At 49.2% G+C, this 54,308-nt stretch overlaps 3 protein-coding genes across 7 annotated transcripts; 2 read left to right on the forward strand and 1 right to left on the reverse strand.

Annotated features, from left to right (window-relative positions):
• Positions 1-5,409: 5,409 nt before the first annotated feature.
• On the forward strand, positions 5,410-8,778 carry LOC122385566. The gene is made up of 2 exons (XM_043373916.1): positions 5,410-7,653; positions 8,661-8,778. The coding sequence occupies exons 1-2, from the start codon at positions 5,552-5,554 to the stop codon at positions 8,662-8,664; spliced, it is 2,106 nt and encodes a 701-aa protein (XP_043229851.1). The 5' UTR covers positions 5,410-5,551; the 3' UTR covers positions 8,665-8,778.
• Positions 8,779-10,193: 1,415 nt separating this feature from the next.
• Positions 10,194-22,729, forward strand: LOC122385568 (pH-sensitive chloride channel 2-like). Its single transcript, XM_043373923.1, has 11 exons — positions 10,194-10,597; positions 13,323-13,512; positions 13,839-13,937; positions 16,112-16,233; positions 16,599-16,681; positions 18,296-18,469; positions 19,712-19,867; positions 20,584-20,749; positions 20,995-21,265; positions 21,477-21,539; positions 21,970-22,729. Exons 1-11 carry the CDS (start codon positions 10,554-10,556, stop codon positions 22,165-22,167), a joined length of 1,566 nt encoding a protein of 521 aa, XP_043229858.1. The 5' UTR covers positions 10,194-10,553; the 3' UTR covers positions 22,168-22,729.
• An 8,590-nt stretch (positions 22,730-31,319) lies between these two features.
• LOC122385567 (malonyl-CoA decarboxylase, mitochondrial-like) lies at positions 31,320-40,958 on the reverse strand. Of its 5 annotated transcripts, none has more exons than XM_043373921.1 (11): positions 40,661-40,958; positions 37,943-38,460; positions 37,453-37,593; positions 37,021-37,155; positions 36,356-36,511; positions 35,827-36,022; positions 35,357-35,469; positions 34,511-34,655; positions 33,988-34,215; positions 33,373-33,478; positions 31,320-33,021 (listed from the first exon to the last, which is right to left on the reverse strand). In XM_043373921.1, the coding sequence occupies exons 2-11, from the start codon at positions 38,441-38,443 to the stop codon at positions 32,892-32,894; spliced, it is 1,851 nt and encodes a 616-aa protein (XP_043229856.1). In that variant the 5' UTR covers positions 38,444-38,460; positions 40,661-40,958; the 3' UTR covers positions 31,320-32,891. The 5 variants fall into 5 exon arrangements, with proteins under 5 accessions (XP_043229856.1, XP_043229853.1, XP_043229857.1 ...); XM_043373918.1 differs by having other exon boundaries at positions 40,850-40,928; XM_043373922.1 differs by having other exon boundaries at positions 40,821-40,928.
• Between the last annotated feature and the right edge of the window lie 13,350 nt (positions 40,959-54,308).

Genomic DNA, 54,308 nt, shown 5'->3' on the forward strand with positions numbered 1-54,308 from the left:
TCAAGGTCAAAGGTTGACCGTGACCTCGATGTCATCATGTATATCATACGATGCGCCTTGACCAGCTGAACACAATGACACCATCCGCCCGGCTGTATCTCGTTCCTGTAAGGACTTAGTAGCAAAAAACCGTTTGTGACCTTTGATGACGTCACATGACCTTACAGCTGGCCAACAGCAAAACAGGCCTCAAGGTAGTAAAGGTTGATCGTATATGAAGTCAGGTATGGTATATGGGGCCATTCCGACGCGTTTTAGTGGAAAAACAGGGAGTTGATTTTTCCCCCATTGACTTATAATGGGGGTCGAGAAATGGACCTGACCTTAGGTCATCGATATCGAAATTCCGAGATATAAAAATTGTAACTACCAATAACCTAATAACATCCTGCGACTTTCAAAGGCCTCCGTCATCTACTGTAGCTGTGACACTGTGGCAAAGTTGCAAAAAAGTGACTTGAGGTTGGGTCATTTAAAGTGACCTGGTGACCTGACCTGAAAAGAAAAAGGTTCAACTTTGCACTTCATGTATAAAATTGATGAAAGAATAGTCATGCCAAATTTCGCGTCGCTATACGCGCCGCGGTTTTCCCGCTATTCACGAAAAACCTCAAGGGGGCGGATACCCCCCCCCCCGTCGGTGCGCAGGTTAAGTTTTTCGCGAATATCTCAAAAATGGCGGCACGCAGCGCCACCGTTTCAGTACATCTGTTCATACACCTGTTCCGCACGTGAAAATTTCAGACCCGGATCGCGTTCAACGTCAGGTCACCAGGTCAAGTCAAGTGCCCTTACCTACCCCAGAAAAAGTTCAAAGGCTCGCTGTATGCTACATCGACTGAACGATCGATTTGAAGCTTTCAACGCTTGGGGAGGGTCATAACCGTCATAGCAATCATTCCTCACCACAGAGTGTGGGAATAAAAAATTAACGGAAACAAAATCTTAGAGGGAATAATTAACTTTCCCGATTTTTTGCAATGAATTTATGATTTTTATGCTCAAAATCAGCAAAGAAAAATAAAACCTTGTTATAAGAAGATTATTTCGTATATTTTAATAATAATATAGGAAAAATTATATTCTATAAAAATATTGTTAGACGCAGATGTTTATTACGCGTTGACCAATCATATTGCGTAGTTCAAACGCATTGGCTGTAAGCCAGCATGCTGATTGGCTGGCGCCAAGCTGAGGCTGAGGTGGCTGCATTCTGGGCATTTCTTTATTATGACACCACGTTCCTGTTTAGGACACTCTTTTCGGAACGATAAATGGAATATCTTTGCCTATGGGTGATCGTTGGGACGTAAAAGCTTCTGATTTGTGCTGGTCTCAGCTCAATCTACAAAACTGCTCTTCCAGTTCAAAACCCCATGTTAAAAGTGAACTATTTCCTTTAAATAAAAGTTAAAACAATCCTTTTGTACTGATCTCGATAGAATCGAAGTTAACAATCTGATTCACGTAGATATATTGGACTACCTGTCCAATATATCTACGTGAATGCATGTAGTAAAGAGCAAGTAGCATACGAATATATTCAAGTAGCAGTAATAGGCAATAATCGTCAATAGGGCATGGAAGACAATTGACTAGTTGTTTGCATGACATGCTCATCTTTAGCGGCTCGAAATAACATTTCTCAAAAAGTCTAACTAAAGAGCAAGTTGTTGTTGATTATCTCTGACTTGTGTTTGGGGGTTCATACTGACTTAATTATTGACTTTGGCCCAAAAAATTTGACAGCATTGTGTGCGTTGATCAATTCTGAGCTCAGGGACATATATTTTATTCAGATTATAAGCATTCGTTTTTCATAAAGTTCGGCGCTTTAAAGAGCGCCGGGCCGTCAGTAGAGCGGCGAGGTGACAATTGCCCCTACATCATATGGTTTACTGGCGCATATCTCGAAAAGTAGCAGGGAAAAGCAGCAAAGCACCTATATGGAACGAAAGATGAGTAATCAGAGGCTAGTATAAGATGTTCATTCTTAGCCGCTCGAAATAACGTTTTTATAAAAGTCTATTTAAAAATTTAGATATGATGTTTATTATGGTCTTGCAGCTGCTTGCAAAAAGCTAGCTTATCTTGCAGAAAAGCGATGCAATATGTAAGAATGTTGTTGGTACAGTGAACAACAGTGCCCTGAACTAGTCTGACAGAAAATTGCGTTCAAAACGACAACTGGTCAAATAATAAATATCAACTAAAGATGAGCATTAAAATCGGCAAATGTGGTGGCCACTAGCGGGTCTAAATAGTCTTGTGTTTGGTGACAACTGACCACCTCAATTTCGACCTTAGGGCAAAAATGGCATCAGAATCGTATGCTTTGATCAATTTGGGATCGAATGATACATATTTTGTTCATATTGTGGAAAGTCACTCTTGGGGGTATTTCTAGCGCTTTTCCGGTCCGCCGGCCCAGCGTGCGCGGTGGCTGACCACGCCCACAAGTCGGTAGTTGTTGTCGCCGGCCAGGTCCAACGAGCGCCGCGACTGGTCGTCCTCCGCACGAAACTCGGACAGGTGCCCCTGTTCGGTGGCCAGGTCTTCCAATTCGCCCTCGTCCTGCGCCTTGAAGATATTGGGCTAAAGCTTGCTAGAGTAGTTCATCAGTGTTAAAGTGGTGGTTTTAAGAGTGGATAATTAGGCGCATAAAAATGATTAAGAAGGACCAAAGAGATAAAATCCGTTTAAGTGGCTGTATTGGCGATGGCGGTACGTAACCAAAGGCAATGGTCGGTGGGTAGGTGGGTGCTACACAGGCAATGGTCGGTGGGTAGGTGCACACAAGGCGGGTAGGTGCCGCCATCGCCCAGCGGAAGGTGAGGGCAGCTCTGTATGCCACCCCCACTCCCGACTGACGGGGAAGGCCGAGGGGAGCAGGGACCGAGCATGATATAATTTGGGACGATAACATAAATGCATAACATGAATGTTAACTTAACAATCAGTGTGCGTTTTATCACATATATTCTGTGTTTTTGTTTGCGAAAAATGAAAATAAAACTTTTTGGAAAAAAATCAAAAAATATGTTTTTGTAATTGTAAAACATCTTTTATAAATTTTCAAATTTCGAAAATTCGAGATAGCGGTTTGATAGCTACGTGTATTTGAAGTCTACTGATGCAAAGAAATTGGATCTACAACATAGCTTAAAACCAAGCTCTTGAGAGCGTTTGCCCTAATTCAATATTTTGCATCAAAATCGGCCGGCATGACGTCACTCTGACGCAATTTCCGGCCAAACTATGGTAGCTACTAGCTTGAAAGTTGAACTTTTAACACAAGGTGTCAAATTGATGCCGCTAAGGGTACCGCAAGTTTCGTGTTGATCTGCCAAGCGATTCAGAAGATATTGCCGAAAAACGGGAGTTAGCGTCTGTAGAGCCCCCCCCCCCCCCCCCAGTCATGCGCTGGTTAAAAGAAAAGAAAAGAAGAAAAAGAAAAGGACCTAATTTGTATTTTGGCTTCCAATATTTTTATATTTTGGCATTGATGTGATAATGGCCCGTGGCCGAAAATTCATCTAAAACAAAAAATACATAAATGAAAAGTATAATTTTGTAAGGTCATTCAAAAGCAACTAAACGATTTAGATCCTTACATTCAGCAAGCAATAAACGAATTGAAAAGAAAGAAATGTTGCTGGTGGAGGTATTGTAGAATTTGCCTAACGGTTAAACGGTTGCCTGTTTGACCGTGAGAAGTCAACATGTGTGTTATATTAAACACAAGCTCCAACACAGTTAGGGGAAAGTGGGTGTATTGCGCCCTCCTAACCAATTGCGCCCACCAACATTCCCACGGATTCAATGGCATGTTTAGAATTTTGTGTTCGAAAACATTTTTTTCACCACTGGATTGTTCATTGTATGGCCCAAACACTCCGATGAAGCCAATTAGCAAGGCTCATTACGCCATCAAAGATGTTATAGCGTTTTCTTAACTTTTTTGCAGTATTTTGAACCGGTGGCTATAAAAATTTACGATATTTGTGTGATTTTCAGAGTGATATTTAGAAAGAAAAACCCGTTTTTCATTGTATATCACTGAAACCGTAAACTTCCTGCAACATCTTTATGATAACTTCTATGCTTTTATTAAAAAGTGCCTCAATTTTAATTGCGCCCATGGCAATTGCGCCAGGGGGGGGGGGGGCGCAAATAGAATAATGGTGTAGCCATTGTATCATGACAGTATGAATGCATCATTAACTGATTGCAATAAAGAAGGAGTTTAATGTCAGGCAAGGGAGCAGCCCGCTGTCGTTAGTCCGCAAATTATTTCTCTCGTCAAACTTATAATGCAGCTGCCATTTAGGCCACGACTTGTGGTGTAATTGACAAAATACGACATTTTCAACATGGACAATGACATTAGACTGCCGGGGTGTATGCATTCCGTCTCATTCACTTAGCCATGTTAAAGGGACCCTCCCACCTTCAGAAAAGTTTATGAACTGGCATGAAAGTGATGTCGCTCGGTTCAGAAAGAGCGAAAACGAATATCTACCAAATTTCACCAAAAAATATTCACCGGTTTTCAAGATATTAGACTTTTACTTTTGTTTACTTTTTTGGGATCTCCGCTGTTTCTAGCGACTTTATTTTAGAAGTGCGGCGTTTGCGGCAGATGTTGCGCGCAAATACCATATACCACCGCGTGCTACCAAACGTTTTAGTCAAACATTTAAAAATCGTTAGATATTTGCGCTGACGTCACACATTCAGAGGGGTATTCCTAAGCATTAGCCCCTCTGAATCAAAATGCTGCAATTTTGAAATTCAATATTTCCGATTTAAGGCATTTCTCGATGTTGTGAGTGCCGAAACCGGTAATTGTGAGCCAGGGACCCCATTTTGGCTATCTCAACTCAAATCTAATGTTAAGGTGGGAGGGTCCCTTTAAAGTATAGGGCGCAATTGGGTTCTAATTGCGCCATCCCCCTGGCGCAATTTGCAGCAGTTGTTGGCAAATGCGCCCTTTTGCATGTTTCTGAAAAAGCAGCTGTCAGAAGCAAACGAAACATTTTTAATTGATCGGGAGGCTCTTAAATCGTAGCCAATGAGCTCGTCTTTGAAATGGTTACCAGTGCATGCTTATATCTCCAGCGGTTTTCTTACAATTAGCGTTTTTCCTTAGGGTGGCGCAATTCACCCTCCTTCCCCTACCTCGCCTTAATGAGTCTATTTAAATAACGAATATTTGCAATAAGTGCAAAAGTGGTCTCATACTTCTTCAACCTTTTCTGCCAGAGGCGCTTTGAAATACATTATGTGTGCCCAGATATTAAAAAGCCACCTACTGCATATCCTGCATATTAACATACGAACCGTATCAAACGATCACAGGTGCCGCAGGTGGCCCTAGGTGTTTACAGGTGCGTAACATAAACAGTTGGTAATGGTCACAAATTACAAGATACAAGATAAACCATTGCAACCCATTATGGGGACGACGAAGCTCTTACAACATGGCAATGTGGCTGAAGACTTATCGTGCATAGCGTATTGCATAATTTGATTTACAAATTTAACAGTAATGTATATTCGCTTTTTAGTTTACCTTATTATCAACAGCAGCATTCATAAGATTTATGCATCTTCTCGTAACGAATCACCTGGTTTAACTGGATATTCAAATCATACGTTGAGAGAACTAGGGGACTTATTGCATGGTTACAAGTTCTTTGACAATTCAGACTATCCAACTCAGTCACTGCCTGGGGGTATCATATATCATCCGAATGAAATGTTGCAAGTCCTTAGAGTACCAGAAGAAAGAGCTGACACTCATGGAATCGATAGTTCGCGTTTGTGGTTCGACAGTGCCGGCAGTGCATTAGTTAATTACTTCGTTGATACGAATACCCATCCCAACGTACAAAAATTCGAGGCATCGTTGAAGGTTTGGTCTCCATACACATGCATTCAGTTCAAGAAACTTCCAAATCATAAATGTGGATACTTCAAGGAGCCTGCCGTTTGTTTGAAGGACGAGGGTGCTGATGTTTGCAGCTTTTCGACAGGCAATCGCCATAAGATAAACGGAGGATATGCACAGGGAACAGGAGTAGAAGGCTGTGAAGACAACGAAACAGCACGTGGTTTGGGCATGCTTTTGGGCTTCATTCGCATCACATTGCGGACTGATCGCGACCAGTTCGTCACAGTAAATTACCACAATTTTAAGCCAGATAAAGTTAAAAGCGGAGGTACCGTGGAAGCCAAATGGAAGAAAGCCTGGTCAATAGGAAGAAAATGCAAGAAGGGCGACACCTTTCAGACTAGCACACCGGTACCGTATGATTATCTAACACTCATGAGTCGTAGCGAAAATGACTTTGGAGATGATGATTGCAGAGTGATATTTGTGACGAAAGACCCACGCCACCAGCATATGCTTGACTTCATAAAGTACGCCGGTCCTTTCACCACTCACCTGGATAGATATCTGCTAAATGTCATGTACAAGTGCAACGAAAAGTGGACGAAGTCGTGTACATCGCAGGGAAAAACTCCACCGAAGTGTAAAAATTTTGGGTATCTGAGCAAAGACTGCAAGTGTATTTGCCAGAAGGGAATCACGGGGGCATCTTGCGAACATGCTGGCACGGGTGCGACAATACCCACTCTGGACAGAGCCGGAACGATTGTTGAGCATCCCGCCGCGGGACTCTTCACTCTGAAGAAGTACTCAAAGATGGGTACATCGCCTCCATACCCTAATGCTGACTTCAAGTACACTCAGTACGCTACCATCATAATCAAAGCAAAGAGCGCCCAGACGACGATCAGTGTCAAGGTGTTTGAACCCGGCTCCGTGGCCGCCAAAGTAAAGAAAAGTGAAAGCAAGCTCATGAAGGAGCTCAACGAACGAGATTGTGAGCTGGGCATGCGATTGTACTGGGGCGACTTTCCTACGGGGCGGCTCAGGACAGAATGCTTCTCCACGTTTGTGACCAATGAGCCTGAGGTGAATGCCGTCTTCCTGCGCCCGAAGACGCAGCAGGTTGGCCTTGTATTCATTGCCCGGCAAGGACAATTGCTGGGGTCCGCCGATTTCACCAAGGAGATGCTTGAGTCGCTCCAATTCGAAGTGTCCTTTCCGCCAAATGCAAGTTCCCAACTGAAAGTTGAAAAGGTGAATGACGGCTCTGACCAGCAACGCCGGGATGGATCAGGAACAGGGGACAGCGGCTCGACGGGAGGTGCTGACGGGACATCTGGTGACGGATCCACAGGAGGCGGCAGCTCCACAGGAGGTGATGGATCCACAGGAGGAAATAATTCCACAGGAGGTGATGGATCTTCAAGTGGAAACAATACCACAGGAGGTGATGGTTCTACGGCGGGAGACGGTTTCGCGGGGACTGGCGACTCTTCGAAGAACGGCACCGACGGAGCCAGCGGCAACAGATCAGCATCCATAATGTCGGAGATGAAAAATGTCAGCCGAGTCTGGCTCGTGGCCGTTCCGCTCCTGTTGATTCTGCTGTTTCTGGCGTGCTCGTGTAGAGCCGCGAGGAAAAAGAGTGACGAAGAAACGCTGGTGTCCAATTTTGACCAAGCACTTGACGAAGATAACGATGACGAGAGCGACAGTAGCAGCGACAGCGATTCCGACGCGTTCTGTACGGTGCTTTAACCCGCGCACCGACGGGGGTCTGCGCCAACTTAGTACCGACGGGGGGGGGGGGGGGGCGGATGACCGCCCCCCCTGAGATCTCGAGAACGAAGCAAGATAGCGACAAGCGGTAAACGGCATCGGATACGCACGGACAAGGTCTACAATTTTTACTAAGGTCATTTTCAGGTCAGGTCAAAGATGACGTCACAGGGGTCGAAAAAGTCAAAATGGCGGCGCTAGATATGGAGAGGGTTTTTCTCGAATAACTTTCGAAGTAGTCAAGATAGGAACAAACTAAGGGCATCATCGTGATCCTCTCGTCGATCCGCATCGAATGATATATATGTTGACCTCGAAAGGTCAAGGTCAAAGGTTGACCTCAGGTCACGTGACCTCGAGGTCATCATGTATATCATTCGATGCGTCTTGACGAGCTGAACACAATGAGACCATCCGCGCGGCTTTATCTTGTTCCTGTAAGGAGTTATTGGCAAAAAACCTTTGGTGACCTTTGATGACGTCACATGACCTTACAGCTGCCCAACAGCAAAACAGACCTCAAGGTAGTGAAGGTTGATCGTATGTGAAGTCATGTATGGTATATGGGGCCATTCCGACCCGTTTTAGTGGTAAAAACAGGGAGTTGATTTTCCCCCATTGACTTATAATGCGGAGGTCGCGAAATTGACCTGACCTTAGGTCACCGACATCAAAATTCCGAGATATACAAATTGTAGCTACTAATGACCTTATAACATCCTGCGACTTTCAAAGGCCTCCGACATCTACTGTAGCTCTGGCACGGTGACAAAGTTGCAAAAAAGTGACTTGAGGTTGGGTCATTCAAAGTGACCTGGTGACCTGACCTTAAAAGTTAGGAGGTTCAAACTTGCACACCATGTGTAAAATTGATGAGAGAATAGTCATACCAAATTTCGCGGCGCTACGCGCCGCGGTTTTCCCGCTATCCGCGAAAAACCTCAGGGGGGGCGGATATCCGCCCCCCCCGTCGGTGCGCGGGTTAAGTGCGTGTTTGAGTGCTATTCATCTGCCAGTTTGAGCATACTAGAATGCATGCTCAATAGTCAATTGTTCGAAGTTGAGCTGTGGATAAATACGTGTAATAATTATACAGTAAACATTACTTAAAGTCACTCTTGGTGAACCACTTAGTGCCCTCACATGCTGTGGTGAACCGTGCTGAAATGCCCTGCTGCGGGCTTCAGAATGCTGAAATAGTTCCAATACGCAAATGCAAAATAATCCTTTGATTACGAGCGAGCTAGCGCAGCGAGCGAAGCGAAGTCTTTTCAATATAACGGAAAAATCTCAGTATGAGCGGCCCGGCCCGGCCCGGCCTGTAACGTTTTTGAGAGGCTTATATCTCAGCAACCGCTGGACCGATTGGCCTGCGATCTTTTTTGCTGGGTAGCCCCATCCCTTCTACCCCGTAATTGACTACTTTTGATACATCTCAGTGACCGTCGTGGCACGTGCCACGTGAAAAGTCAAGGATGTTCAAGCAGTTTTGCAAAAGTAATGATTTTGAGAGGCCCATATCTCAGCAGCGGCTTGAGCGATTGTCTTGCGGTAATTTTTATAGGGTAGCTGCATCCGTTCTACCAAAGGTCGGATACTCTTGATCTATGTGAGTGACCCCCACTGCACGTGCAAAATACAAAAAGAAGAGGTGCCAAATTTGTTCCCATTTCAGTAACTCGGTAATTACTGGGGCGATTTCGCTGAAACTTGGCATACAGGTAGGCACCCACCAGGCAATGCATTCCCATGTGTTGCGGTTAGGGTGCTACTGCACGTGCGCACGTGCAGGGGGCGTTTCCAGATCTCGAGAATGGCTGGGCCGATTGCGTTTAAATTTGGTACACGGTTGGGGACCGGTTAGTAGGGTGCCGTACAAAAGTCATTTTGGACCCCGTTTGCACGTGCGCACGTGCAGAATGCCGCTTCCAGATCTCAGGAACGGCTGGGCCGATTGCGTTCAAATTTGGCACACCGCTAGCGACCGGTTAGAAGGGTGCTTTGCACAAGCCCGTTGGAAGTACTCTCTCACCCTTCCGCACGTGCAGGGCTCACTATCTCGCTCGCTCGTTCTTCGCCCAAAAGGCGTTTTACTGGTTTTATATAAGCATGAGATGCAAGCGTGCTAACATATCTTGATAACCTCATCCATTATATAAAACGCTAGGGCGGAAGACGCTGAGACGCCTCCTAGTAAGGGCGTCAAAGGAGAGAGCGTAATAGAGAGCCATGCACGTGTGTGAATGACAAGTAACGTGCTGCACCTCCAACGTGCTAATGACTTCAGGGAGAGTTCGTGGAACATGCAGTTCTACATCACCTACCGGAATAACTAGCTTATGATCAGGCATTGATTGAGAACTTATTTCTATGAACTCCTATAAAAATGCGAAAATGGTAACTGTGACGGAGGCGGCGGCAGTGCTGATGGACATCAGCGCCGTCAGTGCTGCTGTCTGTGACGTCACAGCAGTGTGACGTCAGTTCCGTCCGGGCGGGCCGGCACCCCTGCGGCGCTGAGCGGCCCGCGGGCACCGCCGCGCCAGTCGGGTATCAGCGCGGGCGGCGCGGGCCACGCCTGCGGAGCCTATATACAGCGGCTCAACTGAGGGGTGCATCAGACGGTGCACCGATCCGCCAGTGTGCCCCTCGGTCAGTCTGACCTGACTCCTGACCTCCCATACCCAGCGTAGGGGGGAGTGCGCTGGGAGGACTGACCGGTTCCTGGCTCACCGGATAGACAGCTGGGCGAGCCACCAAAAACTAGAATCGTCCCTCGGTGAGCTGTTGGATCGCTCACTGAGGTCGGTCGGATTGATCACTGAGGGTCCTAATCAGTGAAGTTTTACTGAGAGCAGCACCAGCCACGGGAGCCATGGCCCCGACTTTCAGCGCGTTTCTCGTCCTCATGACTCTGCGGTAAGTTTGCAGCTGCTTATGGAACATTGATCTTCGAATATTCATGCTTACACGTCTAAACACACCGAAGCAATCGACATCCTCTTCCATTCCCCAGGTCAATTGGTTCGTGACTTTCAAATTATAACAGACCCTTCCTCGGTCAGGCTTGATGGATCCACCATTACTTTGCGCGTTACTTTTAAGACAATGCTTAATGTACATCCTGCTGCCATATAACTTGCAATGAATAATTTTCATCTGAAACCCTCCTTAGTCCTTTCATTTTCCATCGCAACCACAATAACACGGTCAACATCTCTTCCCGCCCGGCCCGTCCGACCAGAGGCCAGTTTTACCAACAGAAAAATAGCCGCCTGCCGGATTTTTTTTTTCCCCAAGACCGCTTCACATACAGCATAAACGCGATGGGCACGTAAACAGATAGGGCTTTACTGTTTCACTCTGTATGTGAAGCGATCTTAAAGCAAAAAATTCCGGCAGGTGGCTATTTTTCTGTTGGTAAAACTGGCCTCTGCACTGCCCCAATTCATGTCCCGGGCCCACGGCGGCCGCGGGACCAACACTGCACGGTTTGACCTCGCTTCAGTCACGGTTGGCCGCCGCGCCGGCGCCGAGCCGGTCGACCGGGGAGGGCAGGGAGAGGAGGGCAGGGTAGAGGACCCGCCTGTACCGTCCGGGAAGGCCAGCTGGTCACGGTTTGACAATGGCAGCGAGTTATGTGGACTGTTTTTACTGATGATTCGCGAGTGATACTTTTCGGGCCGTCGGACTTCTTTGCAGCTTTCAATCATGGGAGAGTGAGAAATAAATGTGCACTGAGCAGTGAGCAACTAACCACCGAGAAAAGTACCTACATCATAATTGATCAGCCTTGCCATATATAATTTAGCGATTTCAACAACCAGACAACGAATTAATGCGTGCGAAGCAGCCGGCTGCATTCTGTCTAATCGCCTTACACCTTTCACATTGCGAATTCATGCAATGTCATTAGTGTTGGCGCCTTTCGACACTCCTAAGCTGAGTGTTTATGTATGAATCTTTTAGCGTTAGTGGCTACAAGATAAGGATCAGCTAGTCGAGCCTAGGCGAGTGGCGACTTAGTCACTAGAGTACGTCACGTCACTGCAGTATAAAGTTATGAACCATTTATTGCGATGTCCTGCGTAAAATATGGATGAATATACATATTATGAGATGTCTGCTTGTCTCTTACAGGGTGGGGCTGAAAGATTTACCTGTTTGTTTTCAGCCCATAACTCAAAAAGTTTTGGACGGATTTTAGTGAAATTTGGCATGCGGCTTCCCAACTGACTCGTATATAATTGTTATGATCGTTTTTATTTTCGTCATGGTTGTTGATGAGCTATGGCGGAGATTACAAAAAGAGCCCAAATTGCGGCGCCGATGCAGGCTGGCCACAACGTCCGAAGCGCTCCAAAACAGCTCGGTGTTGCCATAAAAACTATTACAATCTAATGAAATGCCTTAAAGGGACAAGTACAGTGTTGACGAAGCCCATCCCAGGCAGAACAAGACATGTCCGCACCAAAGAGCTGGTTGATATCGTGCACAAGATGGTGTCTCGAAATCCTTGGCGAAACATGCGCAAACTGGCAAAGGACCTCGATTTTTCGCCCAAAACGATCAGGAGAATCATAAACGACGATTTGGGCCTTGAGTCATACACGATGCAACGTTGACACCTAATTTCGGCGGCATCCAAGGAGAAGCGGCTTCACATGGCCCAAAAGATATTGGAGGAAATCAGAAGCGCCGATAGCAAGGTCTTCCTCTGATCTGATAAAAAATTACACGGTTGAGCCCCAGATGAGCTCTCAAGGTGACGTAATCTTGGCAGATGGTACATCCAGCATTGATCCTGCTATCCAGGCCAGTTTTGTTCGCCACAACTCTGCAGGTGTCATGGTTTGAGCTGCCGTCGCATCCGACGGCTCAAAAGGGCCCTTGATCTTCATCGAGGCGGGTGTGAAAGTCAGTTCACACGTTTATGTCCATCTGCTGGAGGAACATGCTCTGCCTCGGATCACTCAGTCGTTCCGAGACGGATACGTCGTCGTCCAGGACGTTGCGTCGTCTCAGACGGCCGCCTTCACTCAACAGTGGTGCAAGACCCACATGCCTGAATTCTGGGACAAGGACATGTGGCCACCATCAAGTCCAGATCTGAACCCGATGGACTTCACCACCTGGGCCATCCTGGAGAGGGAGATGTGTGCAACACCACACAGCAGCATGGCCGCTCTGAAGCTGGCCCTCGAGACGGCATGGTCGAATTTCGACGAGGACACCGTGCGGCGCTCGCGCCTCTCCGCAGGGAGAGGTTTCGGGGCAGGGGTGAAGACCAAAGGTGGTCAAATTGGTTCATAGTGCCGTTGCTGAGATGTGTACATGCTACTGAATACGTGTACCAAAAATCATTTGAATATCTTCGTTCTGGACCGAAATATTTTCAAAAATCAAGAGGTAAATCTTTCTGCCCCACCCTGTATACCTATAAAATGTTTCTGCTACCTGTCGCAGCTTTTTGCGGCATTGCAGAAAAAGTGAAAACGATTTAAAATCCAGATCTTTCCCAAGAGGTTCTCAGTCTGAACTCTGAAGACTGATCTAAAAAATAGTTGTGTCTTCCTCGGTTCAGACAACACCCACTGGTCGACCCCTGTTGGTCACCCCAGCTGACCTCCTGTTCTTCCGTCAGCTGCGTGTCGCCGCTCGGCGTCAGCTCCCAGCACGACCTGGACACAGAGCTACAGCACGTGTTCACCGACCTCACCGACCCCTCTGTCTACGACAAGAACGTGCGCCCGTTCCCGGCCGGCGACGGTCCCGTCAGCGTGTACACCAGAGCCTTCGTCTACTACATCGGAGACATCGACGCCCAAAACTCGGTGGGTAACTGGCGATATCGACACCCAGAACTCGGTGGGTAACTGGCGATATCGACGCCCAAAACTCGGTGGGTAACTGGCGATGTCGACGCCCAGAACTCGGTGGGTAACTTACAGCGGACAGTGCGGGCGAGGTGTCCAGTCTGTGTATGTCTTATTTTTGAACTAAACAAATAATAGCGCAATTTGTTTTTGTGGTGTCCGAAGGCGTAGATAATTTTTCCTTATCGGTGACATTCATAGGTTGCTGGAGATGATAATCGTGTTGCTGGTTATGACTATAATGATGCTGATGCTGATGATGGCTGTGTTGTGTTTGTCCACAGGAGTTTTTCGTCCAGCTGCTGCTCCGCCAGAGGTGGAACGATCCTCGACTCAAGTACAACGTGTCCTCGAAATGCATACAGGGAGAGGATTGGCACAAGGTGGGTCAACGATGGATCATACCTTCATAGCTACATACCTCAGCACAGGCAAGAACTGCATGCCTTTTGCATAGGATGTTTGACAAAGAGCATATACATCAAATAAACATCATCACGCCCGTGCTGAGCACCACGCCCCTCAGTGCCTGGTCCATTCGGGACATGTTTTTGTCGGCAAACCTCCATTGTGCGGTGCTTAAAGTCGGAATGATTAGGACAACAGTCCGGCACTGCTGGTCACGATCGTGTACCGGCCTTTGTTCACTGGCTACAAGGTTTGGTGGAGAACCAGGCTGCAACACCCGCGGAGGCCACACGCCTCGACCTTCAGAAAGACCGAGCTGCAGCGCGGTGATGATTAATATAGTTAATACCCAAGGGATGGTTCATTATGAACCTTATGCGACTGTTAATTAGGTGCGTGAAGTAAACCATTATCAATACACTGGTTTATGATAATAGATGTCATATGCTCACTCATGCACTTATGCTGTAATGCATAAACTATTCAACGAGCTCGTATAGTTGATTACATGAAAATGAAATTAATGATGTGAAGGTAGGATGGTATTATAGTTACTTATGTGAATTAACAGATTAACCAAAACTTTTATTGACGCTAGGAACAGTGCATGCGATCGTCATAGCACTATCACTATCACTATTGCTGACATATTCCGACATCGACAGGCTGCAGTTATACAAGCGTTATAGGTATCTTAACGACTGCAATTAAATGAAGTCCATAGTCTGAAAGTAGGTATAGCAAAGTAACTTCCCAAATGAATTCTAAAGCAGAACCATGCAGACTGCAGAGGAGAAAAGTTACAAATTTGAATGAAATGTGTATTGAACATTTACACAACTTGAACACAATGATGAAATGGTAAAATGTCTATAGAGAAGACGGCAAAAATGACATAAAACTTATATTTAAAAGAACCAAACGTTGACACCGTCCCGTTTAGTGATGCTGCCCAAAACATAATTAAACTAAACTGCATCTTGATTAAAGTTGCTCACTATCTTAATGCAAAATCGCCGTAATACAACCCTCGTATAGCCCATCCCAAGAATTTCACGTCGGAAGAAAATAGTTTCAATTCAAGTTTTTTTTACATACACTTGATGTGTGAAAGCTTGCATGTAGACGTGCTTTACTCAATATCTGGCTGACTTGTCACATCATCGCACCCATCATTGAACATCGACGGACAAAACTCCACTTCGTCGATACCATGAATGTGTATGTGAGACGGCCCCACCAGCCCCCGGCGCTATGGCGGCCCGACATCTGGGCCTCGTTTCATAAAGCGAGTCCGTAACTGACGCCGGTTTTTGGTCTTGTATTGCAAATGCATGTGAAGCGATAACGGTAGTTTGAATGGTTGAATTTATGTATTTTGCAAGCAAGAACAGAAGGGAGAAGGGGAAATAAGTTTATCGCTTCCCTTGCGCTTGCAATATAAGCCCAAAAACCGGCGTAAGTTACGGACTCGCTTTATGAAACGAGGCCCAGGTCCAACTCTCACGAACTCCCACTGAGCGGCCTGCATCGTGTTCACGTGCACGGCCTGCTATTCACGCTGTGCAGTGCACACTCGCTCTGCCCGGGCTCGCGTCACCTGCCAGACACGAGGCTGTTTAGTGGGGAGGAAGTGCGTGTGCACCGTATCTTCACTGTGCACTGCAGACAGAGGTAATATGAGGTCCTAACCGTATACGATAGAAAGAGGCTTGGATAGAGAGGCCAGATTTCGCTGTAAACTTTTTGACGACCTAATAAAAGGGAGGAGCAGAAGAAGATGAAGAGTAAGATGGAGAGAGAGAGAGAGAGAGAGAGAGAGAGAGAGAGAGAGAGAGAGAGAGAGAGAGAGAGAGAGAGAGAGAGAGAGAGAGAGAGAGAGAGAGAGAGAGAGACAGAGACAGAGACAGAGACAGAGACAGAGACAGAGACAGAGACAGAGACAGAGACAGAGACAGAGACAGAGACAGAGACCAGAGACAGAGACAGAGAGAGAGAGAGAGGGGGAGGAATATTATTTAAAAGTTCACTTAATAACGTCATCCAATTCGGTTTCACTATTCCAACTTCTAAGACATTAATCGGTGTATGAAGTAACTACAGAGCATATGTTCTCGCCAGTAACTCCGATGCATGCCGTGTCGCGCAGAACCGTATGTGGATCCCGACCATCTACCTGGTGAACCAGAAGGACGCAAAGATCATCGACGTCAGCAACCGGAACGTGTTTGTGAACGTGTGTCCGCAGGGCGACGTCTACTACAGCTTCAGGTGGGTTATACCGCGGCACCGCCGCAGTGTGACTGAACGTACAGTTCGACATCTTGCTGCCGCGGAGCGATTCAAGACACTAGACACAGGTGTCATTTATTACATTTCACATATATTCCGTACCTAAGCATGCTTATTCGGTTCATGTGTAGTTTGTTTTATGCATGTTCACATTGTTCACTTATGCAAATACGTTTAAACCTTCGGTTTGATCCCTGTTGCATGTACTTTTTACCTTTTAAACAAACGATACATTTGTTTCAATATTACTTACAATACTAGTTAGTGCTACAAGTTTTATTTGACCCTTTTCTGCCTTTTTTTTTGTTGATTTCCCATGGGATTTTTGTTTTGTTGTTTTACAGAGTCAAGTCGTCTCTAGTGTGCGGCATGCATTTGAGGAAGTTCCCATTCGACAATCAGACTTGCTCCGTGCTGCTTGAAAGTTGTACGTCCGTCGTCTTCGTAATTTAACCCGCGCCCTGCTGGGGGGGGGGGTGTTTGAACACCCCCCCTTGTGGTTTTTCGCGAATATCTCAAAAACGGCGGCGCGGAGCGCCGCCGTTTTTGGTACACCTTATCATACATCAATTCTACACATGTTGTGAAAATTTCAGACCAAGGTCATTCAAGGTCAGGTCACCAGGTCACTTGAAGTGACCTCACCTCATAAAAAGTTTCAATGTCTGTCATAGCTACACCGAGGGACCGATCGCTTTTAAACTTTCAGCGATTGCTAAGAGCAATAGTATGTACAAAATGTATATCTCAGAATTTTGATATCGATGACCTAAGGTCAGGTCAATTTTGCGACCTCCCCATTATAAGTCAATGGGAGAAAATTGAAATGCGCCTCTTTTGGATGAAAGACATTATAAACACTCCCAAACACCGAATTACAAGTGGTTTAGACACACTGAACATGAAAATGGTGTCCGTGACCCTTGTTTATGCCCTGAGGTCATCTTAGGTCACGAATGGTATCTAACAGTTTTTCGCAAATAACTTTTGATAGAGGCATGCTAGAGCGATGAAAATGCCTTATATGTGTTTAGCTCGACGATACGAATCGACTGATATGCAACATGACCCTTTCCGGTCAGGTCATGACCTTGACCTGAGGTCAAATTTTCAAGTTGACCTTTCAAGGTCAAGTTATAGTTCATTCGATGCGTCTTGACGAGAGGAACACGATGCCGGTAACAGTAAGCTCGTACAGGGCTTGGGTCAAAAGTTATTGCAGAAAAACTGTTTCCAAAAAATCGGCTATTTTTGCAGTTTTTGCCCCCTGCAGGCAAAACCGTTGACGTTAGGTCAAATCTGAGAGAATTACTCAGAAAGGGCGTTAATAGGGCTATCGAATGCGCTTTTCTGCGGCGCTGTAGCTCTATTGGTTCCCGAGTTATGCGTTGGCTTCTTGGAAATTTTCGCCATTCGACCTGGAAATCGGCGAAATTTTGCCTTCATTGACCTCTGGTGACCTGACCTTTGACCTGACCAAAAAATTGACCAAAGTGATTTCGTCATTATTTTTGACGCTCTTTCGAACGCCGCCTTCCGCGTATCGCTACGTGGCCCAGGAGCCGAGTTACAAGGGGGGGGGGTGTTCAAACACCCCCCCCCCCCCAGCAGGGCGTGGAAATCCAGGACCCCCAGCCGGGCGCGGGTTAATAAAGCTAGGGTTTCTACTGTTAAGAATATTTTGGGCATACTAATGACACTTTAACTTAATTCTCTTTGCAATTTGATTATTTGCTAGGGTTTCTATTGTTTAAAATATTTTGGATATACTAATGACACTTAACTTAAGTTCTCTTTGCAATTTGATTATTTTACTTCCATCTATTATTTCAATAGGTTTAATCAAATTGCATGCTTAATAATATCATTCAGAGCGACTGATCACATACTGTTATCATGTCTTATATGGTTATATCGATACCGAGAGGGGAGATATTTTCTAAACTCAAAAGCGAATGCGTGGATAGTGATACTGCAATGAGATATCGCACTGTTGAATTATCCTGTAAGCTCATCCCGGCCCGGCCGGGCGCTGCGGCAGGGCAGCACTCGACGTCGGAGATGGTGATGACGTGGGAGGAGAAGCTGCCCTTCTCCACGGACGACATCAGCCTGGCCGAGTACTCGCTGACCGATATCCGCGTCACAAACGCCACCTTCCACTTCCCGCAGACGACCATCTTCAGTGACCTCCAGTGGCGCGTCGGCAGGGCAGGTCAGTAGACAACGCAGCGTCGCAGGGCAGGGCAGTAGACAACGCGTCTCCAGTGGCGCGTCGGCAGGGCAGGTCAGTAGACAACGCAACGCTTAGCGGTGTGGCTGAGTGGGGTCAGACTGCTCCAGTGGCGCGTCGGCAGGGCAGGTCAGTGGACAACGCAACGCTTAGCGGTGTGGCTGAGTGGGATCAGGGCGACCTCCAGTGGCGCGTCGGCAGGGCAGGTCAGTGGACAAAGCGTCTCCAGTGGCGCGTCGGCAGGGCAGGTCAGTAGACAACGCGTCTCCAGTGGCGCGTCGGCAGGGCAGGTCAGTAGACAACGCAACGCTTAGCGGTGTGGCTGAGTGTGCCTTGCCGACCTCCAGTGGCCCGTCGGCAGGGCAGGACAACGCAACGCTTAGCGGTGTGGCTGAGTGGGGTCAGAGCGACCTCCAGTGGCGGCAGTGGCGCGTCGGCAGGGCAGGTCAGTGGACAACGCAACGCTTAGCGGTATGGCTGAGTGGGGTCAGACTGCTCCAGTGGCGCGTCGGCAGGGCAGGTCAGTAGACAACGCAACGCTTAGCGGTGATGCTGAATGGGATCAGGCGGAAATAATGGATATCTTTTCCAGCATTATCAAAGTTCATTTTTTGGTTAAATGTAGTTGTGACTGATGCTTCTTGATAATGGATTTAGTTGGAAAATACATGCTTTATTTCAGCATATTGAATTTACACCTTCACCGCATGGGTTTAACAGTTATGCATCGTAGAGAGAAAATCAACACGCATCGTAAACAATAAATGCTCCGACGATCATTACTGACACCATCACACTGCCCCTGCGTCCTCGAACACAGCTTACAGCTTAGCTGAGCCATATGTCTACAAAACATGCAAGCTGACTCGTAGTTGACATGCTGAGTCGGGGTATAAGTAGCAATTGAAATGCATGATGTATAGGCAACAGACACCCTTCGATTTACTCATTTGTCTGAGCCGCCCGCGCCCTGCGGTACATTTTTCAGTGGTAGACTGTGCCGCAATACATCCTTCAACACGATAGGCTGTACCGCAAGACACAAGAGATATTTCGGTAATTCAAACACTTCCCACAGACTCCCCGTCAAGCCAGAACCCCAACCTACTATCTTCAACGTTTACTTTTCAGTATTTGGGACCAATGACGCTTATCGCGAAATGCTTTTGCAAAATGCTTACCGCGAAATGCTACCGTTCGACTCATGTTCGGTATTTATTTCAGAGGCCTACTACAGTCGTCTGGTGCTGGACTTTTTCATGTCGCGGGAGCCGGGCTACTATCTGCTGGACTACTACATCCCCAGTGGGTTCCTGGTCATCGTCTCCTGGGTGTCGTTCTGGCTCAGCCCGGAGGCCGCCCCGGCCCGCGTCACGCTAGGTCAGTCACAGTCTGTTCTACTTCGGTCGTCGCCTCGACCAGGCCGGTCATGACAAATTGAACATGGGCGTAGGAACCTCACGAAAAGTGTGGGGGGGGGGAGGGGCCAGCGAAACTTCAATGCCATTTTGTAGGAGCCCCAATACCCCTCTCAAGACATTCTCTGCAGTTTTGTGCTCTTCTCACTTTGCTGAACCATTTCCTGCTCTTAGTTTTGTATCTAAATAAAAAATAAGAATTTTCCTTTAAAAAATGGCTGAAAAGTGGGGGGGCATGGCCCCCTCCCGGATCCCGCTGTTCCTACGCCTATGCTCGTGAGTAACCGTCGCGCATTCCTGACTTGGTCCTTCAACAGCGCGCGCGCGCCGCCGACCTCAGTCACTGGCGGTAATCACGGCGCCGACTAATGCCCCAATAATGGCTGCCGATCGATCGTGCCGTGTTCTCACGGTCCATCGGGCCCGCACCTGTTCCACTCGACGCTGTGTGTTTGCCGCCGGCGTGCTTTCACGCCTTGGCTGACAGATTTACAGCCAGAACACAAATCCACCGTAATTTAATTTGAGGTTACGGGAAAATAACAAGGCAATGATGGCTCTGTCTTCGAGTCGCGTACCTCCCGCTGCGGGGCCATAGCGGATGGAAATGTGACAAAACTGTCAAAAAACGACGTCGTATAATTGAGAAATATGACGTCCGATGACCTGGCATTCCAGGGACGAGCACAATGCTGACGTTCATCACGCTATCTAACACTATCAAGAACTCGCTGCCCAAGGTGTCCTACACCAAGTTCGTGGACGTGTGGCTGTTTATCTGCACGACTTTCATCTTCCTCTCGCTGGTCGAGTTCGCCTTCGTCAACACCATCCACCGGCGCAGGTGATAAAGGGGAGGAAATGGGATCAATCAGATGCAGCCAAAGACAATTATGGTACCGCCGAAGCTGATGAGATGAGACACCGCAGATTTCTCAGCTGCTGCTGGCGTTCGATCGTCATTAGATCGTTCCTAAATAATGCGCTTTTAGTTGCTGAATATCTTTTTTTTTGTGTTTCTGCCGTTTCTCGTAAGTCTAGCAAAATCAGGAGACAAATTATGTATTTATCGCCATTTATCCATTACAGGAAGAACGTCACACTAAAGAAGGTCACCACAAAGCACGTGCTGAAGTCCACGCTGGCCAAAAGTGCGTCCAGGGACAACTTGACGGGCATCCGTCACGGCGGCGCGGTCAACTACGGCCTGTCGCAGTCGTGCAGCATGCTGGACAAGCTGGGCCACTCGAGCACCAGCCAGAGCGGCGCGCTGCTGGTGCCGCCGTCCCCCAGCTCCCCGCCCCGGCCCACCGTCTTCTTCGTGGAGGAGCCACCGGAGGCGGACGCCGGTGTTGGTCAGGTCAGTGTTGGTAATTTGGTTTGTGTTTTTATGCATGTTACGTCATTTGTGTTACGTATATTAGGTGTTATCTATCGGTTATCTTTATATGTGTCTTTGTGTTTTGGCTCTATCTGAGCTGACATTTGCAAAATTATGGTAAGATTTGAGCTTACGTCGTGTGTGACAACTCGCCAATGATACGCCCACGCTCAATGATGGTTTCCTCCAGGACTCGAACGGACTCAGGAAGCGTGACGTGCTCCAGCTCAGTGACGGCTCTGCAGAGTCATCGGTGAGTCTGAGGTCGCGCAGCTGGAGCGCACGATGGCCAACCAAATAAACACTTTTTCCCTAACAAATTGAGGGATAGATATTCGTCTCGTCTTCATTTACAATGTAAAGACTTTGAGTGAAGGAACAAGGAACAATGTCAGACTGCATGTCGGGAACCAGTGGCCAAATTGCAATATCTTTTCAGCGCCCAGTGAAAGTTCATCCTGACTGTGCCACACCAGGTCCTTTATTGAGTACATATGCATGGACCTCTCAACTGCGCGTTATTTGGTGCAGCTATAACCGTCAAAACTGCATCAAGCCATGGATCTCTTCATCCCTTTTCCTTCTATCTTTCATATCATGTGATAAACCTAGCGTCAACCCAAAGGCATCACACCATGCTTCCTCTGACTCCCATGACCCCTCCAACCCCTCCGTCCCACCAGGAGCAGCCGGACCCGGCGGCCGCGCAGCCCGAGGGACGGCGTCGGTCGTCGATGCGCCGGCCGTCCGTGTTCCCGCGGCCCTTCGTCGAAATGACGCCGCCGCAGATCGCCAAATGGATCGACATCCGCAGCCGCTGGCTGTTCCCCCTCTGCTTCTTGGCGGTCAACATCGTCTACTGGATCTCCATCGTCATCTGAGCAGCCGGGATTCGAGGCGAAGGAGGAGACCGAGCCAGAGGAGCAAGGGAATCAGAGGAGCAGCTTGTCAGGAAAGAATTGGTGCCGAATGCGAAGTGAGGTGGCTATGTGTGCTACGTAATGTAACAATAATGGCCTGATGGTACTTTTGACGATTTTATATAGAGGCAGAAGAATGATTTTGCTGCATACCCAAGTTTTGCATGTCTAAAAGAATGGGCATTACGTAATTACTGTGTTGTGCATTTGAGTGCATCATCATTGTGAGTATAATCAAGATGTCCCGATTAGGTGCTTTCAACATGGGCTAATAAAACAGCCTGCAGATTGCGGAGAGAGTGAATGGTTTTACGAATAAGAAATGTACATAGGTGGCCTTGTGATTGTTCCTACCACTGCAGAGAGCCCGCACGCAGTATGATTGCCATTTGTCTGATGTAATCTATTTTATCTTAGCATACTTGTTATGTATACCGTTTTAGATGATAAGTCAATGAATGATGTGTTTGATTGAAGATTAGCATGCTCCATTACCCTCCAATAGACTTTCCAACCTTCGACAGCGATTGAGGTAAAGCTTCTGGTTCTGAACGCTTGCCAGTCTCTCAGAAATTCCCGTCCTCTCAGCTGGGACGTCAGCCGATAGCCGAGTTCCCCGGACACGCGATCACTCCCGTCTGCCAGCCAGTGATCGGCCGTGACGAATCTGTTTACCGGATTCGCCCGTTCTTCTGTTCGCCGACAATTGCCGTGCTTTACGAGCGCTGCCGATACGGCGCATGAGCCTCCCTTTGTGGGTGGGAGCCGGCCAGCGCCGATAGATGCTGCCACCGCTGGCGGACACAATAAACCGCGGTGGGTGCGGTCATAAACTGACTTATGGCGCTGCGTCGGCCGGTGAAGTGACGAAAGGTAGTTCGTCAAACCGCTGGCAAACATACTGCGACGGACACTGTCCTGACGCGGCCGCGCGGACCCACGCAGAGCGAGTGTGACTCGCATGGTAGACAGCTAAAGCGGACATGTGTAGATATGACGATTTTAGACAAAGAGGGGAGAGGGAAGGTATTGAAATTAAAAATGAGACATGTAGTGAGCTGACTGCTGAGCACAATGGTACGGTGTCACGGTACCTACTACACAACTGATGCCTCGAAATAGGCAAAATTGGACAGTCACTGCACTTACAAACGCCCAAAACGGGTAAACGATGTATGCTGTCGCACCCCATGACAATCAGAAACGATAGAACGGTATAAAAGTTCAGCTCTGCAAAACGCCGGGGTCGACAAACAAAAGACAGCACGAGCAATTAGGCCTCAGGTCCCCTAACTCTCCGTGAGCCAGCCCCGCTCACCCGCGTGGTGCCTGGTTTGGCCCCTGGCGTAGGCTGCCCCGTTCACTGGGTGACGGCCCCTGGGTCGTCCCTTGGCAGCGGCACCCCCGCTCACCAGCATTTGTGCCTCACTCTTCCCCTGGCGCCAGCTGCCCGAACATCAGCATTAATGCCTAGCTCGGGCCCTGGCGCTGGCTGCCCGTTCACCACCGTTACACCTGGTGCGGCGCCCGCGGCGGCGGCTGACTCGTACATCCGGCTCTGCTCTATGAGCCGGACGTGACCGTGGCAACGCGCCGCGGTGCCGGCTCGTGTGTGAAAGGCGCGCTGCTCGCAATGGGGGATAAAGGTCGGCAGGCACCCGACAGGGAGAGTGCGCGCCTGTGGGGGGCACGGATCGGGAGTCGGAACAGCATGACCACGCTCGCAGTGTCCAACAAATGTTCGTTAACGGGCTAGCGCCGGACAGCGGCGAGACGGTCCTCCGAATAGCCGCGCCGCCGCCCGGGGCGGCCCCGCCGGCGGCGCGGCCCTCTCGGACGGGACGGGAGGGGACGGGAGACGCTTCCCCAGTGCGTGGGCGCTCGGCGCGCGCGGCGGAGGCGCGCTCCGGCGCGCCGAAAGGAGCGTCCGTCGGGTTCGATTTTTTGTAGTGTCTGCCTCCGTGGGATAAGCACGCCGCTACGTTCCTGCGATCTACATCGGCACCGGTGACGTACCCTCTGGCCATGTATATGGCGGCACCCTGCAGTGTCATAAGTGTTTGTCTCCGTCTCTCTGGCCTCTGTAGCCGCCTCGCCCATGGGGTACACTGCCGGAGGCCGAGACGTGACGTGCTCCTAAGCTGTGCAGGTCAGTTATCCCCGGTAAATACCTCTCAGATGGGCGTCGTGCGTGGCGAGAGCTCGCCGTCTCCATGGGCGTGTGTCTCGCGCTTGACGTCGCGCAGAAGAGTCTACCAGCGAGAGGAGATTGGAGAGCGAAGTGCCGCGTTAAGCAGTTCCCTTCTGTGCAGTATCTGCCTGTGCAACGATGGAGCACGCCGCCTTAGGATACGCCATCACCGGTAAGATATCACCGGCGCACGCGACTACCTGTCCGTCGTTTAGGCCACCATCGCGGCCCAGGCGGCCCCTCTGAGCGCTGATCGCTCCATGCGCCGACAGCCCATGCTTATTCGGGTAGCCGCTGATCGGCCCCTCTGCGCGCTGATCGCTCCACGCACTGAACGGCCCCTCTGAGCGCTGATCGCTCCACGCACTGACTGGCCCCTCTGAGCGCTGATCGCTCCACGCACTGACCGGCCCCTCTGAGCGCTGATCGCTCCACGCACTGACTGGCCCCTCTGAGCGCTGATCGCTCCACGCACTGACCGGCCCCTCTGAGCGCTGATCGCTCCACGCACTGACCGGCCCCTCTGAGCGCTGATCGCTCCACGCACTGACCGGCCCCTGAGCGCTGATCGCTCCACGCACTGACCGGCCCCTCTGAGCGCTGGTCGCTCCATGCACTGATCACCGGCCCCTCTGAGCGCTGATCGCTCCACACGCTGCCAGCCCGTACTTATTCGAGTAGCCGCTGACTGGCCCCTCTGAGCGCTGATCGCTCCACGCACTGACCGGCCCCTCTGAGCGCTGATCGCTCCACGCACTGACCGGCCCCTCTGGGCGCTGATCGCTCCACGCACTGACCGGCCCCTCTGAGCGCTGATCGCTCCACGCACTGACCGGCCCCTCCCTCTGAGCGCTGATCGCTCCAAGCACTGACCGCCCCTCTGAGCGCTGATCGCTCCACGCACTGACAGGCCCCTCTGAGCGCTGATCGCTCCACGCACTGACCGGCCCCGCTGAGCGCTGATCGCTCCACGCACTGACCGGCCCCTCTGAGCGCTGATTGCTCCACGCACGACTGCTCCCCGCCTAATTGGTCTGCACGCTCACAGACAGCCGCTGAACGGCCCGCCGGAGCGCTGACGGCTCCCCGCCTAATGGTCTGCACGCTCACACCGACGCGCGCGCAAGCATGAATCGCTGACTGGCCCTATATAGCGCAACTGGCAGCCCGTCTGCACGAATGGAACTCTGACCCGTCCCATAGCATTGTCGGCTCACATACACTGGTAAACAGCGGTACGCACGAATGGATCGAACGCACGCTGACCACCGCATGCGACCACGTACGGCCCGTACGCATCAGGTGACCGCGCGTACGCTAACCACGTGGCCTGGCCCAGCAGTCCTGACGTCACACCGCCCGCAAGAACGGGGTCACGGGGTCGAACGGCGGTGGGCGAACGTGTGGTGCGGTTGACACCTGACCGTCCATTGTTTACTTTTCCCGCCCGACTGGTGTTTGACCGTGGGTTGTTTTCGCGCTCTCCGCACCGGTCACCCTAGCGTTATCGTACCCATAATACCGCTGGTGACGTTCCCGGCGAGGCCGCCATGTCGCCAACGCCCCCCCCCCCGATACTGGCGTCTCAGTGGACCTAAGCGCCTTCATCCCACTCACAGGACTGCAAACAACGCCCCTAACTGACGGCCTGTTATCCTGGCCTACAGGACTCCGACCGCTCACCCCAACGGACAACACCGCAGCGCGGGGCGCGATCGGTGGCCCCTGGGCAGACGTGACAGGCCCGTGACCCCCTACAGCAATGCCCGCCCACCAGACGACCACCGGAGCTGACGCGCCGGCGGGCCCCCAGCCGGCCCCGGTACATACCAGCAACAACACGGGCCCACGGAGCCGGAGACCCACCGGCTTGCCCTGTGCCGACCGGCGACGGCCGGCGCCGCGGCCCCGCCCTCATGGGGAGGCGCGGCACACACCCCCGCCTACCCGGCGCTTGGAGGCGCGCCCAACTGGCCGGCGGCCGGAGGCGCGTCCAACTGGCCGGCGCCCGGGGGCGCGCCCAACTGGCCGGCGCCCGGGGGCGCGCCCAACTGGCCGGCGCCCGGGAATGAACAGTTCGCCGGCGTCGGCCCCACACCCACGCAGTGGCGGATCCAGGGGGGGGGGGGGGCAAAATGGGCATTTGCCCCCCCCCCAAACGGCATGATTTTAACATTACGCCTATGGACGATGCATGGAAAGAATCGATAAATTTCTATGGTTTGCCCCCCCCAAAACTCTGAGCTGGATCCGCCTCTGCACCCACGGCCCAGGCCTACAACCGCCCGACCCCCGCGACCCAGCCGAGCGGCGCAGCCAGCACCGGGCACGGGCTGCCCCCACAAATGATCCAGCCCTATGACGAGTACCGACGCTCAGCCGGCGAGACTAGTGAGAGCGTAGCCGCGGCAGAACTAAAGGCACGCGAGCGAGGGGTGGCGGCGGACCGCGCACAAGACCACCAGCAGCTACCGGTAGTGTCCTATGCGCAGCCGCCGCACACTGGTCGGAAACGCCCTCACGAGAGGCCACGGGCGATTCCGGAGTTTCGGATTATTTTTTAAATAGATCGATTTGAAATTGATCAAATTATTATACTTAGGCCAAAAAAACTAATCCGGGTGACCAAAAATAACTGTAATCAGCCCCCGAAGATGGGGTATCCCAGAACTCGGAAACTGAGGCGGAGCAAGAGGTTTCTTGAGCCGGATATTCAGAGTCTTATTGCTGATGGACACCAAATTGAAATCCCACATATTATGCATCAAAATGTTCGTTATGAAGTTGCCGACTGGTCAGTGCAAAATTTTTGGTATACTTTTTCCCTAACTAAGATGTACTTTAGCTTTTTTTATGAAGGCTCTCCTACAGTGATTCTGGAATATAACTGCAAAGTTTAGGTAAGGAAACAACAGGTAGTCCCATCTAGTTCCACTCTGATTTTTTGTGAGATGAAGTAGGATTTAAATTTACACCAGGGCAACATAAAAGCTAACTGCGCATATTTGCGCAAAATTTGCAGGAGCCGCTCTTCCTACCCAACTACCGCCCGCCCCGCCCCAGTTTCGGCTCGGCCGCCGCGCCCGGCTTACGCTGACCTGTGTGGCCTGCACGCATCCATGCGTAGTTGACTGGTCATTAAAAACAGATGCGCTTGAGTTTATGAATTTTGTGAAAAGCGCGTTTTATGTATGCATTTATATTTTATGTATGTATTGACATCAAAAGCCTTCCACATATTGCGTGGCGATTACGGCTTGCATTTAGAGAGCCTTGCTATTGACAACCATCACTCGGCTGAAGAAAGTGGAAATTGAAACATTCGTGAATATAAGACGCTGCAACTATAGGACACCTGTCACTGACGTCGGGTTACCTTGGGCCGTCTTTTTACATTAGATAACAATTCCGGTATTTAACCCTGGCCGGACCGACTGGTTTTCTATATTGACCGGGGAGGGTTGGTACAACTCCCTCGCCGTTTCGCCTCTAATTGAGCTAGAGCCTCGCGGAAAAAACAAGCTTGTGTGCCGTTATAAGACGCAAAAATTAGGTACTACCCGATTTTAAGGTCTTTGGTCAACCAGTGACCTCTTAGGTCAGGTAAGTGCCACAAGGCACGTGCTCGGTTTTAGGTTAATTACTTTGCCAAAAATGGTCGCACTGCCGCGATTGTGGCATCATCGTGTTTGTCTAGCTCAGGCGCGTTGAATGCTATACTTGGTGATCGGGTGAAGTCAACTTAAGGTGTTAACCTCGGGTCAAGGTCAGGTCGGAGCCCCTCAGGTCACGAAAATGGTTGAAGGAGGTCATATTGCATATCATTCGATTCGGTAGGTCTTCCTGAGTCCAATGGTGGCTTTCCCGACTCTCTAGCTCCATCTGATCAGGAGTTATTGACGAAAAACTTATATGGCCTTAGTGACGTCATAAATGACGTCACGCAAAGTCAACAATGCTAAAGTCAAGCACTGGACCTTGCAAGGAGTGCATGAAACCATTCCCGGTGCCCGAATAGCAGCTCCCAATTTCCCTTGTTGACTTAAAGTGGTGCTAGATCCTGTATTATACTCAATTATGACGTCATAACTTAACAGATTCACGTCATATATTTAGTGCTTGACATCCAAATGATAGCTTACATATGACAGAGAAGGTATGCAAAGTTTTATGAAGTTTGCTTCACTAGTTGTGGAATAACAAGCAAAAAACTTTTGCGGAAAGGCCGCTGGCCTCTCGCTGGAGCGTTTCCGACCAGTGTGCGCCGGTACCCGCCCTCCAGCTAGCCGGGGTCAGCACCAAGGCCGCCCAGGACCTCCGCCACCGAGGCCGCTACGTCGCGGTCGACGACTCGGGGGATGAAGTAGGGGGCCCGCTGACGACCACCGCCCACTATTTGGCCCGGGTAGCCGAACTGCTGGCTCACAGAGCCTACCATTTCCCGGCGGCGGGGCTCCAGCTGACAAGTTACATGGCGTGGCTGCTGCGTACTTACGCCAACCGGCCCCTCGCCGAACTCGGGCCGCCGACGCCAAAGCACGAGAGGCCATGGCGGCAAATCCGGGTATTCCGCACACAGCTCTCGACTGGGACGTGCTGTGCCGGCCTGGCATAACACCAATTAGCCACAGTGTGGAGACCAGGAAGCCGCAGCGGGTAATTATCTGCCAGACTTCCTGGCCGGTCGCTACTTTCATGCCAATTCATTAACTTTTTTGAAGGTGGGAGGGTCCCCCTTTAACATCGCGTCTTACGAGTGCAGGACCGCTCGTGAACTGAACATCACAGCCGCTCGGTATGGCCCATACAAAGCCATCGCAATTTGACGTGGCTCTGCCGGCACGGGGCCGCTGACCGGTGCTCGCGCTGACGTCACACCGCGTCACCAACTTCACTGGCAAGCCCACTCATGCCTTAGTTCTGACGTTGTCACACCACCGCCAATTGACCCGTTCCAACGCACACCCCCGCCGGCCGGGAGCACGCTGACGTTCCATCGTGGCTGCCGACCCAGGTGTAAATGCATCCCGCTGGCAGGTAATTGCGTTAAAGACCCACTCCGCGTGTGTCCATTGTAAGACGACACCCACCCGCGCTCTCCGGCTCCGACAGCGGACAGCGCAGTTCCCCTCCCCTCCCCCATTGCCGACCTCACGTTATCGGGACCAACAGCAAACACGCGCACCCCCACCCGCGCACCACCAGCTGATAGTGCTCATGGCACGGGGAGACGAGCCCGGCTCTGGCAGCCGCCGAAAGGGGCCCTGACATGATGTCGGTTCAGGTTGACCCGGGATCTGACGTAACCACACCGCTGACCGGTGCTCGCGCTGATGTCACATTGCGTCTGGCGAGCGCAGGGACGGCTCGTGATTTGATATCATACCACAGCCGCTCGGTATGACCCTGATATGGCGCCGACGCCAACTGATTCGGACTCTGACATTACAATACCGCCGACCGGTGCTCCCACTGACGTTATATTGCGTCTAACGACCACAGAATGATCTGTAACCCGATTCATAGCACAGACGCTCGGTATGGCCCCTGATTGGTATGATGACCGTATGTATGGCTTGGTATGACGAGCCAGCGCAGTTTATAATCGGATGCTGACGCCACACCACCGCCAATCTACCGTTTGACCGCACACCGAGCTCAGCTGGCTCGGCTCGCGCACCGGACGGCGTAGTCTCCCTCCCCATTACTGCCCCCCATATTGTCGGGGCCAACAGCAAACACGCGCTCTCCGGCCCAGCCGCAGTCTGCCGAAGGAGACAGCACAGTGCTGACCGCCCGAGACGCCACCCTCCCCACCAGTGGACCGTTGTTTGTGCTACGGGGCGCCCGCCCTCACCCGGCTGTGTTTGAATAGCACACTGCGGGCAACTATCGGCTGAGGTTCGACAACCACAGCCTCCGCGACGGGCCCAGTATGAGCCGCGACGCCCTTACCTCCCCTGTACGCGCCCCCGCCCTCCACTGGGCGCTGACAAACTCCAACCAAGTGACAGAGGTGAGTCGACGCCCATTCTCCTAGTGTGTGATCAGTGCTGTTTGCCAACCAACCCTGCCTCCTGCCTGGCGTCTCGTGGCCGCGGCCTGGCCTGCCTGAGCAGGCCACTTTACGCCGCGTCCCTCCTGGAGCACCGATCACTATAATAACATTCTGTCCTGTCGGGTGTGATTGGCGTAAGGAATGGAGGAATGGACATAACGTGAGAGGGACGGCCGGCCGATCATCAGCCAATGTAACGTTCGAGCAGAGTCTGTGCGGCGCTATAGTTAACGGAAGATAACGTTGTTATATGTTCGTTAACGGGCTAGCGCCGGACAGCGGCGAGACGGTCCTCCGAATAGCCGCGCCGCCGCCCGGGGCGGCCCCGCCGGCGGCGCGGCCCTCTCGGACGGGACGGGAGGGGACGGGAGACGCTTCCCCAGTGCGTGGGCGCTCGGCGCGCGCGGCGGAGGCGCGCTCCGGCGCGCCGAAAGGAGCGTCCGTCGGGTTCGATTTTTTTTTTCTTTCTTTTTCAGCTCGTCGACCGTCCCTCTCACATCGCGTAAGGAATGGAGGAATGGACATAACGTGAGAGGGACGGCCGGCCGATCATCAGCCAACATCAGCAATCAGCATCGACATAATAGCATACTCAACTGCTTGAGGTGAAAATTCCGACAAAACCTATGCATGCGGTACTACTTGGCACGCTATTTGGATTATTACCACTCGTTCCCCACCCACCCATCAAAGCTCCTGGGGAAACCATGACCACCAGAGCGGCTCATACCTGGGTAGCCGTGTAAGTCATTTTCTATTGAGCTCTCACATACGAGCCCCGATGGACCACCCACGACAAACTTGCTGAGAATACAGCAGCGTCACGCTGATTGGACCGGTCTCATGAGACACAAAATACCACAGTAACGCAGAGGTCCGATATGTATTGCTGTTGACTGTGCCTAACATTGCACTTACAAACAATGGGGACAAACAATCTGAAAACGAGGCAACACGGCATTCAAAACAAACAGGTCGGAGATAAAGCAAATTTGTGAGCAAGGGGTACAAAACCATGGTCACTTGCAATACGGGAATCAGTCCACATACGCAAAATCCGTTTGTGTAAGCGATCTTCACCAGTCCGTAACAATCGCGACGAAACACCATTACAACATCCCGACAAACATTTGTACTCCATTCAAATCCGACGAGCTGGCCAGCCCAGACCATTCAGAAGACAAACTTTTGAGTTCGGATCGTTCCGAAACGTCCCTCCCCATGACCACCGCGAGGGTCGAGAAGCGGGGTTCCCACAGTCCAACACACATAGGTGATAGACCAGCGATCACAGACTGTAGCGCCGCTGCGCAGAGGATACCAGCGGTAAACTGAACGTCTGCACTGAACTTCCTGAACAAAGACCCATCTGAACTACCTGTCAACAGTAACATTCTTGCCGTGGCTTGATGGACTTCCAAAAACTCTACGGGGAATTCAAGAAACACCCACCACAATCCAAGATTACTACTCCCACAATCGTCCCAGCAGGGGCGTGCACGGCACATCACAAAGTCTACAACACCACCAGACACGACTAGAAGACTATCACCAGCACTTGGGCGAGACTACGCATCAGTACCGCCCCCAGACAGTTGGGGAAAGTCGCTACAATAAAGGCGAGGGCTACCCCGCAATGCGGTAAATATTACGAGTCCCGATCCCGATAAGGCAAAGATTAGTGCTCCCGGCCATAATATAAACCCCCTATTGCGTAATATGGGTGTATGGCCTGCGCATTGCTGCGTCACCGAGATATAGCATTTAAATAAATATTTTCTAGTTGTTAGAACACTCGCAAGAAATATCGAAGCTCGAAGAACTGTGACATACAAAGCAATAGTATTGCACGCTAACGGCATTCGTTGAATCTTAATTGGCAGACAAATGAAATTTGAGTAATTAAACTGGTACTTGCACGATGACAAATGTCATTGCAAGTTACAAGACCACCGCAACGCTGAATCGTCCTATCAAGAATTGATCTGACAGAAATATGACAGGAACATGTCCCGTTAACACTTATCTCGGTCACCTCAACTAACCCTTCATGATGTAGCGGTACCAGTAACACTCAATTCCCTTCCCATAAATATTGCATTGTTAAACCACCACCGCTCTATGCTCGTAGCAGTCAGAAGCGGCGGTCCCTTCCCAGCCCTTTACCCCTCCCTCCCCAAGGAGCTCGTAAAACTAGCTCCGTGCCAGGCGGGGTCGGCCCCCGCACACTGGCACCGCTCACATACGGTCCTGACCGCGTGCCGCCGCAGCCAGGCAGCTCAGGTTCAGAACACGTCGCGCCACCGGTACCGTCTCCCCGAGCGGGGAACGGGGGACGGGACGAACGGGAAGGGACGGGAAGGGGGCGGGGGACGTGGGGCAGGGGCGTGGGACGTGGGGCAGGGACGTGGGATGGGTAGGGGGAGGGCCAGGTACTCACTGGACAGTATCCGTCCGACCCAGCTCGCGCGCACGATCCGCCAGCTGACGCACCCCTTCAGAAGCGGTGATGGTGTGAGCGGATAGGTAACGCTCGCTGTTCTGTTGTGTGTCCTCCAGAAAATACCTGGCGAGAAGAGCGTTTACGTTAAAAAGCAGGCTAGGCTAATATGGGGCAGTACATGTAAATGGAGAATATTATGCATGTGGAAAAAAAGAATGCCGAAAGACCCGACTATCGATATTGCACACAGTCGTACAGAATGTAAACGAATGGCATATCATCATGTAGCGCATTGGATTTATAGCCTCTTCAAAAAACGATTATGTCAAGCACAATAAATCCCTGCAAAGCACTGCAACTATCAACCACACGGCGCGACTGATTCACAATCAGTGCGCCCTCGTAACATCACCCGTCACCCTCACCCACCCGTCCGGGGGGTGTCCCGATCCTATCGTCCCGAGCCCGCCGTACCTGTAGTTGACCATGATGCCACAGGAGTTGGTGAGACCGCGCGCGGTCAGATCAGCTCGCCAGTTCAGACGCCACATCACCGCTCCATTGCGCAGGTGGAAATTTGCTGTAACGAGCCCGACCATGTATTAAAAACAGGCGGAAACTGCACTGGTTTTGTAGAAGAGAACACATGTCAAAGTTCAAACACACCGGATTTCACGACTGGTAATAACATGTCATGCGTGGCGGAGTGGCGGATGAATAAATGGGCCAGAAATCACGCTAAATTGAGGCTGATTGGGAACTAGCATGTCAGATGGTTTCATTTTTCAGTTGGCACTGGCACACATGCGATGGCAATTGAAACGGAACATGCGTTAAAGTCAAAACCAATTTCGTGTGGGATACCATAAAAAGGACGACAGCTGATTGATTGAACTAGGATAATCATGACGACTGCTTGCTCTATGTAATTCCAAATCTTTGGACTACCGACAAATTTAACTCGACACGCAGCTATCGTTGCACATTTCCATGGCATGTCACCGCTAATTTGCCCATGCACTACATTCTGCTCTGTTGACCCTACCCTCTCCCATATCCCTTTGCCTCTCCTTCCTACAGCTCTCGTACCGACACTGTCCAGCGCCGACCCGCGGCGTTTCTCCGAGTAGAGGTAGCGGGCGCAGAGTCTCATCAGAGGCGCCTCGAGCAGCTGACACAGCTCTCCGCCCTCCTCCAGCCAGGAGCAGGAGGTGACCAGCCGGCGCAGCTGCGCCATGGTGCCGCTGGTGCCCTCCTGGCACTCCGTGAGCTCCGCCAGCCGGGCCAGCTCAGAGTCCGTCAGCAGACGGCACTGGCCTGGTGGAGGGCAGGGCCAGGGGGGGGGGGCGGGGGTTGGAACAGCAGCTGATACCGGTGTACCTGGCAGGCCGAAAGGTGAAAAGGTCGTCACTCAGCACGCAACACTTTGAATAAAGGTCTAATGATTTGTACATGTCGGCAGTGACCGTCAATGACAGACGGTGACACCTCTAATGAACTTCCTTTCCATTTCGGTACACATCTCAAAGCAATGATCATTGATCATTGATCATCCCATCATGTCACTAATTCACTAGAACGGCTTATTATGGGCTCCTCAGCTGCCACTGACCTCTCTCTGCCTTGTTGATCTCCGTGGTGAGCCAGCTCTTGAAGCCGGGGATCGGCGAGAGACTGGAGAACTGACTCAGCTGAGGGTACTCCGCCGCCAGCTCACGCACCACGCGCTTGATCAGGTAGTTACCCAGCTCTATACCCTGGTGGACAGAGTAGAATACTCATATTATGAGCAAACGCACCCTGGTGCCAGCGCACTCGAAATAAGAGCATTGCCATATTGATTAGGTGCAGCAATATGTTTCTTCACTCACATGCGCAGCTACTCGCAGACTCAGTTGCCTAGCTTGGTGCAAACATGATTCTACCCCAGCTAGTTAAATAACAAAGTCACGACAGATTCGTGAATTTTAAAGGACCGTTAATAATGAATCAAATGGTAAGCCTAGCAATGCACCCTTTTACAATATTGCAGCTGATTCTCTCAAATCAAAGAGATCCGCGCAGTATCTAAACAGCCAGCAATTACGGTCTACAGAGCTGGGTTAACAGCTCCCGCATCGCTCTTATAAATCCACTGCCAATATAACATAAAAGACCATAAGCCCTTCTGAAGGTCTAAGTGGGAGAGGCGCGCTTGTAAAAGGTGACGGAGTAAATTTCCACACCGGCGTGTTGAAATGGCAGTCCGAAGGTTCTGCTTCCTACCACCCACAGAAGACCAAGGTTCAGGGTGCAGGCTTTACATTCCTCTATCAGGGCTGGGGAGTGCCGACAAATGGTACGGCGTTTGAAGCATGCAGATTAAGACTACAATTTCAGCTTCTGCGAGCGAACTATTCGCCTCTACCGACAGTGGTAGCGGTCGGTAGAGACCGGTCGGTAGAGCCCAACGCCGTACCTGGAGGCCTTTCTGGGTGGACGAGATGGAATAGAAGATGGCGGCGGCGATCTGACCAGGGTCCTCATCCTTCAAAACGGCGTCATTCGAGCCGCCGTGCAGGTAGTCAGACACTGGACGGAATCAAAACGAGCGTGTGTCAGTTTGGAACTCACGGCGAACATTCAGCACTATAACATTAGTTGAATTATCTTTTAGGATGGTGTAGCGTCCTGCACGAAAACGATAAAGTGGGTAAATTGGATAAGGTCCAAGGGCATACCCTACCCCAATTCCCATTAAACTACTAAAAATTAATTAATCATAAACGCGTCTGATTATTCGCCGAACTATTTCCGCTATATTATACCCTTTACCTATAGGTACTATTCATTATCTGCCTAGCTATCAAGAGCACTCCCACTAAAACAGCCCAGCACAAATCAATCCCACCCCTTTCCTCTGCTCTCTCTCCCCTGCCCTCCACTCACGGGAGAATCGCCTGGGTTTGCGGACGATGTCCTGTATGGAGCTGGAGATGGTGGGTGTTAGTGCCGTGTGCAGCACCACCACCGGCTCACTGGGCATGGCGTGGTGGGTGAACACGAAACAGCGCCGGTACGGGCCCACGCGCCGCTTCAGGTCCGTCCAGTTCCGGACCGGGTGCACCGCCTCGTACTCTGACACCTAGCGGGCAGCGGGGCGGTGATGGGTGGGGGCCACTGGTTTAGGTCATAGTGGCGCTATTAAACAAATAATCCAGATACGATACATCATAATGACACTCTTAGCAGCATGCGAGAAACACACGATCGTGATAAGGTAAACCTATCACTACCTCAGCCTGACAAACCGAGACTTTTCACAAGCTTTTCCTTCACTTCCACACGTTTCCTCAGAACGTGCCAGACCAACAAACCACTACCACCCCACCCCTCCAAAGCATATGCTGCCTTATTGCGCACCTGTCCGACGAACCCTAGCTGTTTCTTCCCTTTCATATCTTCCTTCGGTGCCTACCTTCTCCAGCATAGCGCACGGCGACTCCCACGTAATCCTCTCCAGCTGCAGGAAACCCACAGAGAACCAGAGCGCGATGAGGTCCTTCAGGGCCGATCCCAGCGAGCGGAGCCGGGGCACGGACGGGTCGGACGCGTCAGTCACCGTCAGCGTCCGCTGAAACGGAGGTTAGGGGTGGCAAGGTTATGGCGGTGCTGGAGGTGGGCCGTGGGGGTGAAGAGGATGGAGAGCGAGATATGAGTGAAGAGGCACGGAGAGTGAAGGGTTTAGGAAGTGACGCTACGATAGGAGCGTAGCCGCGGTGTGCAAGTATGAAGGTTGATATGAAGGCAACACTGGTGGAAAACGGCGGCAATGTGACCGAAAACACAGCATAGATGTCGTCATTGACGGGAATCAAATCATAAGAAATAGTTTGCTCTTCAGCATATGCACATTGCACGTCCTAAAAATTTTCCGTCTAGTGCACATCAAAATGTTAATAAGTCAGCTGCTAATCAACAATCAGCCAATGGCATCGCAAATTGGATAGTCACAACCCTAAGATAGTCGGTACCGACAATTAAGCAAACCACATCAAACAAGTACACAAGTCTGGCATGGTTCAAGCACCAAACAAGAACACCAGCCAAGCCTACTATAATAAAAAACATTATTCATCTTACCAGCAGATGGGCTCTCATGTCCACCAGAAACTTGACCCCTCCTTCGGTCCTGCCGAGCTGTTTGAATATCCACACGTAGTCTGGCTGGAGAAGCGAGGCCAGTCCCTCTTCCCTCTTCAGAATCTGAGCTCCTCCCTGCATCGCATAGGCGCAGCAAAAAGCCAACAAGGCGTGAGAAATCATGGTAGTGTAAAATCGCTGAAGCATCCATGCATCACATGATACAGTCATTGGTCACCTAAATGTCAAGCTCCACGGGAAACTTTTGCGGTGTTTCGCTTCGCTTTCGATTTTTCGCTTCGGTTTTATGTTTTCCAGCTTATCTTCTCGAAACTTGCAATCTTTCGAGTTTGTTTAATTTGTGTTTTAATTTCAAGAATTGTACCGGTTCGCTCAAGACGTCAGCAGATATGACGTTGTCACTGTACTAACCTGCGTGCCGGCCAGCTCGGCGGCCGCGGCCAGCACCTTGCTGTGGTCGACGCTGTGCTCATCAGCCAGCAGACGGAAGAAGTGCTGGTGCTCGCTGGGAGCCAGCTCGCCGTATGCCGCCACCACGCGACGAGACAGTACCTGTGGGCAGGCAGTCAGAGGAACAATGGAATGCATAGCTAGAGCAAAAACGAGCGTTATGTGAGCAGTGTGAGAAATGAAAATGTTTCTGCATATTGCTCGATTGTTTTGTATGAATTCAATGGTAGGAAAAAGCGTTACTTCTGGTTCTGTAGCAAACATTCAAGTTTCAACAGTCAATACTATGCTAGGTGCTATCAATAAGGTGAACAAGATGTTCTGTTACTTCTGGTTCTGTAGCAAACATTCAAGTTTCAACAGTCAATACTATGCTAGGTGCTATCAATAACGTGATCAAACTGTGGTGCATCACATGCTTAAACCACCCACAAACATGCTAAAGACGCACCTCGAGTGTATGCGGCGGCTTGTTCTCGTTCCTGGCGGTGACCAATCCCCGCAGTGTGTCCTGCAGATAGCCCACCAGGGGCGGCAGCGGCGGCGGCTGCGGCGGCTGCGGAGTCTCCTCGCTCGGCGTCTCCTGCTCAGCGTCTCCTTCAGCCGGCGGCGGCGGCTCGGCGGGGGTGAGGACGATGGCGGGCGGGTCGTCGTTCGGCGGGCCCGACAGGCCACGGCACGCCAGCCAGCCGGCCGTCGGCGACTCGGAGAAGAGCAGCAGGTTCTCGGCAGACGGCGAGGCCAGGTGGACAGGCTCGGCGCGCTCGGACGGCACCCGGACGCCGGGCGTCGGTCGCGACTGCGAGCGGAACGCGGCCATGGCGGCGCGCCGGCGGCCCGAGCTCAGCGGCCGACAGGCGGCGGGCGGCGCGAGCGCGGCCGACCGGCCCGGCACCAGCCGCGGCGCACGCAGAACCAACAGCTGGATCGGCGAGCAGCCCGACACGATCATACCAGACAGCTGGGGCACTGCAGCACAGGAGGCTGAGTCAGCAGGGAGAAGTCTTCCTCTCCTGAAGCCTGAGTGATATTTGGAGACTAGCATTAATTATGGATTTAATTATAAATGAAAAGTAAAAGCAATGATATGAAAGAGTGCTGTTAAATGGCAATTTACATCAGAGAAATGGCAAATTGTATACTGTTGCCTTAAACTCAAATCCCATTAACCCTCGCCCTGGCAGGGCATTTTTCATAACACGGCCTGGCAGGGGGGGGGGTCGATGCGACCCCCCCTCGCGATTGGCTCCTATGGCACCTAGAAACACCAAATTTGGTAGGTAGGTGGGCCCCCTGGAGTTCTCGCCCCTGTGCAAATTTGGTTGCTCTAGGTCAATATTTAGGGGGGTTTGGGGGGTATAAATGTAAAAATTTCGCTAAAACAGGTCAAAAGTTTTTCGCTTATAACTTTTGATCTAATTAAGATAGAGCAAAAAGAAAAACACCAGTGAACTCAGCACGTCAAGGCGCGTCGAATGATATACTTTTTAGCTTGCTTAAGTGTACCTGAAGTTTTTCTTAAATTTTAAGTAAACTTAAATTAATAAGTTAAGTTCAAGTTAACCAAATTGCATCATATTGCATATCATTCGATTCGGCTGATCACCAGGAACACAATGATACTATTTTTTAAGCTCTAGCGTCATTATGTGCCAAGTTATTGGCAAAAACGTCATTTGACCTCAGTTGACCTCATTTGACCTGACCCATGGATAAGTACACCAAACAAAGAAGCACCAAGTGACCTGCTGTTAGGTACTGTGGTTTCAAAGCACAAAAGTGCTAGAACGAAGCAGATATCTCCAGTATTTTCCGAATTTAGTATTTTCCCATAGGCTTAGCATTACGATGTAATGACCTCTAACTGACCTCAGGTCAGTGACCTCAAAAAACCCAAACTATATGTTATACAACTCGGTGAACTTAGCACATCCTGAAAGTTTGAAGGAAATCAGTCCAAAACTGTGAGTTGGGCAGGTGCAAAAAGAAAATTGAAATTTGACCATGACCTTGTACCGGTTTTTCTGACCTGGTGACCTGACCCAAGGTCACCCGGACCTGAAATTTTCAGGTCATATGTAAAAAGGTTGCCCCATAGGCTGTGCCAAATTTGGCGGCGCGCAGCGCCGAAGACGCTAACTTCGAAAAACCTTAGGGGGGGGGGGGTCGCATCGACACCCCCCCCCCCTGCCAGGGCGAGGGTTAATTGTGGTAATTAAAAAAACCTTTTTTCACAAAGCTTCAAAGCAGCATGCATGCTTACAAGGATGTAAAATCATGCAACATACAAAATGAAAAAATCAATGATATCAAATGTGAGCATTGTATATTCATGTTGGTAAAACATCAAACAATGGTTGCATGCCTTGCACTGAAAGCAGGAAAAGCCATGACACAACTCATTTTTCCTTCAACAACTATAAACAAAGCAAAAGCAGAACCCAAAAGATGTACATGCTTTATCTAACTTAGTTTGAGTGAGAGTTACACTGTTTTTCTTACTACTATAGCACTAATGTTGAAGACATTGTTTCTATGTTATCCTGGTTTTAGATCATTGAAGTCACATAAAGTGTAACAAAGCTAGAAACAATGCAGGATATTTAAAAAAAAACTTTTGAAAATATTGATTTAAAGGCAACTAACTTCAAGTAAAATAATGCTTGGTTTCTAACAGACAAAATAAATGAGTTTTCTAGCAACTCAAACTGAACTCTCTAAGCACCGCTCTCTAAGCACCGCTTGTGGTGCAAGCTTTATAAATTCCACATGGCTTAATGTATTACAAATTGATTCACTGTGCCTAGTTGAGTTTGTGGCTTTTCCTTATTGTTATGTTTAGCCTTCAGAATAATATCAGGTCAGTTAAAAAGCAGTGAGAAAACGAGCCTCACTCAAGTTATCGTAAATAGGTCTGTTACTGACGATTGACATGATTCAATTGTTGATTTTCACATAGCATGCTACATTCCTACACTCTGTGGTGGCAATTGCAAGACACACAAAGCAAAATTAAATTAAAATCCAAACAAAGAGTGGCAAAAGGTGTTCATATCTACTAGTGTCTATAGGTACCAGAACGTTTCTTTGAACGTCACAGTGAAGGTAGAGCAATGCTGTCTGTGCTACATGGTTGTCATTCAGTAATTATATAAAAGAGCAACTTAACAGGAATAGTCATATATGAAGTTTGAGGCCCAATGTTTGTCAAAAACTTGAAGTTGAAGAAGGCATGGGAATTGGGGAAAGTCAAAATGAGGTAGCTTGACAAATTATCAACCAATGACACTGGCTGAAAATAACAATTAACAAATGCATAAAAGAAGTACCCAGAATTAGTAAATAAAGGTCAAAACACCTGCAATATTCATCATAACCAGATCAAAATGTCAAGTTAACTGTTAATGTGCTCCAATTTGAAAATTCCACATATCTATAAAATTCGAGGTGTAGAAAAAGTAAACACCAGAGTTGTAGCATCAGCGCCAGTAATGTAGCAAATCTTTCAGCACAAAACATGACCAGTAAAATATTTATGGTTATTTTGATATGATCTTCAAAGGTATTCCGTATTTCAGAAATGAAATTACGAGAAAAAAAGACAATGCCTGACAATATGTAACATCTTCTTTTGTTTCTAACCAAATAAATAAGATTTAGTATTACAATTGTTTGTCAATCAAAATACAAATGGTATTGAGTCAAGGCCCTTGGCCATGGCTAGTAGTGACAGTGAGCACATCAGTATACAGGGTGTCCGGAAATTATTTGCCCCTCCATCAGCTCGCCGCCATAATTGGTAAACAAAGAGCGCCCGGGTCATTATTTATTTACCAATTTATCCCCTACCCTGTCCTAGTCCTACCCATTCCCTCATCCGCTTTAGCATTCCATTCAGGGGCGTCGACACCGGTCCGACTTTTCCGACTAGTCGGACCACTTTTTCGACTGGGCGGTCCCCTGCTGTGGCTCGCGGGGGCCCCTGCTGCAGACCGCGGGGGCCCTACTGCGGCTCGGGGGGCCCTGCTAGAGACCGCGGGGGCCCTGCTGCGCCTCTGGGGCCCTGCTAGACACCGCGGGGCCCTGCTGCGGCCCACGGGGTCCCCTTCTGCGGCCGCGGGGGGCCCCCGTTGGGGATCTCGGGGGCCCTGCTGCGGCCACGGGGGCCCCTGGGGCCCCCACCGGTGCGGGCCCCCCGAGAAAAAGTCGGACCTGTTTTCCTTACGCGTCGACGCCCCTGATTCCATTGATCAAGATGTCCAGAGTATCCGCGCTGATGTTCAGCCACACCTTTCACAGGTTCCTCTAAAGTCTGCTTTCTGTGGGAGCTGGTTCAATCTTGTTGAGCTCTTCCCAGGGGCGTAGGATCCTATACAGTTGGGGGGGCTTCAGCCCCCCCAACTGGCTGGTCAGCCCCCCCAACTTGCCAGTCAGCCCCCCAACATTTTAAAATATGGACAAATCAAAGAAAGCTCAACTTGGCAAGGTTAAATGGCACTATTTGGGGGAGTAGTAAAGCAGGCGTCACACTTCTTTTTGCAACCAAGGAGAGACACTGTAGGTTAGGCTGTAGGTTGTAGGTTTTAGGTTTTAGGTGGTAGGTTTTAGGTTGTAGATTGCAGGTTTTTGGTTGTAGGTTGTAGGTGAAGTTAGGTCAGGTTTGGTTAGTTTTGGTTTGGTTTGGTTTGGTCCGATTAGAAAGCATCTCTGGAGTCTGGGTATAGCGCCTCTCTGCTTTACGACTACCCAATTTTGGCTTTAACCCTATTCCTGGCGGGGGGGGGCCTCAGGAGCCCCCCTGAGGTTTTTTGGTTATTTCTCCCAAACGCGTTGAGCTAGGAAGCTCAAATTTTCTGACTTTTCCTACAAGGCTTCTACGCAACATGTCTGAAAATTTTGAGTTGATCTGACCTCAGGTCAGGTCACCAGAGGCGGTTTGGTGACCCTACCTCAGAAAAGTTTGCAATCACGCCAGAGCTAGAGTTTTCGACCGATCAATTTCTTCTCTTCAGGGTTTAGTTAGGGTACCAGTATGTGCAATTTGTTTATCTCGGAATTTTGATATCGGTGACCTAAGATCAGGTCAATTTCGCGACCTCCCCATTATAAGTCAATGGGGGAAAAACCAACTCCCTGTTTTTACCACTAAAACGGGTCGGAATGGCCCCATATACCATACATGACTTCATATACGATCAACCTTCACTACCTTGAGGTCTGTTTTGCTGTTGGGCAGCTGTGAGGTCATGTCACGTCATCAAAGGTCACCAAAGGTTTTTGGCCAATAACTCCGTACAGGAACAAGATACAGACGCGTGGATGGTCTCATTGTGTTCAGCTCGTCAAGACGCATCGAATGATATACATGATGACCTCGAGGTCACGTGACCTGAGGCCAACCTTTGACCTTGACCTTTCGAGGTCAACATATATATATCATTCGATGCGGATTGACGAGAGGATCACGATGATGCCCTTAGTTTGTTCCTATCTTGACTAATTCGAAAGTTATTCGAGAAAAACTCTCTCCATATCTAGCGCCGCCATTTTGACTTTTTCGACCCCTGTGACGTCATCTTTGACCTGACCTGAAAATGACCTTAGTAAAAATTGTAGATCTTGACCGTGCGTATCCGATGCCGTTTACCGCTTGTCGCTATCTTGCTTCGTTCTCGAGATCTCAGGGGGGGGGGGGGCCGAATCGGCCCCCCCCCCCCCGATAGTTTCTTGTCCCGGCGGAGCCCGCCAGGAATAGGGTTAAGTCAAAACTAACTGGGGGCCTTGAAAATGTGCATTGCAATGGAGGGAATAAATTTAATTTATAAAATGACTTTCGAGTCATAAGTAAGAACATACTAGCAAAACAAAACCAGGAAGGTACACACACATAAAAATCAACTGTGGTTTTAGCAAGCCGGAGGCCCTTTGCAGAGATGAAGTCCTCTGTAGAGAGGAGGCCCCCTGTAAAGACTAGAGAGGAGGCCCTCTCACTCTGAAGAAAGGATACCCTCAAGGCTCAAGGCCATCTATGGATGCCCTCTGAAAGGGATAGGCCCTCAGTAGAGAGAAGTCCTTTGTAGAGAGGAGGCCTTCTGTAGTTGAGAGGCCCTGTGAAAAGAGGAGGCCCACAGTACAGCGGTGGTCCTCTGTAGAGAGGAGGCCCCTGCTTTTTTTTGCAAATTGTACGCACAGGTCGTTACGAGATCGTGACTGTAATTACACCAACCGTGTCAAATTGAATCGGAATTCATATGTGTAGGTACTGTGGAGTGTGAAGGAACTCCGGCTTGAACTACCATGCTAAAAGAGTTGTAAAATGTGTGATTTTGAGCTTTGTTTTGACAAATGCTCTTGCAAATTTTCTCGGCGCTCCGCGCCTCCGATTCTTACACCAATCAATAAGAAAGATCGTGACTGTAATAACACCAACAATGACAAATTGAACCAAAATTCATATGTGTAATGTTAAGGAACTCCGGCTTGTACTAGCATGCTAAAAGGGTCATAAATTTTGTGTTTTAGAGCTGTGTTTTGACAAAGTTTTTTTTTTTTGCAAATTTTCGCCGCGCTTCGCGCCGCCGATTCATAAACAGGTACAGTCCACAGCAGAAGTAATGTGGGGTTTCAGTCATGGGTACGCTCTGCTTCTGAAGCTTAGGAACGATTAACCAGACTACAATGAAACTTTGAATGTAGCTTATATGTATCGTCACTCTTGCAGCTGCAACTTTAGCTATTGACATCTTCTTTTCGATCACTCCGCATTAAACAATCGCCAGTCAAAGCCAACCGTTGAGATTGGTAAAACCCTACATTACTTTAGCGGTGGGCTGTACCTATTAATAGGTACAGATCGCTACTGTATGCTTCTAATGCATTAGGCTAAAAGTGCGGTAACAATATCAACTTTTGGGTTTTTAAGTCGGTCGATACGTCCCCCCCCCCCCCCCCCGTGAGAAATCCGTGGCGACGCACTTGTTACGGAGCGAGCGAAGCGAGCGTAGTCTTTCCTTTCTGAGTATGAGCGTCCGGCCGGCCGGCCGTGCGGACGCTTTTGCGAGGCTTATATCTCAGCAACCACTTGACCGATTTACATGCGGTAATTTTTGTAGGGTAGCTTCATTCCTTCTACCAAGTATTGGATTATTCCCGATGCATGTGGGTGACCCCTTATGCACGTGCCACGTGCAAAACGAAGAGGTGTCAGTTTTGTACTTGTTGCAATATCTCGGTAATTACTTGGCCGATTGCGCTGAAAGTTGGCATGTAGGTATAGGCACCCACTAGGCACTGCATATTCATGTGCCAGAGTTGGGGTGCTGCTGCACGTGCGCACGTGCAGGGGTCGTTTCCAGATCTCGAGAACGGCTGGACCGATTGCGCTCAAATTTGGTACACAGTAAGGGGCCGGTTAGTAGGGTGCCGTGCACAAGTCACTTGGGACCCATTTTGCACGTGCGCACGTGCAGGGTGCCGCTTCCAGATCTCGAGAACGGCTGGGCCAATTGTGCCCAAATTTGGCACATCGCTAGAGACCGGTTAGTAGGGTGCCGTGCACAAGTCAGTTGGAGGTACCCCCTCGCAATTTCGCACGTGCAAGGCCCACTCTCTCGCTCGCTCCGTTAGTCGCCCCAAAAGGCGTTATACTGGTATAGGTGAATTTAACTAAAACTACTGAGCCGAGTGACTTATAACGATAAAGCTTCATCTTAGAAACGACGAAGACAAAATGCCTTTCGATCTCGACATACTCGCCCCCTCCCCCGGTCGTCAGAATTCATCCATCAGACCCGGCATGTCGGCCGACCTGTACCCCCCCCCCCCCCACAAAAAACGTTCGCCTAGGCCCTAGATGCTCCCTTGCCCTCTGTAGAGAGGAGGCCCCATGTAGAGAGGAGGCCTCCCGGGATCCTCCGCCCCCTGGCCAATTCCTAGGTACGTGCCTGCAATTGTTTCTTGCATTTTGGGAGTATTCGTGTGGATACACGACCTACAACTTTAAAAATAAAATTATGCTTCCAATGATATGCAGAATGCGGGGGTTTTGCGAAATACTACAACAGAAATTGTTCTGTGACGGTCCTGTAGCTTTACCGATCACGATCGCCTACTTTGTCGATACCGCTATCGTGGCCCTAGAAGTAGTCGAGGTGGTCCCTGTAACAGCCAAAAGGGAGCCATTAACCCTCGCCGGCACAGGCCATTTTGAGTCCTTCGACGGCACAAGGGGGGTTGGTTGGTATGACCCCCCCCCCTCGCGTTTGGCCCCTGATCGAGCTAGAGCTTCGCGGAAAAAACGAGCGTGTTGCCCGTCACGAGAGGAAGCCGATGATACCCAATTTTAAGGTCCCAGGTCATCGGGTGACCTTCCAGGTCAGGTCAATGACCCGAAAACCGGGAAAATCGGGACCTGTTAGAAAGCCGTAAAGTGTGGCTGCCATGTGATTTTCCGGGGTGCTGATCACGAGTATCGTGTTAGTTTTGATCAGAGATGATGTCTTGAAGCATTTAGACCAGGTCGGGTCAGGTCAGGTCAGGTCAACCGGTAGGGGTTGTGACGGGTATTCGTAATACGTGTCAACCGCCTCGGACAGCTTCGTAACATGTTACGAAGGCACCAAAACTACTTCGTAAATGTTCAAATGGTTGCTAAATTCGAATTCAGCTCCAAAAACTAGCCTAGAAACATGTAAAACTCGAAAAAGTGAACCGAGGTCACCCGAGGTCACCAAAGGTCAATGACCTGACCTGACCTTCAGGTGACCTTGACACCCACCCTAATGCATGGGAGCAACATCAAATCACATGTTTGAACGTTTGAAACCACGAAAAGCTTGCAAACGCGCGGCTAATGCGAGCCGACATGCGCCGAACCGCGATTTCGGCCAAACATGGTCACAGAAAAGAGGTCACAGGTCAAAGGTCATTGGGGTCAGGGTCATGAAATTTTCAGGGTAGGTGTACAATTAATCAATGCGAAGGTACTGAAAGTTTCGTCGCGATCGGCCGCTTTTTACGCGAGTTATTCGCGAAACACCTTAGGGGGGGTTGCATCAACCCCCCCCCCCCTGTGCCGGCGAGGGTTAAACAGTCTACAATCTTTAGGTACACAAAAACTTGACTCTTCCGAAATGAAGTGGGTGATTGGTGAAAAAATGAGTACCTAGATTTTAGGAAAGTGAGGGTCCCTCTAAGGAGCCCCTTAAACAGTTTGCCAAACTAGGGGATAGGAATCTAAATACTGAATCAATCAATAAATTTAATCTCTCATCAGCCTTAACCCGCGCCTCGTTGGGGTCTGCCGAGCAACGCGCCCTGCTGGGGGGGGGGGGGAGCAATTTGGCCCCCTGCCCCCCAAGATCTCGAGAACCACGCAACCTACCGACCAGCAGCAAACGGCTTTGGATAGCCCCAACAGGGAACTACCTTGTGACCCAATTTCATTGACCTAGGTAAAACCGATGACGTTACAGGTCAGATCAAATGTCGAATTTTCACCGTTTACAGGCATTTCAAGAAATGCGTTGTAAAATCGAGTAAATTGCATTTCATTGAAAATCACCGATGGGGTAGGTATTGTTTGTCAAACACATATTTTGCTATTTAATGTCACTGATACCAGGTCAGATCACAGAGGTCAGGTCACTGAGGGTCACAATATGAAAATATCATGTGATGCATGTTTTATGGTCCATCTTATATGCCAAATGCGATTTTGTGGGTCAGGCAGCCTTTGGGGTCAGTTCAGATTATGTTCTGGTCAAGGTCAGGTCAAGGTCAGGTCAAGGTCAGGTCAAGGTCAGGTGATAAGGTCAAATTTTAAAGTTGATATTTTTGCATACAATGGGTATATCTATTCGATGCAGCTCGTCACGGGGAGTTCAATGGTGGTCTTTGTTTTGCGCTATGTGCTCTAGAATTGCCAAAAATTGAGGTAAAAAATTTGAGGTCATCAATTTTGAACAGTTTGTTTTCGCTATAACTTAACCAAAAAAGAGGTATCGATCTAAAATTGGTATGCAGATAGAAGAGCGCAGGGAATATCACATATATTCCGGTTTGTTCGAAAGTCAAAAAAAACGTTTGGGATTTTTTTGCGTTTTTTTTAAATCAACTTTTTGAATTTTGGGGTCAACATCCCACAATTTTTTTAAAATCCGAGGTAGCAGATTTGTAGCGCAGTCTTTTCTCTACATGACCATATAAAGAACTTTGCTTGCTTAGTAACTAGCTTTTGTGAGCGTTTCAAGATTTCATGTTTTTTGCTCATTTTTGCTCGAATATGACCTCAGTTTGACCTCAATAACTCCTGACCTAAGGTGACCTAAGACTTGAAATTTTGTGTGAAGGTATCAAATTGATGCCCGATAAGGTACAAAAAATTTGGCGGCGCTGCGCGCCGCCGTTTTCTTGTTATTCAGAAAAAACCGCACGGGGGGGGGCAAATTGACCCCCCAGCGGGGCGAGGGTTAAGTATAAGAAGAGTACCTATACTGTACCTATACATACCTATACTGTTTTAGTGGCATCACTTTGCATTTGAAAAGAGCGGGAACATACACTGCATAAATGTGGACATGTGGTTGTAAAACGTTGAGCCGGAATATAAATACCTACGCCTTATTTTATACCTAATCCTGAACTTGGATCAAGGGGGAGAGATTAAGTCATATCACTCAAGTCATAGACCCGCTTTTCACCACCACGGTCCAAGCTCCCCCCCCCCCCCCGGTCAACACCTTTTCCACCGCTGGTTTTTCCCTTCCCCTCCCCCCGGTCAGCACCTTTCGTCGCCGCCCCCACCGGCGTCCGTGGCTCAGCCCCCCCCCCCCCCAACCTATTTTGCGATCCTACACCCCTGGCTCTTCCTTCATGGTTCCCCATAGGTTTTCGAATGTGATTAGGACAGATCACAGAGGATTAGCTTTGAATTCTTAATTCATTCCAGTCCTCCCCATAACTTCAGCGTAATGACGCTTTGTCGAAGAGTTGCTTTCGTCATAGCAGACACCACGTTCAGGTGCGAGTTACGCCTGCCAAACACTGGTCCTTGGCGCCTCGCAAGTGTCAAGATCAGGTGACCTGGATAGGTCATGTGACTAACGGACAGCTGTGGATGGCCTGAGGCACGGTCTTAGCAAATTTTCAACAGTTCTGAAAGCGCACGGTGGGATTATAGCTGAATGAACAAGGGGCAAATAACTTCCGGACACCCTGTATTGACTAAACCCGGTGATAGTTGGAACGAGTCCGTGACCTAAGAGTTAGTGATAAGTGAATTGACCTTGACCTAAGGTTAGCACCATGTAACCCGTGCCCCGTAGGGCGATCAGTATCAGCGGACCCTGTAACCGGTGTGGGGGGGGGGGGAGGGGCATTTCGGTCCCCTAAGATCTCGGAAAGTTACCGGCCGATTTTCAAAATTCAAACGGCGTTCGATAGCCCCACTGGAGAACTACCTTGTGACCCAGTTTTATTTAGCTCGGTCCAACTGATGACGTCACAGTTCAAGTCAAAGGTCACACTTTCACCGTTTACAGTCATTCCAAGAAATGTGTAATGAAATCGAGTAAAAGGTATCTTATTGAAAACCATCGATGGAGAATTGTTCGTCAATCACATATTTTGCTATTTTAGATCACTTACCAGGTCAGGTCACAGAGGTCAGGTCACTGAGGGCCACAATATAAAAGTGCCGTATGATACATGTTTTACTGTCCATTTCACATGACAAAGGCGATTCGGATCCTATGTGGGTAAGGCAATCTTTGGGGTCATTTTAGGCTACGTTCTGGAGTGAAGGTCAGGTCAAAGTCAGGTAAAAATTAGTAAAATTCTAAGGTTGATGTTTGTGCATAAACTATAGGTATCGATTCGATGCAACTCGTCACAGGGAGTCTAATGGTGGTCTTTGTTTTGCTGTTTTGCGCTACGTTGTCTAGAATTGCTAAGAGATGAGTCTGAAAATTTAACGTTATCAATTTAAGTTTTTTCACTATAACTTGGCAAAAAAAAGAGGTGTCAATCTCAAATTCGGTATATGTGGATTAACGACGGTTCCGTTTTTTTTTTATTCGAGAATCTTTTGGGACTTTTGAACTGTTTTATCCACAAAATTACTTTTTCATTTTTGGGGTTCAAGGTCCAAAAATCTCAAAAATCCAAGATAACAGTTAACAGCCCTGATAATTTTACACCTTTGATGTCTAGAACGTTTTCTGTATCTTCAAAGCTGTAGGCCTGACAGCTTTTCCCGCGAAAGCTTTTTTGGGGTCGAAAATGACAGAACATGACGTCATTATGACGTCATTTGTGACCAATCTACCATAGCCTTTGGAAAATTTTGTTACACACAATGTGTAAAGTTGATCCTCGGAAAGGTCTTGAAAGTTTGGTGACATTACATCTGCAGCCATTTAGGAGATATCAAGGGAAAAGGGCAGGGGGGCTGCTTCGCTGTTACTGTTGCTGTTACAGTTTACTGTTAATCAGACATGTGCATGGATCCGAGTGATGGATCCATGATCTCAGTGGATCTCGAAGCAAAGTACAGGTTGGGATCTATGATCCCACCGGATCCGGCGTGAAAAATACATCTTGGATCTATGATCTCATATGATCTGACGATAAATTAAGAACATGGATCTATGATCTGAGTGGATCCCACCATGCACCACATTTGAAACCATGTTTTAAAGGGTTTCTATGCCAATAAGTGACACAAAACTATGGATTATGACGTGCGATCACATAAAATCACTAAAACAGAACGTTTGTGAGTTGAAACAAGTGCTTTTTGGGATATATGTGTTAACAAAAAATAAGTGAGGATCTATGATCTCACTGGATCTCAAGCAAAAAATGAGACTCGGATCTGTGATCCCTATGGATCTCTCGATAAATTACAGAGCTGGATCTATGATCCCGACGGATCCGAGATCAGGATCCGTGGGATCAGATCCCAGATCCATTTTTTCGGATCCATGCACATGTCTGCTGTTAATTAAAGAAAGTAAAGTGAATGCTACACCTGCCAGCGTTGAGAGAGTGCAGAAATATGTCGCCAATGTCGAGCTACAGCGCTTCCTAAAAAAACGGCCAAATTACCCCATCCTCCACTAAGCTTGCTCCAGTTCGCTTCCAGCCCAGACATAGAATGCCACAAAAAAATATATAATATTACCTGTCATACAAGGCTGACTGAACTGACACCAAAGCGGTTGTCTGATCCAAGTGTCCACACTAAAACCTTTTTGATTATGCCGCTTATCACAATACCTACGGTTCGCTTATTGCTTTGCAGACTGAGACTTCCCGGCTCACTCGTACATGCATGGGAACGTGCCTACCTATATGAACCGTGCATGGGTATATTGGGAAATGTGTATACTTGATATGCTAACCCGCGCCCTGGTGGGGTCTGTTTATAACGCGACCTGGTGGGGGGGGGGGGCTATTTTTTGCCCCCCCCCTCGTATCTCCGAAACTACTGGACGGATCTGCAAAATTCAAACGGCGTTCGAAAGGCCTGTCAAATTTGTCGAAGGAAACCAAATTTCATTGACCTCGGGGTCACCGATGACGTCACAGGTCAGGTCAAAGATGAAATGTTTCACCGTTCACGGGGCTTCTAGGGAATGCGCTATAACATCGAGGAAAACGCATTTTGTCGAGAATCAGCGGTAGGGCGTCAGTTGCCTAGTAGATATGTTGCTATTAGAGGTCACTGGCAATACCAGGTCAGGTCACAGGTCAGGTCACCAAGGGTCACAGGTCAGGTCACATGAGCCCAACTTTACTAAGGTTGTGTGATACATGTTTTATGGCCAATTTTTCATTTCCAACTCAATGGTGTTGGTTATAAGACTATCAGGTACGGCTTAGGTCAGTTTCTGGTGAAGTTCAGGTCAAGGTCAGGTCAAGGTCAGGCCAAAAAAGGTCAAATTTTAAAGTTGATAGTTTTGCATAAAATGGGTATTGATTCGATGCAGCTCGTCACGGGGAGTCTAATGGTGGTCTTTGTTTTGCGCTACGGGGTCTAGAATTGCTAAAAATTGAGTTTGAAAATATGACGTCATCAATTTTGAACAGTTTTTTCGCTATAACTTCGCCAAAAAAAGAGGTATCAATCTCAAATTTGGTATGTGGATGGAAGGCGGTAAGGACTATCACATATATTCCGGTTTTTGCGAAATTCAAAAAACTTTTTGGATTTTTCGATTATTATATCCAAAAAATCTATTTTTTTTATTTTTGGGGGTCAAAATCCAAAAATTTCAAAAATCCGAGATAGCAGTTTTGTAGCCCTGTTCAATCTACAGCTTTTATGTCTTTATCATTTTTCTGTATTTGCAAAGCTATAGGCCTGACAGCTCTTCCCGCGAAACCTTTTTTTGGGTCGAAAACGGTAGAACATGACGTCACTCTGACGTCATTTCCGGCCAACCTATCATAGCCTTTGGAAAAATTTTTGGTCACAATGTGTAAAATTGATGTCCGGGAGGGTACTGAAAGTTTGGTGACGATCAGCGCAGCGGTTCTGGAGATATATCGAAAAGTCTGGAGGGGGGGCAAAAAATAGCCCCCCCCCCCACCAGGGCGCGGGCTAATATATACATTGTGTTTCGTTGGTTTGTAGGATTATGTTTTGCGCATAGATTTATCATTTGTAACGATTTATGCAATGAGCAATGAATCGGTTATAATCTAGACACTGGTGGCCACGCAGGAAATTACGAAACCAATGGAACGGGACAGCGCACACCTGCCCCTTCTAACATCTGATCAGTTATTTGACCCGCAACACACCATCAAACGCATGTAACGCACCATAAAATTGGGCCTGTCTCCTTCGAGCCGTCTTTCCATTATGGAATGAGGCCGCTTAGCATCCAGCTTCTTTATGGAAGTATTTTAATGGTCCTAACTGAGCATTGGTCTCTTAAACGTCTCATAGTAGCGTCCGACATTTTTCGTCAGACATTAGGAATAAAAATTGTATAGTGATGCTGACATAAAAGGTCTAAAGCAGGCATACCTACCTGACTACGGGCCAAACTGCCAATACCACTGAGCCATTACATATTCATATCTGATGCATCCAGTGTTTTGCATAGTATTTACCTACGATCATGACAAGCAAGCGAAAAAAACATTCAGCTGTTTTGTCCGTCTTTATCTTGTCGGTCTTGAGCTGACCGTTTGTTCAGCTCGTCTGACCAAATGACATGAGATTTACTGCAATACTTCTATGACAACATTTAGATAGTTCGACAAAGTAGTCCCGCCACTTTAAAGGGACCCTCCCACCTTCAAAAAAGTTAATGAATTGGCATGAAAGTGATGTCGCTCGGTTCAGAAAGAGCAAAAACGAATATCTACCAAATTTCATCGAAAAATATTCACCGGTTTTCAAGATATTAGACTTTTACTTTTGTTTACTTTTTGGGATATCCGCTGTTCCTATAGCGACTTTATTCGAAAGTGCGGCATTTGTTGCGCGCAAAGCAGCATATACCACCACGTGCTACAAAACGTTTTAGTCAAACATTTAAAAATCGTTAGATATCTGCGCTGACGTCACACATTCAGAGGGGTATTCCTATGCATTAGCCCCTCTGAATCAAAATGCTGCAATTTTGAAATTCAATATTTCCGATTTAAGGCATTTCTCGATGTTGTGAGTGCCGAAACCGGTAATTGTGAGCCAGGGACCCCATTTTGGCTATCTCAACTCAAATCTAATGTTAAGGTGGGAGGGTCCCTTTAATCACTAATCGCTGTCGCGTCTGCTACTTAACAGCTCCCGGCGTCCATTTCACCGTGCAGAATATGGCGACAGGTCACCAGGTCATCAATGTGATAACCACCTCCACAGCACGTCATGGAGTGTGGAGTGTGGACAGCATACAGGCGCCCCGAAAACGACCGGCACCGCCTCACCTTGACGGGACCGGTACGACACAGAACGACACTCGTGTACGACACGACACCGGCGCCCTGCGGCCGTGCGCTGCATACGCCGCCGTCGCGCTGCATATGCCGCCGGGGCGCCGTCAAAGAGTGCTGCTCGGCGACTCGGCCGAGAGCCGCGGATGTCGAGTGGCTCGGTGTCGGAGCTGGTTGCAGACGATGCATGGTGGAATTTATTACATTCGAAGCCTGGGGGACACTGAGCCTGCCGAAAGTGACAGGCACAGTCTATGGGAGGTCACCAGGGGGAAATGGGACCTGGGAGGTCAAACAGTTACAGCTCCATAAACTGGAATTTCTAAACTCATTGTCATTGGGTAGTGGGGTGGGGGGGGGGGACGACTTTGGCAACAAACGCGGTCTCCTCTGAAGTTCATACAATTGCACAGGGTTTGGTGTTTGTATATTTGTTCACGAACAGTTCGTGAACAGTGTTTGTTTGTTTGTTTATTTGATAGTTTACGAATTTTGGCATTCAAGGTCAAATGTTCACCAACGATTCTCTGTTCACGAACAGTTCGTGAACGTTCATGAACGTTCATGAACAAGTCATCATTTCTGATATCTTTCGAGCAATTGTTATCATACGGTGCAGGCATGACTGCAGGCATGTTTTACAAGTGAAATATGCACCAGTCATATATCAAGCACATGGATTCGTGATTCATATAGTTAATCTTGCAACGCTGAGGCTTAAGTTGTGCCATTTGTGAATTTAAGAACTTGCATGACGTCATATAAGACGCCACAAGGTTGGTTGGTGCAGTTGGATCTTTCCGCCAAAAACTTCCGATCAAATTGAGCCAGCGAGTCGGTTGAGCCATCAACCTGACTCAGAAAGAACT

The sequence above is a fragment of the Amphibalanus amphitrite genome, unplaced genomic scaffold (genome assembly GCF_019059575.1).
Source record: "Amphibalanus amphitrite isolate SeventyFive unplaced genomic scaffold, NRLGWU_Aamphi_draft 000224F_arrow, whole genome shotgun sequence".
NCBI lineage: Eukaryota > Metazoa > Arthropoda > Thecostraca > Balanomorpha > Balanidae > Amphibalanus > Amphibalanus amphitrite.

What these genes read in the sequence shown, in the direction of transcription:
- LOC122385566 (XM_043373916.1), top strand. Translation starts at nt 5,552, where the DNA reads ATGTATATTCGCTTTTTAGTTTACCTTATTATCAACAGCAGCATTCAT.
- LOC122385567 (XM_043373920.1), bottom strand. Translation starts at nt 38,536, where the DNA reads ATGCTAGTCTCCAAATATCACTCAGGCTTCAGGAGAGGAAGACTTCTC. An exon ending in AGCCGCCGCATACACTCGAG is followed by an intron (nt 37,594 to 37,942) that starts GTGCGTCTTTAG and finishes GCCTGCCCACAG; the next exon opens with GTACTGTCTCGTCGCGTGGT. An exon ending in GTCGGCGCTGGACAGTGTCG is followed by an intron (nt 33,479 to 33,987) that starts GTACGAGAGCTG and finishes GGCTCGTTACAG; the next exon opens with CAAATTTCCACCTGCGCAAT.
- LOC122385568 (XM_043373923.1), top strand. Translation starts at nt 10,554, where the DNA reads ATGGCCCCGACTTTCAGCGCGTTTCTCGTCCTCATGACTCTGCG. An exon ending in GACGTCTACTACAGCTTCAG is followed by an intron (nt 16,234 to 16,598) that starts GTGGGTTATACC and finishes GTTGTTTTACAG; the next exon opens with AGTCAAGTCGTCTCTAGTGT. An exon ending in CCCGGCCCGCGTCACGCTAG is followed by an intron (nt 19,868 to 20,583) that starts GTCAGTCACAGT and finishes CTGGCATTCCAG; the next exon opens with GGACGAGCACAATGCTGACG.